Source organism: Rana temporaria, chromosome 1 (assembly GCF_905171775.1).
Source record: "Rana temporaria chromosome 1, aRanTem1.1, whole genome shotgun sequence".
Taxonomy (NCBI): Eukaryota; Metazoa; Chordata; class Amphibia; order Anura; family Ranidae; genus Rana; species Rana temporaria.
Window position 1 is genome coordinate 257,762,489 of NC_053489.1, and position 61,543 is coordinate 257,824,031.

At 43.5% G+C, this 61,543-nt stretch overlaps 2 protein-coding genes across 2 annotated transcripts; one reads left to right on the top strand and one right to left on the bottom strand.

The window, feature by feature from the left end:
• Nucleotides 1-3,706: 3,706 nt before the first annotated feature.
• Nucleotides 3,707-14,904, bottom strand: NEDD8 (NEDD8 ubiquitin like modifier). The gene is made up of 4 exons (XM_040354729.1): nt 14,815-14,904; nt 10,135-10,182; nt 8,537-8,619; nt 3,707-5,856 (listed from the first exon to the last, which is right to left on the bottom strand). Exons 1-4 carry the CDS (start codon nt 14,830-14,832, stop codon nt 5,772-5,774), a joined length of 234 nt encoding a protein of 77 aa, XP_040210663.1. The 5' UTR covers nt 14,833-14,904; the 3' UTR covers nt 3,707-5,771.
• On the top strand, nt 14,904-40,724 carry GMPR2 (guanosine monophosphate reductase 2). Its single transcript, XM_040354720.1, has 10 exons — nt 14,904-14,988; nt 17,422-17,514; nt 24,296-24,415; nt 28,178-28,261; nt 28,398-28,571; nt 28,668-28,749; nt 30,644-30,750; nt 31,908-31,950; nt 35,426-35,585; nt 39,619-40,724. Exons 2-10 carry the CDS (start codon nt 17,428-17,430, stop codon nt 39,803-39,805), a joined length of 1,044 nt encoding a protein of 347 aa, XP_040210654.1. The 5' UTR covers nt 14,904-14,988; nt 17,422-17,427; the 3' UTR covers nt 39,806-40,724.
• Nucleotides 40,725-61,543: the final 20,819 nt, after the last annotated feature.

A 61,543-nucleotide genomic window follows, 5' to 3' on the forward strand; every position in this document is an offset into this window, starting at 1 on the left:
CTTTTCACACCTGCCGCTTGGGCCGGGCCTTTTGGCTAGGACCAGTGGAATTTTTATCCTGGCCGGAGGGCCGGCCAATGTATTTCACATTGGTCACTTTCCTCACTCTCCCATCTTCCTTTTATTATTTTCCCCGTGTTTGTCTGTTTTGTCACTTTTTTGTTTGGTGCACTGCACTTTATGTGTGATGAGTAGGGTGCTGGTCCTCGGACCCGCTCTGAAAGTCTTGGGAGTTGGTGGACCCGGCCTTCTGGCTAAGTTCGCCGGCTCTCATGGGGTCTCCCTTCGGGGGAGCCTCACCGAGGAGGGTTCTGTTTCGGCAGTCCCTCTGAGGATGTTGGGTCCTTGTGGCTTCGGCTGCTTGGACCAAGATGGGTCCATATGGCTTCGGCTGTATGGACCACAGTTTACTCTTTTCCCTGCCAGGAGCCTAACGCCCCGGGGGATCAGAGCTGGGTGCTTTTCGGAGGACCACTTGACGATGCACCCGTCACAGTTTTTTGTTGCACCTCTTTATGTGTGTGCACATTTTTCCTGCACCGGGTGGAGTTTTTGGGTTGTGTTTTGCACGCCACAGGCTTTTCAACAGAAAAAAAAAAAAAACAACACCATTCATACTGGCTTTAAGTAGTGCCGACTTCAAAGTAGTCCCTGCACTACTTTGGTCCAACTTCCATGCGAGTTTGTGTCCATAGACCGCAATGTTAAATCCTCAAGTAGCATGCAAATCGTACCTGAATAATATAGACACGATTTCAGTACAACTTTGTAAGCACAAGCAGCTTTTTAACCCTTGTCCCACCCAATCCTTTCACCATAGTAGCCCCTCTCAAGCACATTTTTCCACCACACATTCACTTCCTGGTTATTCCCTCAGGAACGATGTGCTCCAAACAGGTAAAAAAAAAAAAAAAAGACACATCCTCGATAATGAGCAAATCATAATGAGCAAATCAATCGATTTATCCGTGAGTGCCCAGCTATTTATGATTTGTGTGACCCAAACTACAAAGACAAGATAAACTACAAAGACAATATCTCACTGACCACCAATGAAGGGGACATTCTTCCCACTGATCACCAATAAAGGGGGCATTCTTCCCACTGACCACCAATGAAGGGAACATTCTTCCCACTGACCACCAATGAAGGGAACATTCTTCCCACTGACCACCAATGTAAGAAGCATTCTTCTCACTGACCACCAATGTAAGAAGCATTCTTCTCACTGACCACCAATGTAAGAAGCATTCTTCTCACTGACCACCAATGTAAGGGACATCCTTCCCACTGACCACCAATGTTAGGAGCATTCTTCTCACTGACCACCAATGTAAGGGACATTCTTCCCACTGACCACCAATGTAAGGAGCATTCTTCTCACTGACCACCAATGTAAGAAGCATTCTTCCCACTGACCACCAATGTAAGGAGCATTCTTCCCACTGACCACCAATGTAAGGAGCATTCTTCCCACTGACCACCAATGTAAGAAGCATTCTTCCCACTGACCACCAATGTAAGAAGCATTCTTCCCACCAATGTAAGGAGCATTCTTCCCACTGACCACCAATGTAAGGAGCATTCTTCTCACTGACCACCAATGTAAGGGACATTCTTCCCACTGACCACCAATGTAAGGAGCATTCTTCTCACTGATCACCAATGTAAGAAGCATTCTTCTCACTGACCACCAATGTAAGAAGCATTCTTCCCACTGACCACCAATGTAAGGAGCATTCTTCCCACTGACCACCAATGTAAGGAGCATTCTTCCCACTGACCACCAATGTAAGAAGCATTCTTCCCACTGACCACCAATGTAAGAAGCATTCTTCCCACCAATGTAAGGAGCATTCTTCCCACTGACCACCAATGTAAGGAGCATTCTTCTCACTGACCACCAATGTAAGGGACATCCTTCCCACTGACCACCAATGTTAGGAGCATTCTTCTCACTGACCACCAATGTAAGGGACATTCTTCCCACTGACCACCAATGTAAGGAGCATTCTTCTCACTGACCGCCAATGTAAGAAGCATTCTTCTCACTGACCACCAATGTAAGAAGCATTCTTCCCACTGACCACCAATGTAAGGAGCATTCTTCCCACTGACCACCAATGTAAGGAGCATTCTTCCCACTGACCACCAATGTAAGAAGCATTCTTCCCACTGACCACCAATGTAAGGAGCATTCTTCCCACTGACCACCAATGTAAGGAGCATTCTTCTCACTGACCACCAATGTAAGGAGCATTCTTCCCACTGACCACCAATGTAAGGAGCATTCTTCATTATAGAGGACCCAAAATTGACCCCTATCTTCCCAATTGGCAATGATGGGATGTACCCAATATCGACGTCTTCTCCGCCTCCGCTTTTCCTCCTCTTCTTCCTCATGCACTGCTACAGCAGCAATGACAACTGCGGTGCCAGGAAAAGGAATTGCCTCACACCATGTATGTTTTCATTGGTTAATGCCAAAGTTGAAGTTGTATCGCGGCAAAATCGCACGACTTTGAAGTCGTATAAGTGTGAAAGGGGCCTCAGCCCAGGTTCACACTGGGTTTGATTTGAGATGCGATTTCACATGTCAAATTGCATCTCAAATCGGCGGCATTTGCCAGCAATGGCACCGTCCCAATCGGTGCGGCGCTGCACCGATTTCAAAAAGTAGTTCCTGTACTACTTTTTGCGATTTCGGGCCGCGATTTACATTGACATCTGTGCAGAAACCTGCACAGATGTCTCTTAAATCGCGGCAAAACCGCACCCGCGAAAAGGGGAGAAAAAAAAACACACACATGACAGGTGTTCTAATTCCTCTCCAATCTATCCAAAACTTAACAAATAAAAAATAGTTTTTCTCTTTACTATACTACACATACCTGTCCATTGGGAGATGAGTCCCACCTTCACATTATTAAAGAGGCGCTTTAGGCTCCCCCAAAAACTTTAAGTCAGCAGATATTAAAAATCAGCAGCTACATTTTTTCTATTAGTGCATTTACCTGTCCATCAAGTGGTGTCTCCACCTAGGCCGATTCTTCAATTGGCTATTGCGTGCTGGCACAGGGGAATCCCCCAGTCACTTGCACTGACGGTGCAGGCACAGAGCAGCCGTCTCCCTTCCTTGCATCAGTGCCAATGACATCTGCAGGGAGGTGGGCAGTCAGTCATCTTGTCCCATGTGCGATGTTTAGAGGGGTGTAGAATTCTAACTCGACCTTCCCGACTCCTGCAGCTTATGGCCTCCCCTGAAGCCTTACCGGAGGTGTATCGCATTCCTTTCTGCATGCACCCTATTCCAGCTCTTGATCGATTTACAAATATAGATACCATAGTTTGTAGACTCCCAACACAGACTAAGTAATATATACACAGATTTTGGTTATTTTTTTTTTTAACAAGGAAATGTAGCAGTCTACATTTATGGAGAAAGTATTTATTTGCAAAATTCTATAACAAAGTAAAAGAAAGAAGGTCTGATCATGAAATGAACAGGGTAAAACCTTTCCAGGAGGTCAAGGTGAAAGTTGTGTTTCTAGGGGGCACAGTGAACCTATCTTCCTTCATTTATGAAGACCACTCAACCCCACCACCACCACACACACACACTGCACTTTATTGCAGCACAAAATTAAACAAGCTTGCATCCTGATGGCTAAACTTGATCTGCAAAAAACACGACTAATTCTTAAACTTCAACTAACTGTGAAAGGTTTTATTTTGAAGGCAGCATCAAAAACGAACAATATTAAAATATTATTTCACACTAATAACTTGTCAATTCAACTGAAATGAATATGCAACATGTCAAAATTATTTTGCAGAATTCTAAAAGTTGAACATCCAGTATGTATTTCAATACCAAAATTGGTATTTTCTTCTTTTCTTTTTTTTATATGCATGACATTCTTAGGGTTCTTAAGAGCCTATTCGCACCTATGTATTTTTCCTCAGATACTTTTTCCATTGAAGTTAATGGAAACTCATAAAAATGCATGTTTACACTCAATAATGCAATGTGCCTTGCATTGAATGTCAACACACATCATACATTTTGATTAATTGAAGTGTGTTCTAACACTTGCATTGATATATACGTTTATGGATTAGGCAAACCAACCAAAGATGGGAATCCAGCCCTAGATCCTGTTAACACCTTTGCATGAAGACACATCAAAAGCACACGTCACATGGCATCCCATTGTTTTCAGTGAGTCTGGTTCACACATGTGTTGTGCAATGGAAAATAGATGAGTATTCCCCCCCCATCTGCTGATGTGCGTCAAGGTGCCCACAGAGGTGAGAAAGGGCATGAAAAATATGTTTCCCTAGGTGCATATCATGGCAACAGTTTGTGAAAAATTAAACCCGAAAAACAAAACTTTGGGCTGTTTAATCATGTCAAATAATGTCTGTGCCCATGCTAAGAATTCGTAAGTAAATCCAATATTATGCTACACACAGAAAATCAAAATGTCACACAGTTATGCAATAACAATGTATTTAAAAAAAAAAAAAAACAACCACACTGCTCTCTTCACCTCAGACCCAACTGCTTGCACCATGTATTATTTTCCACAAACACAGTCACCTTGATACTTTTAATATCACACAACACAACTAACTTGTGCTTTTTAAATGATAAAAATATCTAGTTTAAGAGCAACTTACAGTGGAATCCAAGATCTGCATTTCCATATACGGTCAGTAGATCCACTCTCAAGCTCCCTCTTCGGTAAAGGACTGCTATTTCTCCAGCTAGATGTCACTAATAGAATCAAAGCACAAATAGTGCAGACCCAAGAGTATAGCTAATAAACATTTTAATATAGATTTCGTTTTTTCAGGGAATCTGCTTGCAGCAAGTTCCACTTGGAGGACTTTCAGTCCACTACCACAGAGGAAGCCTTAGTGTGGATATGCTACTGGAATGTGGATTCACATATCCTGAATTCCACTGCACAAGCTTGCACTGAGTGAGTGGCAAATCAGTTTTGGTATCCAGCAGGAAATTTCAATTAGCAGTGAAACAAAGAAAACACCAATTGCTTAGGAGTTAGCAACATCTTCATCTGCATGAGAGGATTCTCTTCCTTCAGGTCTGTGAGTAAAATCTACATTGCAACAGACTTTACTTTCTGTTCCTCCCAGTAGCAACAACAGGATACTTTTAAAACAGCTTAAGTTCGTTATTGTGGTTTTTGTAGTGTGTAGGATACAATGGAATCAAAGCCACTTTTTTTTTTTGTGGAAAAAAGTACTTGAAACAAATCGTTTGATCAAAGATGGAGAACGCAGTGCGATTTTGTATATGTAATTGCAATATAAACATGCAAGCTCTTTTCAGCACACCCAGTCCTAGCCATATATCAGGGAAATTATGGTGATCATCCAGAAAAATTACATTTTTGATTACGCATGCTTTCCAACCTTGTTGGTCCAGGGGAGGCTGCATATGATCCAAAATGCTCATTGCTGAAAATAGGTGTGGGCTAATTTCATTTTCAACCAAGTGCTGTTTAATCAAACCACCTACATGTTCACTGCATCTTAATCTTGTTTCAGTGCCAAGACAGGGTATTTTGAGGATTATTTATTTAAGGGGTAAACAAAAACAATGCACAACATAACCTTAATATTTTACAGATAAGCTGGCAAATGTCTGTGGAGGGCAGTCCCATGCTGCAGAACCAAAGGGATGTGGTTCCTCCACAAATAATTTCCATAATGGACTATGCAAAAAAAACTTTAGTCATCTTTCAGCAGCCTCCTCTTAGGGCAAGCACCAAATGTAGAACTGAACCACCCTGTATCTTATAGTCTGAAGCAGTCTTCTCATCATTCCTGTAAAAATAAATACAATAAAGGATTGGAGACAAATTATTATCACTACAGCTACTTAATCTTTAAAAAACAAAAATGCCATTTAAACAATATCTTAACCCAAAAACAAAAATTGAATATATTGCAGCCTACCAGTCCTCAGAAAACAAGCTATAGTATGTACTAGGAAGGGACAGCCTGCATAAAACGCTATGCCTCATAAGGTTCTGATGTCTTTTTGACATTTTTTCCCCCCAGTGAATTGACTTTCACTCCTGTTTTATGCAATATTTACCAAGCGTTGCTGCGTTAAATACTGCATAAAGCAGTAGTGGATTGACATTTTCAGGATTGCATGCAGTATTCTGGAAAACACCTAATTATCGCATGCAATCTGGTTCTGTGAATGGAGCCCAATATTGGGAGATTAGTTGTCTGCCAGTCGATACGAAATGCCACAAGAGTAACTGATCCAGGAAGTACCGAGGCGTCATATGTGTGTGGTTAGTGTAAGGGATTCACTATAATTATCATTAGATATTGCAAAGATAGGTTGCCAAAAGGGACGTATTTTGTCACAGTGTAGAAAAAGGAAGGCTTTGAGCCAATTCTTGGAGGTGAGCTCTGTGCCCAGTTCCAAGCAGAAATAAAGGGTAGGACACAATTCAAGCTGGAAAGTTGTAGAAATGATGAAGTTGAGATATAATGTGAGCACACCATCAACCAGTCTAGTGGTATATCTATGGTGGGAAAAGACCCTTTCAAAAGGGAAGGACAAGAAAGAAAATACCTGTAGACAATACAAGAAATGCATTGTCCTTGTTGCTTCCTATGAGCTAAAGAGAAAGCACAACATTTTGACATGGCTTATAAGCCGTCACCTGTGAACTACCAATTCTCCTCCCCCGATGTAACAAATGAACAGAGAAAGGCATTTTGGTAGCCCAAAATCTGAAAGCCATATCTAAGGCAATAGATTACATTTTGTTTTTGGGTTTAGATAGATATGCTTTGAATTCCTTTTGCCCACCCAGAATCTGTGAAAGTATATCACTTTAGTACATCACAGTACAGCCGATCATTTCCCACACATTGGGATGAAGCTTCAAAAGCATTGCACCAAAAATAAAAACTACAGAACGAGGCAGAGCTGGTCCAACAAAATAGGTGACATGCTGCCACTTACAAAATAATTGAGTACAAGGGTGACGAACTTACATCACTAAAGGGCTGTATAATATATGTAAAAGTTTCCTTAAAGATTGGACTTTGATTCCCTCACAACTGGCCAGCAAAAGTAAATGTAATGGCAGCTTGACTGGCCACTGTAAAGATGATGGTTTTGAGTGAGGCAGAGCTCAACTTGGTTTTGGTTTGGATGTACATTTAAGTGTAGAACATTCTCATATCATCCCTTGCTTCTGGAATTGGCTAGATTACCCCTCGCTTCTGGAATTGCTCAGTGCTTCTCCCAGAAGTCTGCACGGAGCTGTAAAGACCCCTTTTTCAGGCTTTTAGTGCTACAAATAGCATCTAACGCGCTACTCAAGCCATCCCAGTGTGAGGGCGGTGCGCTTGCAGGATGGGGAAAAAAAGTCCTGCAAGCAGCGTCTTTGGGGCGGTGCAGGATTGGTGTATACACCACTCCCGAAGCACCTGCAAAGCGATTTGGCAGTGCCGCAACATGGGTGCCATTAACACCTTCTTCAGCTGCTAGCAGAGGTTAAAGAACCAGCTAGCGGCCGAAATGCGCCGCTATAACAGCGGTAAAGTGCTGCTAAAACTACCGGCGATGTACCGCTAACGCCCGCACCACCCCAGTGTGAAAGGGGTCTAAATCTAGTTACAATCATCCCCTACAATAGAAAAATTTTTAAGAAGATACTATTTAAGGCCTCATTCACATGGACAACACAGTGGGCTGTCCAGCTTGAATGAGGCATTTGTTTATGTGTCCAGGGCCATGCATTTGTGCCTGCACACATGTCCAAGCTTGCTGGTATGCGTGTGAAGATTCAGCCATAGCTCCACAGAATAACTGTCAAATTTGGGTGCCTTCCAAACGGCATAAACAAATGCTTCAATCATACTGGATTTACTCTATGTCTATGTAAAAGTGACCTAATACTCAATGATGCTTAAAAGCGATTGTAAAGGCAGAAGTTTTTTTTATCTTAATGCATTAAGATACAAATCCTTCTGTGTACAGTCAGCCAATAAGGAGAGAAAGGGGGAGGGGCCAGGCCACAGCTCCGTGTCTGAATGAAAACAAAGAGCTTTGGCTCAGCTGCTCCCATAGCAAGCGGCTTGCTGTGGGGACACTCGTCAGGAGGGAGGGACCAGGAGAGACACTGAGGGACCCGAGGAGGAGGATCTGGGCCACCCTGTGCAAATCCACTGCACAGAGCAGGCGAGTAGGTTTATTAAAAAACAAAAAGGAAAAACACCAAGACTTTACAAGCACTTCAAGACATTTGAAATAGTTATAATGAAGGCTTACCCCTCCTATTTGGAAAAAAAAAAAAAAAAAAAAAAAAAAAATGCACTGCAAAACATGCAAAAAACAAAAAAAAAAATTGCTAAAAAACCTATGATGCATATGGTTCTGAAGAGGATTGGCCATCTAAACTGTCATCTAAAATTAGGCGGATTTCTCTTTGTAAATAGTGCTGAAAGATAATGGATAGATTACAGAACTTACATTTGTTTCCCACTATAGATCAGCCTCTGTTGTTGTGGAGGAATACCCTCCTTTTCTTCAACCCGCTCCTTAATTCTCTCCACCTATAAAATACAAAAATATTAGTCTACCGCGCGTCCTCTCTCAGCAGTCACAACGCCAAAGACCATACAAAGTACATATCAAGGACAGAGTCAATAGAAAAGCCTGGCCATGCAGGAGACCAGATTGATGCGAGCTCATCTTAAAAAAATAAATAAAATTGTCCCTACACAGACAGACTGGACAGTGAAAGAAGCAGCTTACCGAGGAGTTTATCCCTCTGTCACTCTGCTCTTTTATTCTGCGATTATGCTCCTTGATAGCACATGAGCAGAGAAGCACAACTGACTGGCCCCTGGTACCGCTTCTCTCTTCTAGTCCACCATAGGTGGACTGCAAGCAAATTCAGCATACCTAGGAAGGTCCACACCTCTGGACTGACATCCACATATCAAGATATTTGCATAACTTCTCACAAGAGTCAACTCACTAATTGCATTAGGGCTGAGGTTGCTTGAGAGAAGTACAGAGACAGGGTGATGTAAAGCTTTCATGAAGCCATGCTGGCCCTTCCCATCAATCATGCCTCCATTGCACAATCAGTTATTGATAGCATCACTGGGTCTAAAATAAGGTGTGTAGTAAAAACAAAAAAGGTTTAATATACAAATTTTGTTATCCTGTAAATAATGGTTATTGGAGGAACCAGTAAAGATAATATATAGGCAGTTCAAACTCCAGTTTTATTAAATATCAAGCTGCATTGATTTGGGTCTCATTTCTGCCTTTAGTTCAGCTTAAGCCCTGGTTCACAGTGATGCCACTTTGAAATCGCACTACTTCACTTGAAAGTAGCGCGATTTCAAAGTAGCAAGGTCAGCGTGATTTTAGGTGCTACTTGATAGACATTTGTGTGGCTTCATACACAGATGTCTATTGAAGTCGCACCTGAAAATCGGCAAAAGTAGCGCAGGAACTACTTTTGCAAATCTGTGCCGCGCAGCAAAATTGCTGTTGCACCAATTGGAACAGTGCAATCAGTTAAATCAATCAAGTAAGATTGTAAGCACCTTTGGAAGTGTTCTAGTTTGCTCCACTAGTCTGCATGTAATTGTGGAGAAAACAATCTATATATAAAAAAATATATAATAATATAGTATAGTATTCATTACAGGAATTTATTGAAAGAGTATGGACTAAAAAAATAAAAATATTAGGCTGGTTTCACACTAGTACAAATTGGATGTGTGTTTTACCGCATCCAATTGGCATAACAGGAGATGGAACCGGTTCACACATCTGTGGCGGCTCTGGTGCGGCTTGCACAGGGGTCATGTACATCTTTGGCTCAGTTTCAGGCAAAAATTCGGGCCAATTCGTTCCCGAAAACGTAGAACAGGGAAGCACGGGACCCCTGCTGCGAGCTGCAGTCTTAGATGCGAACCCAGCATCACTCTGATGCTGCATTTGTCCTCTTACCTTGTTGACCAGAAAAAAAAAAAAAAAAAAACACAAAAAAAAAAAAAAAAGTTTCTATTTTTGCTTGTAAAATTCATTAGTATAAACCAAAAACATACCTTGTCAGTTGGCTCAATATCAATTTCTATCTCTTTGCCAGTCAGTGTCTGTAATTAAACAAATCATTAGACTTGACATGACAAAGCACATCTTTGTAAACAATAGACTTTAACATTGATTTTTGCCAGATAAAATGCAGTTTTCTTTGATTCACTGTTTGATGTTTTAAAATTTATTATCAGCTTTAAAAACTTAAAGTGGTTGTAAAGGCAGAAGGTTTTTTTATCTTCATGATTTATATGCATGAAGATAAAAAAAAAAAAAAAAAACTGTGTGCAGCAGCCCCCTAATACTTACCTGAGCCCCATCTCTATCAAGCGAAGTACACAAGTGCCTCACCGATCCAAGACGCTCCCTCCTGATTGGCTGAGAGACACTGGCTCCCGCTACAGGCAATCAAAGTCAGTGAGCCAATCAGAAGAGAGGGGACAGGGCCAGACCACGGCTCTGTGTCTGAATGGACACAGGGAGCTGCGGCTCGGGTGCCCCCATAACAAGCTGCTGACTGTGGGGGCACTCAGCAGGAGGGAGGGGCCAGAAGTGCTGACGAGGGACCCGAAAAAAAGGATCTGGGCTTCTCTGTGCAAAACCATTTCACAGAACAGGTTTGTTATTTCTAAAGAAAAAAAAAAAAACACAACACTTTAGTATCACTTTAAGTTGGATAAACACTAGCAGAGTGTTCTTTTAATTCACTAATCATTAGGGGCAAAATAGACAAGAGGATTGAACTAAAGCCGGGTACACACACACACACACCACAAAAAACAAAACAAAAAAACAAACACACAACTGACAGCTCTGGTCAGGAGCCGTTGTACTAACCATGCAAGGTTAGTCCAGCGATCTCTCCTGCTGAGCTGCTGTGTACTGACAGGGGGATGGCCCCTACCCCCAGAACACTCTGATCAGCGCTCTCTGCCAATGGCTCAGAGCACTGATCGGGAGTTGGTCGGCTGCTGGTTTTCCAGCATGCACGTCCAACATACAAAACAGGCAGAATGTTGGCTGTTATTTTTTCTACTGGCAAATGTCTCCCGACATTCTGCCCGTGTGTACAGGGCTTTAGGATACTTTGACACTGACACTACTGCTACAGCTATTAGTATAGAACATTGTATACACATTTCATACTGTATCAAGTGCCAACCAGGGTTTGACAAATTTGCTTGGAATCTAGGAGCCAGCTAAAAAAGTTAGGAGCCAGAAAACGCGCCCTGTCCCGACGAGCTCGCACACAGAAGCGAACACATACGCGAGTACCGCCCGCATATGTAAACGGTATTCAAACCACACATGTGAGGTATCGCCGCGATCGTTACAGCGAGAGCAATAATTCTAGCTCTAGACCTCCTCTAACTCAAAACATGCAACCTGTAGAATTTTTTAAACGTCGCCTATGCAGATTTTAAAGGGTAAAAGTTTGTCGGCATTCAACGAGCGGACGCAATTTTGAAGCGTGACATGTTGGGTATCAATTTACTCGGCACAACATTATGTTTCACAATATAAAAAAAAATTGGGATAACTTAATTGTTGTCTTATTTTTTAATTAAAAAAAGTATTTTTTCCCCCAAAAAGTGCGCTTGTAAGACCGCTGCGCAAATACGGCGTGACAGAAAGTATCACCATTTTATTCTCTAGGGCGTTAGAATAAAAAAAAAATGTATATAATGTTTGGGGGTTCTAATTAGAGGGAAGGAGATGGCAGTGAAAACAGTGAAAAATTACACATTAGAACTGGTTTTACTTGTAATGCCAACGGTCACCACCAGGTCACAGAAGGAAGCTTGGGACTTCACAAGGCCGCGGCCTCAATTACCGGCCGTCGCGATCACGCGGCGGGGGAGCGCACGGAGACACAGTATCCTGTGCCTCCACCTCCCCGCCACAGCCTTGTAGGCCGCGGCCTTAAATTACCGGCAGGCGCCAGGTCACAATTTCTTGTCGCAATTGCGACCTGGCGCCGGGATTTTGTTGAGCCCTGGTGCAAACACTACCAATTAAGGGTGAATTTCCTACATATGAAAAACAATTGCACACATAATGCAGTTAAGAGCAGCATGAGTTGCCCGTGGACTGGTTTCCTTGCATACTCTGAAGACATGCTGGTAGGTAAACTGGCTCCTGTCTAAAGTAGCCCTAGTATGCGTATGTGGGATAATGACCTTAAGCAGCCCATAGACTTATAGAAAACCGAACACAAATTATTGGTCATTCCACTACCATTAGTGTGACAGTCGCGACACACGATTTTCGTGCCACAATTGAAAGTGCCTGACCCCAATATGCTGGATTTTGTTTAGAAAGACCAAACAAATGATGGCACAATCGTATGCTACCTTTTGTTTTTTGATCAACAGAACGTTCGGTTTTCGACTTGTCTATGGCCTGAGATTGTAAGCTTATTGGTGGCAGGGACAGACATGAATCTACTATGCAGAGAGATACCCAAATTATTGGAGTTAAATAAATGCCGGTAATATACTGTATAAATAAAACATTTAAAATATGCTGACGTGTTAATTTATTGGACTTTAAAGAGGAGGTCCGGGGAAAAAATAAATAAAAAATTAAAAGCCAGCAGCTACACATACTGCATGCGCTCCCCAGAGCTGATGGAAGAAATCACGTACAGGTACACCTAGAAATATACCATGAAAAAAAAAAAAAAGAACGAATGCTCATGACAGATAACAAACGTTCCACTTCTGGATCAAATTTTTCTTAGCACATGCGTATTACAATAAGTACAATTTTTCATAAATAGAAACCACATTCCCAGGTAGAATTTGAATTGTTCAGTTAATTTTTTTTTTTTTTTCCCCCATCCTCATTTGATTTTTCATTTTCCAGCTTTGTGACAGTGGGTGGGGGAATCTTCTCCCTGCATCCGCTGTTACAATTTGAAAACAGCGCGGCCATGCAGGGCTTTTCCCACACGGTCGCATAATGTTTATACAGTTTCCTGTGAATTGATTATACTACAATTACCATCAGGCATTCCATTGATGTCAGAGCATTTTCTACCCTCACTGGCCACAGTCTGGCCCCTTCAAAATCTGAAGGACAGTAAACTGGCCCTTTGTTTAGAAAGTTTGCAGACCCTTGCTCTAGTAGACTTTTCAACATGTAAAATTCCACATGCATGAGCTCTTATAGGTGATGTCTGGAACCTGAACCTTAAGGCTGGGTTCACACTGGTGCAATGTTAGACATTGCACTTGATTCGCACGGCAATGCAGATCACAAGCGATGTCTGTGCGATGCCAATTCAGCCATACAGACTGTATGGCTGAATTCGCACCAAAATTGGACCTTTTTTTTTAGGTCCGCACTGGAATCGGATCGCATGGGTGGTCATTTGACACCTGCACAATCGTGAACTAATTCAGGGGGTGTCATTAACTTTATTTACACCCGCAACAGTTTGTATAGGGCAGTGTGAACTGCCTGCGAGCCTTATGGGATGTGGGAACCGCCACTAGAATTGCGCTAGTGTGAACTGACCCTTAAAGCAGAGGTCCACACAAAAGGTGAACCTCTGCTTTTTCGGAACCCTCCCCCCCTCCGGTGTCACATTTGGCACCTTTCAGGGGGGTGCAGGTACCTGTATAATGCAGGTATTTGCACCCAGTTTCGGGCATAGACTCCCACAGGAGTGACACCCATTCCTGCCCCCCCCTTCTGGGAAACACACAGGTCCCAGAAGACAGTGGGACTAGTGAGGACACGCAGCACAACTCACGCATGCGCAGTAGGGAACCGGGAAGTGAAGCTGCAACACTGATTCCCTCGAGTATGGTGGCGGGGGCAGCCGAGAGATTGCTCGGCTTTGGCTGCCAACGTTGCGGGCACCCTGGACAGGTGTCCATTTATTAAGTCAGCAGCTGCTGACTTTTAAATATATATTTTTTTTTTAGGCGGACATCCACTTTAAAATATAACATAAGTTTTATTTTATTTTTACGTTTTGGACAGAGTAGAGAGGGATTAGAACACTTGTCAGTATTTATTGCAGTCTGTGTCCCCGTTAGGGGGGAGTCACCTTCCCTATTTGGCATTCTGTATTTAGCACAATAACCTGCATGTGAAGCGCACCACATTGCTGTGCAACTCACATGCGATTAAGTGCAGTGCAATTTCAGCCTATTCACTTTAAGTGGTCTCAAATAGCATCAGAGAAGCGTAGGCACCTTTTTTTTGGAGCAGCGCCTCAACCGGATCACATGGTAATTTTGTACCAGGTGAAGCGCAGTGTTTGCAATGCATTTGAGGTGCAAAAAAAATAATATATATATATATATATATATATATATATATATATATATATATATATATATCTCCTTTATTTACACTTGAAATGTTCCAGTCCCGCACAGGCCTCCCTCCTCCATCCAGGGGGGGTGATGACACCCACAGTCTCGCTACCCATGTGTGATAGCAATGTGGTGACAGGGCCTCTTCCTATACTGCTCATAGGCAGACAATAGACGTACACTGACTAACCGTCCCATCGGCTCCCTGGCGCACAATGCTCTCTGAGGAGATGAGTGTATCAGAAAGCAGCGTCTCCCATAATGCCTTGCTCTACGGCCTCACAGGGACGGATGAACGGGACGGATATATCCTCTACCCGAGCTCCGAACACCCCCCTCCCCCAGTACGGGGGGACCTACCTTCACTTTGATCAGCATGTTGCCGGTATGTGTGTTCGCTCTCCCCGCCTCTCAGACTCAGCACAGCCTTCACTCACTTCCGGCGCGGCGGGAAACGACACAGGAAGCGGGAGCGGACAGGTGACGTCAGTGCGTCTTCTCTAATTCCTTGCAGACAGCGGTCACCTATAACAGGTGTGTATTGGACGTCACATAGGCTGTGCTAGGCCATGGCTGGGGCTATCAGTCCTGGGGGGGGAAAGCACTATTCTTCCCTGGAGTCACGTTCTTCACTGCAGCATGTCTCTATCTGCTGTCACTCATTCACCACGCTGATGTAGGGGCGAGAAGAGGAGGATCTGTGCAAATGCACTGCACAGAGGAGGCAAGTATAACATGTTTGTTATTTTTAAACAAAAAAAAACAAGACTTTAGTATCACTTTAGAGTGATATTAAAGTCTTTATATTTTGTTTAAAAATAAACATGTTATAGAGCAGATCCTCCTCTTCTCTGGTCCCTCGCCGGCGCTCCTGGCCCCTCCCTCCTGCCAAGTGACCCCACAGCAAGCAGCTTGCTATGGGGGCAGCCAAGCCACTGCTCTGTGTGGCCTTTCAGACACGGATCTGTGGCCCGGCCCCACCCCCCTCTCTCTCCTCATTGCCTCAATGACTTTGATTACCAGCAGCGGGTGCCAATGGCACTCAGGAGCAGGGGCGGACTGACAACTCATGGGGCCCCCGGCCAATAGAAGAGTATGGGGCCCCTCTGGCTTACAGATGGCCACCACGCCAGGAGGTAGTGCAGAGGCGGGGCAGCTAAAATCTTGGGATATTCACATTAAAAGCATGTCATTTTCGGACATATCAGGGACAGATCTAAAAAAAACGCAGATTTTTACATACTGTCCCTGGTTTTACTGAGCCTGGCAACCCGGATGGGGCCCCCTAGTGGCATGGGGCCCTCGGGCAGTGCCCGAGTGACTCAATGGTCAGTCCGCCCCTGCTCAGGAGGGAGAGTCCCGGATTAGCTAAAGCTCTTGGGCAACTTCACTCAGGTAATTTTCATTATGTGAAACTTGCCTTAAAACGAAGCCCTCCAACAGCGCATTGTCACTGGCAGCTTTGCAAGTAAATGTCTTCTAAACTGCACATTTAGGAGATAATTACTGTGCCTATAGGTAAGCCTTATTATGGCCTTATATTACTTCCGCTTTAATACAGGTAATGAATTAAACGTTTTTTTAATAACAAACATGTTAGTTATAGTTACCTCCACTGTGCAGCTCGTTTTGCACAGAGTGGCCCCGATCCACATCTCCTGGGGTCCCTGGGCGGCTGTCTCTGGTCCTCCCCTCAAGAACTCCACACATTCATGCAAGGGAGCTTGCATAGTGTGGAGTCATGGCCGCTCGCTGTATCACTCGGCCCCGCCCCTCGGCACGCTGCGTCATTGGATGTGATTGACACCAGTGCCAGCCAATGGCTGTGCTGCTTTCAATCCATCCATTCTAGCCAATCAACGGCCAGGCTGAGCGGCAAAGAGGATGTCGGGTCCGAGCGCGGGACTTTCAAAGGGTCAGGTAAGTATAACGGGGGGCCGGGGGGCGGTATACTCAGAAGTTTGTGTTCACCTTATTGCATAGAATGTATTAAGGTGAAAAATCTTTTTCCTTTACAACTCCTTTAAAGTGGTTGTAAACCCTGAGGCCTAGTACACACGAGAGGATTTATCCGCGGATACGGTCCAACGGACCGTTTCCGCGGATAAATCCTCTCGAGGATTTCCGCGGATTTGGATCCGATGGAGTGTACTCACCATAGGATCGAAATCCGCGCCGAAATCCCACCGCGATGACGTGTCGCGCCGTCGCCGCGATGATGACGCGGCGACGTGCGCGACGCGGTCATATAAGGAATTCCACGCATGCGTCGAATCATTACGACGCATGGGGGGGATCCATTCGGACGGATTGATCCGGTGAGTCTGTACAGACCAGCGGATCAATCCGTTGGGATGGATTCAAGCGGATAAATTTGAAAGCATGTCTTCAAATTTTTATCCGCTTGAAATCCATCCCAGGGGAAAAAAATCCGCGGAAACAGATCCGCTGGATTGTACACACCAGGGGATCTATCCGCTGGAGCCGGTCCGCGGATCAATTCCAGCGGATGGATCCTCTCGTGTGTACGGGGCCTTACATATTCTCTTCTCTATATCCATTGAAAATGCTGGATTTTTAAAGCTTGTCTCAGGCCTCGTACACACGACAGAGTTTCTCGGCAGAATTCGGCGAGAAACTCGGTCAGAGCCTGATTCTGCCGAGAAACTCTGTCGTGTGTACACGTTCGGCCCGATGGAGCCGCCGAGGAACTCGTCGAGAAAATAGAGAACATGTTCTCTATTTTCTCGTTGTTCTATGGGAGCTCTCGGCCCGCCGAGCTCCTCGGCGGCTTCAGGGCTGAACTCGACGTGTTTGGCACGTCGAGTTCCTCGGCCGTGTGTACGAGGCCTGAGAGGTCAGAAAGCAGGGGGCCGGAGAGCTGAAATGATACTCTGCAGAGCTCAGTGAGAACTCTTCTCTCTGTTTTTTCTTCTCAGTTTAATGAGTCTTTCAATTCCCTTGCAGGACATCATGCCTCGAATAGACAATGACATCAAGCTGGATTTCAAAGATGTGTTACTAAGGCCAAAACGAAGTACACTAAAATCCCGCAGTGAGGTAAATATATTATGACAGCTCTACACCCAGCCTTGAATTAAAATTGCACTGAACAAACACATACAGCTGTGCTCATAAGTTTACATACCCTGGCAGTATTTATGATTTCTTGGCCATTTTTCAGAGAATATGAATGATAACACAACAACTTTTCTTTCACTCGTGGTCATCAACTGTGTTTTCTCAATAATGACAACAGAAACTACCCAAATGACCCTGATCAAAAGTTTACATACCCCAGTTCTTAATACCGTGTATTGCCCCCTTTAATATCAATGACAGCTTGAAGTCTTTTGTGGTATATGCGGATGAGGCCTTTTTATCTTCTCAGATGGTAAAGCTGCCCATTCGTCTAGGCAAAAAGCCTCCAGTTCCTGTAAATTCATGGGCTGTCTTGCATGGACTGCACATTTGACATCTCCCCAGAGTGGCTCAATGATATTAAGATGGCCACTCCAAAACCTTCACTTTATTCTGCTGTAGCCAATGACAGGTCAACTTGGCCTTGTGTATAGGATCATTGTCACGTTGGAATGTCAAAGTACGTCCCATGCGCAGCTTCCTGGCTGATGAATGCAAATGTTCCTCCAGTAATTTTTGACAACATACTGCATTCATTTTGACCAAATACAACTGTGTGTGTGTGTGGGGGCTAGGGCAGAAGTGGGTATTGATGAGTGTAATGGCTTGGTGGGGAGAGAAAGGTCAGAGAAAATAACTATTTAGGAATAGACTAAAGGTTATTCTTTGGGGAGTGGAGGGAGATTGGGAAGGGAGACAAAGGGGTTTATTTATTAAAGGCAGATCCACTTTGCACTACAAATGCACTGCAAATGCACTTGGAAGTGCAGACGTTGTAGATCCGAGGAGAACATGCAAGGAAAATAAAAAAACAGCATTTTTGCTTGTACATGATTGGATGATAAAATCAGCAGAGCTTCCCCTCACTTAAGATCTCCCCCTCAGATCTACAGCGACTGCACTTCCAAGTGCACTTGTAGTGTAGAGTGGATTTGCCTTTAGTAAATCAACCCCAATGTCTTTCAGCTCTGCAGCATGGTAGATATCCATAGCAGCAGTAAATGTCTTACCTTAACCACTTAAGACCCGGACCAATATGCAGGTAAAGGACCAGGCCCCTTTTTGCGATTCGGCACTGCGTCACTTTAACTGACAATTGCGCGGTCGTGCGACGTGGCTCCCAAATAAAATCGGCGTCCTTTTTTTCCCACAAATAGAGCTTTCTTTTGGTGGTGTTTGATCACCTCTGCAGTTTTTATTTTTTGCGCTATAAACAAAAATAGAGCGAGGTAGGAACAAAAAAATGTGCGCTAACCAAAAACAAAATAAATGAAGAAAAAAATATGTAGGTATGTTAACACCGAAGGCAGCAATAAACAGTGCATATACACATAAATAACATAGGAAAAGAAAAACTGTGCCAACTCTAATAGCCAGCTATGAAACTGGAAAAAATGTTCAATGTAAATTAAAACATAAAATCAGATATTGAAAAATTGACTGGTAAATTAATTAGTCCAAAATAAATGTCCTGATGAAAAAAGACACTGAATATGCAGCAGGAAACTGTACAGCTGGATTCTGATGACACCACAGTGAGAGGTATTACAAATCAGTGAAGCCACCACCACAAAGATAGCCTCTTACCGGATAGCTAAGAGGGAATAGCCTTAAGCAAGATACACCGCTCTTATGTTGATAACCAATCCAGAGGAATCCTAATCACAGTCATCCAAGGGAAAAATCTCCAGGGGAGAAGAGCCAGCTGTCCAGCGAATCCAATCCTCCACACAGAGAGAGTGGCAGCCCTTCCACTCAGAGCTCACGTAGTTCCCCAGAATAGAAACAGACTAATAGTGTGATACAGTTTGAGGGTGTTTATTAAATATAAAAAGATGTACTTACAATCATTCTAAAAACAGCAAGCATAAAAACAAGTCCCGGCTGGCAACGAGAGCCCTTCCTCGTTCGAATAGAGCGCGGTAGCGTCACTGAATGCACGTCCCAGACGCGTTTCGTCATAGGCTGACGTTATCAATGGGGATGGGCTAGACAGTGACTCACCGCTATAAATAACCCACCTCGATCTGACATGCAAGGAGAGGTTAGATCCAAAGCCACCATCTTAGATGAGGGAAAACAGCAATACTATCCCATACATGACTCCTGTATTTAAACTAACTGAGTCCATGGTGGATTTAATTATAAAATTGTGGACATCCGAGACCTGTATATCGCAACACTCGGAACTATCGGCATAAATAAAAAAGAAGAACTAGTTTGATTATAACCAGTTGTGATAAGAGAACGACCAAAAAATTTTTTTTAATGTGAAAAAAACCCTATACGTACCAATGAATGACCCCTAGTGGGCAACACTAGTAATTGCGACTAAAATAATCGAAAATTAGATTCGACTCATGAAAAATGACCGTGCTATAAATATGAATATAAAACATGTCATGTCCCAATGTCAACAGATAGAGATTGCATTGAGACGATTCATAGTGAAAAACAATGTGTTAATGGCCTAAAACTTAAAATGACCACTAATAAAATGAAAAATATGAATATGTGAAAAATATATAAAAATCTACTATATTTACATAATTACATATGGAATGAACCATGTGAGTTGTTGTGAGAAAAATTGAAAAAAGAAGAAGAAGCGGGCGGTGAAAGAGTATTTATTCTAAACCAACCTTTCAAACGTGAAAAATTGATTAAAAAATTTAAATGTGAAAAAAAAAAAAAAAAGAGGAGAATAATATTGGATGAATATTATTCGCCCCGGGAAAGCATGTTAATTCCTTTAAGAAAAACCGCCAATCCGTGCATGTCACAACTAGGTACAGAAACCCAAATTCTAATCATCACAAAAGAATTTAAAAATTGAATCAAGCATTATTAATAAAAGCATTCACATCAGTGTCTATATTGAGACCGTGGGGGGTATATGTTTTCAATCTGTGTATCCAGGCCATTTCATATTTTGAAATTTCCCTCACCAGGGAGCTACCCCGCCAATTCGGTTTGTATCTATCAATCCCTAAGAAAAGGGTTCCCTTAGGGTCCTGGTCGTGCTTAAGGAGATAGTGCTTAGACACTGAGTGATTTTTAAAACCAATAAGGATATTAGTGATGTGCTCATTGAGGCGTACTTTAAGTGGACGTTTAGTCCGGCCCACGTACTGTAGGCCACACGGGCACTGCAGTACATAGACCACCCCAGTAGCACAAGTAAAAAAATAGAACGACATTTTTGAAAAAAATGCAATATTTTTTACTTTTTGCTATAATAAATATCCCCAAAAAGATATAAAAAATTGTTTTTTTCCCTCAGTTTAGGCCGATACGTATTCTTCTACCTATTTTTGGTAAAAAAAAATCGCAATAAGCGTTTAACGATTGGTTTGCGCAAAATGTATAGCATTTACAAAATAGGGGATAGTTTTATGGCATTTTTATTAATATATTTTTTTTTTTACTACTAATGGCGGCAATCAGCAATTTTTTCCGTGACTGCGACATTATGGCGGACACATCGGACAATTTTGACACATTTTTGGGACCATTTTCAATGCAAAAAGTGCTATAAAAATGCATTGATTATTGTGAAAATAACAATGGGGTGGGGCTGGACTTGTGACATCACTGATCGTCTTTCCCTATATCAGGGAACAGACGATCAGTGACACTGCCACTGTGAAGAACGGGGAAGGTGTGTTTACACTCACCTCTCCCTGTTCTTCAGCTCATGTGACACCGATCGCGGGACTCCGGCGGTCACGGAGCTTCGGACCGGGTCGCAGGCGTGTGCCCCACGGCTGGGCACTTAAAGAGGACGTACAGGTACGTGCTTGTGCCCAGCCGTGCCATTCTGCCGACGTATATCGGCGTTAGGCGGTCCTTAAGTGGTTAAAAGAGATGTATGTGTTTTTTTTTTTTTTTTTATAATAATACTTAGGTTAATGCAACATCAGTTCAATGCTGCATCTGTCCCCTGGCACCTCTAACACTGAGAACCAAATGATCGAACAACGCCGATCGCTCAGTTCTCACAGTTCCCCGAGCAGAGAGCTGCTAACTGTCAGTCAGCAGCTCTCTGCTCTACCCCCCCACACTCACTGGAGTGCTGGGCTGTGGAGGGGAAAGAGGCTCAGGCTCTCAGTGGTCGGATCCTGACTTCATTTTTGCGACCTCCCCCGAGCCTGGACCGGCTCTGTGACATCGGCTGAAGCTTGCTGTCTGCGGAAAACGGGTCACAGGAGTGCAGAATGAACTGCACTCCTGTGAACCACAGGAGAAGTATAGCCAAGGAGCTTTGGCTGTACTTGTTCTTTAAGCCGGCTATAGATGCAGATTCTCATCCACACATTTGAGTTGGATGGGGGAATCCTCCCTGCTGCGCTATTGTATTCTGACAGTGGGCCTCCACTCAGAATACACTGATTAATGCTGCAGATAAAAAAATATCCAGCAGTCTCGAGCAAGAACAGTCAATCACTAGATCTCAAACGGGAACAGCCATTGATGGATCAAAATGTAACCGGTCCCTGCTGAAATGGCTACATTTTGATACATTGCCAGTATGGCCAGCTTAAAGCAGTAGTAAAGTCCTCTACTATTTATACCGACAAGTAAGCCTATATTAAGGCTTACTTGTAGGTACAGTAAATATATATCCTAAACGTGCACCGTTTAGGAGATATTTTTTTTTCACGTCCAGTGATAAGGGAGATCCCATTTGGTCATGTAAAAATTGTACCACCTGTGCCCAGAACATCTAAATGTTTGGAAAGGACCAAATAAGGTGGGAAAAAAGTGCCTGTATGTTGCCGATATAGAGGGCTGTAAGAAGATTTCTACCAAGAGACACAAACTGGAGTTGGATAAGCCCTGTATAAAATTTACATCTGGGTTAACCAATCAGAGACTCTGGTAGAGACCATTTTATACTTATCAAGTATTTCCTCCCACTCATCCTCCCCTACCACTGCCAAATCAGGCTCCCACCTGGTCTTAGTTCTGCTAAGCCAATTTGGTCACAGAAGGTGTCTGAAGGGTATTCTATCATATGACGATGAACTTTGCGGGTTCTGAGCCTAAAATCACTTCTGTTAGACCCCTTTCACACTGAAACATTTTTACAGCGTTTTAGCGTTAAAAATAGCACTCATAAAACGCTCTCCATGCATCTCAATGGACCCTTTCACACTGAGTCCTTAAGCAGAATCTTTGGAGCAGCTTTTGGGCGCTGAAAAAAAACGCCTTTCTCCATTGAAATGAATTAAAAGCGCTGTAAAAGCGCCTTACCCTTTCACACTGAGGCACTGCAAAAACGCCCTAAAACGTTGGGGTCTTAGCGGTGCTTTACCAGCACATTGGGATTGCAGATGAGGCTTCGCTCGAATAACGCTCAAATAACTCTCGAAAAACGCCCCAGTGTGAAAGGGGCCTAAAAGTCAAAGAAGTATGTGTGGGATCCGTGTCTGTAAACTGTGCTCTCACTGTATATATCTAAAAAAACACAAAATTAGGGAGAGAGAACTTGTAATTTCAGAAATGTTTTAGGCCAGGTTCACACCTATGCGAATTGAGTGCGGTTTAAACCGCATCTAATTCGCAGGACATTTCAAAATACATTGTTTTCAATGAGGCTGGTTCACATATGTGCGATGCATCCGCACTGCGTATTGCCTCCAAACCGCATGCGGTTTTTATGTCTTGCGGTGCGAATTTAGTCCCATTATCTTCTATGGGTACGCATCTAATTCGCACATGTGTTCAGTTCTCTGCAGGAGTTTCTCTCATTCAGCTCAATACAATTCTCCCCCACTCTCCTCTCACCCGGAAGTTCTCCCAGGTCTCCAAATTCGCACCTGATCTGCAGCTAAACCGCAGTTGATCTGCAGAACACCCTCTAGAGAAATCTGCAACGACAACGCAGCTCAAAAAAGCAACGCACTAGTGTGATTCCGGCCTTAAGGCCTGTCTCAGTAAATATCTAATCTAGTGCCATGTGATCCACACATCTGTCTATTGGATATACTAGATGAGGAACAATGGCCAAAACTGACTAGAATAAAGTTGAGAGAAACACTGGGCCAGATTCACAGAAGAGATACAACGGCGTATCTCCTGATACGCCGTCGTATCTCTGAGATATGCTTGTCGTATCTATGTGGCTGATTCATAGAATCAGTTCCGCATAGATAGCCCAAAAATGTATTAAATCCATTATTTTCCTCCAAAATTCTACAAATAATGACAACGTAAAAAAGGCTAGCTTCCGTATTTTTACCTTTTTCTCTTCTGAAGACATACTTGTACACAAAACAATAAGACAAAACAAAACAAAACTCAAAAAAAGAAAATCCACGACAGTACATACATTCAAAAACAGACAGTTTGCTCCTACATCAGTCTATACCAGTAACAGCAGTGCATCCATGTAAATCATAAATCAGAATATAAAATGACATACATCAAAGTGTAGAAGTATAGTTAATACTCTGTGGGACTGCGTACAGAAGGCATTTACATGAAACTTTGGTAATCCTAGGGTCATAATGATAATGTTTTTTTCTGGGGCTGAATTGCACTTATAGATATTGTTGTGCATGCCATAAGTTTAATTGTAGGTTGCTTTGTGTTTTTCTAATCATAACATTGTTTAGCATAAACTGTTAGACACTGAAAATAAAATTGTGAAATATCTTTTTCTCCATGTTGTATACTCATACTTTTTGTCTTGCAGGTGGAGCTCACCCGTGCATTTACATTCAGGAACTCAGGCCAAAGCTACCAAGGGATTCCTATAATTGCTGCCAATATGGATACTGTGGGGACTTTTGAGATGGCAAGAGCCTTGTGCAAAGTGAGGGACAGGCTGGAATGATTAATTTGCATACTGTAATGGTTTTATTAGTCATTAAGGAATTAAAACAACAACTATTAATTTTTAAGGAAGGAAATTCATCATATTAATGCAAAAATATAAAAACAAATTTGTCACCCTTAATGCTTAATCTACAGAAGACACTTGCGAGGGCACAGTGTTTTCCTAATATCAGCCACAAAGTGAGTTTATTGTCTCCCAACAAATGAAAATAATGCATCTTAAGTGTTGGTTCTTAACCCCCTTAGCGGTAAACCCGAGCTTGACTCGGGGTGGGTTTCCAATGTTAGGATCGGTATCCCCGAGTCACGTTTGGGGTGGACGTGCAGAGTGTGCAGCGGCGCGGCTTACCTGCTCGCTGAATCCACAGGCAAGTTACTTACCTTATCCCTGGATCCAGCGATGCCACCGCGCTGTGTGAGCGAGCGGGGTCCTCCTCGCTCGATTCACAGTGTCCCCATGTGCCGCCGATCTCCGTTCCCTGCGACGTTACGACGCACGGGGGCAGAGAACGGCGCCAAATTCAAAAAAGTAAACAAACACTATACATACAGTATACTGTAATCTTATAGATTACAGTACTGTATGTAAAAAATACACACCCCCCTTGTCCCTAGTGGTCTGCCCAGTGCCCTGCATGTACTTTTATATAATAAAAACTGTTCTTTCTGCCTAAAAACTGTATATTTTCCAAAAGTGTCTTTTTATGTCAAAAATGGTTTTAGATCAGCTAGAAAACAGCGATAATAAATTATAATCACTTGCAGAATTGTGCGATAGCGATTTGTGGGGAAATTTGTCATAAAAAAATGAAAGTAATGACAGCGACAATTCTGCAACTGAGCAAATTTCAGTGATTTTGAGTTGATTACATTATTGAATAATTTTTATTATAATTATATTATTATTTGTTATAATTATTTATTATATTATAATTTATAATTTTGTTTTAAAAAAAAAAATCATACCCGGGATGCCTACAACACTCTTGTTTGGTCAGATTTAAGTGAGTTATTCCTAAAAATTACAGGCCTACAGTATAAAATGGCAAATTTCCTTGCAAAATAATTGTACCGCTTTTGGTACGTAATTCAAGACAGAATCATACCGCCAGGGAGGTTAAAACCCAGTTGAAGCCTCCCTATTTACTACTATAATGCAGTAAAGCTGCTTAACCTCTTCCATACCGGGCAGTTATACACACTTCCATACCAGGCCTATTCTGGCACTTCTCTCCTACATGTACAAATCATAATTTTTTTGCTAGAAAATTACGCAGAACCCCCAAACATTATATATGTTTTTTTAGCAGACACCCTAGGGAATAAAACGACGGTCATTGAAACCTTTTATCTTGCACGGTATTTGCGCAATAATTTTTCAAACGCCTTTTTTTGGGAAAAAAATTGTTTCATGAATTAAAAAAATTTAAAAACAGTAAAGTTAGCCCAATTTTTCTGTAAAATATGAAATATGATGTTACACCGAGTAAATAGATACCTAACATGTCACGCTTTAAAATTGCGCACACTCATGGAATGGCGCCAAACTTCGGTACTTAAAAATCTCCATAGGCAACGATTTGAAATTTTTTACAGGTTACCAGTTTAGATTTACAGAGGAGATCTAGTGCTAGAATTGTTGCTGGCACTCTAACGCACACGGCGATACCTCACATATGTGGTTTATACAGCGTTTACATATGTCGGCGGGACTTGCGTGTGCGTTCGCTTCTGCGCGCAAGCTACCGGGGACAGGGGCGTTAAAAAAATAAATTTTTATTTCTTTTTTTTTTTTATATATTTATTTCTTTTTTTACACTTTTTTTTTTTATTTTTTTATTTTTTTATCACTTTTATTCCTATTACAAGGAATGTAAACATCCCTTGTAATAGGAATGTGTGTGACAGGTACTCTTTATGGAGAGATGCAGGGTCTATAAGACCCCACATCTCTCCTCCAGGCTGGAAAGCATGAAATCGGTGAAAAAAAATTCACCGATCTCATGCTTGTGGTTGCTTAGCAGCCGCAATCGCGGCTTTGTTTACTTACGGGGACCCGGGCGTGACGTCATCACATCGCGCCCGGGTCCTCCGACGGTCATAGAGATGACTGGTGACCATCTGGTCACCAGTCATCTCTATGCTTCCTGCGAGCGCCGGACGATTCGTTCTCCGGGCCCCCGATGGCACGGGAGAGCCCGGAGAAGCACCGGATGGCGGCGGGAGGGGGGGGATGTCCCCTCCCGCCGCCTGTAAGAACGATCTAGCGGCGGAACCGCCGCTATGATCATTCTTACGTTGTGCAGAATCGCCGGCAGTTTAGAAGGATATCTGAATGATGCCTCTTAGCTGCAGGCATCATTCAGATATCCACCCGGAAAGCCCAGGACGTCATATGACGTCCACTCTGAACGGCAGAAGTTCTTTGTGGACGTCATTTTACTATGGGCCGGTAGGGAAGTGGTTAAACAGTAATAAAAATGCTATTTTTTTTGTGTAATTTTTATATATTATTTGTTGCAGCAGGTTCAGCCTCCGTCTGGAATTCCTAAACACAAATATTCTTTAAATCTTTACTAACGCTGCCCCTGCATTCGCTCACCCCCACTTTTTTTCCCTCTCTCCCTGCCCCCTTTTTCCAGCTGGACCATCCTTCCCATCCCCCTATTCTTGCCACCTTCTGTGCCTCCCTTTCCTTACCTTTCTTGCTTGCCTCTACCCTTACCCAAACCTGCCACTCCCATACTCCTTGAACCCCGAAGAGTGCACTGTGTCTTTTGGCACCCAGTTGTGCAGCTTACATTCTGCAAGGGCCCAATAACCATCCTTTTAACCACTTGCCTATTGTTTATAAATGTTGGCTGGTTGAACAAGATTTTAAACACACTCCTAGTGAGGTCCTTTAGGCAGCTCATTGAGTTGCAGGTAGTATCCAGTTTTCTGCTTTCTTGAGCTTGATATCGGTAGTTGCTGCATTGCCCACCCCTGAGTTAGACTGCTTTTGGATGTCCTGAAGTTTTCCTGTGTTCCATAATGGACAAGAATGAAAACAGGAGTCAATTGAGGGACACAGGAAGTCCTAAACCTTTGGGTTATACTGCTACCCACAGGACGGTTGGACTCTGGCAAACAAAACAAACAGAATCCCTTGGTTTTGTTGCAAACGACTACATTGAGCATGATCATAAGCACAAAGGGGTGAGATCTGTTTCCCTTAATAGGCTCCAAAAAAAAGATTACATTTTTGTTATTATTATTATTATTATTATTATTATTATTATTGTATATGTGCCTGACTGCATTACAGTAATAAATAAGGAGGCTTTGATGGGGCTTTAACTTGTGACAAATGCTCAAATGTTACTATTTTCATGAATATGAGGACCTACCTAAACTATCTAATTTGTATCAAATTCAGGTTGGCCCTTGTACTACATAGATGTGGTGGATCAGTACAGATTATACAATCAGATTGTGATGTGTGTAGCAAGCTTTAGAAATATAGAGGAAAAAGTGGTCTTGCCAAAGATATCTTGAATGATTCCAGGAAAAAAAATGTGTTATGGGAATGAGCAATCTTTTCAGCAGAAATAATTGTTACTGCTTATGCAAAAACAATACAAAACACATAACATTCTTAGAACGAAATGTTTATTTTCATGTTCTTTAACCCATGTGACAATGGTGAATATAATCAGCACTGTGAATTCACTTTAATCGTTTGCTTATTTCCCTTCAGTTTTCTCTGTTCACGGCAGTACATAAGCATTATTCACCTGAGGAGTGGAAGCAGTTTGCCTGTGACTACCCGGAATGTCTAGATGTGAGTGAGAAATTCTTCTAGTTTTCTTCAAATATTTGGTTTTGCACTCTATTACTGACCTTCTATCCAATCAGCAGCACCTTTTTCTCTTATGTACAGATTTAGTTGTGAACATATTGTTCTGCGTGTTCTGCAGAATGTGGCTGTGAGCTCTGGCACCGGGCAGACAGATTTTCAGCATCTGGAGAGCGTTTTGTCTGCTGTCCCTCAAGTTCGTTATATATGCCTGGATGTGGCTAATGGCTATTCCGAGCAGTTTGTCCAACATGTGAAGGATGTAAGAGCCAGGTTCCCTAAGCATACAATCATGGTAAGAAAAACATGACTTCTCTCTGTGTCCAAGTTTTAAATGCTCACTATTTTTGCCCTGACTTCTACTTACTCACAAGGTGCTTTCTGTCTACAGGCTGGAAACGTGGTTACTGGAGAGATGGTGGAGGAATTAATTCTTTCAGGCGCAGATATTATCAAAGTTGGAATAGGGCCAGGTACTAACTTCTTTAACTGTAGCATATTCAGGTAGCATAAATATTCCCCTTTTGCTGTCATCTCTTTGCAGGATTTTAGGACTGAACTACACAATCAAGTTGTAGTTGCATATTTTAATTGCATTCACTGATCTAATTTCTTTAACAAATCAATTAGTTTAATTGTATATTTCTAGGATTGGCATAATATATGTACATATATTACTGTTGTTTATACACACCTAATGGCGGTAATGCAATATCTTTACCCTTTGATTTCATTAGGTAATGTGGTTCCTGTGGTTACACTTTTTTCTAGTCGTAGAACAGTATAATATAATCTGTTGTTGGTCGCTGTGCTTAAATCCACACAATTAGAAATCATCTATTGGACTAAGTGCTCAATCATGCTGTACTCTACAAAAGATTACATACAGTAAAACTATATCATTAAATTTCAATGTTTTGTTTAACCCCTTTCCGCCAACGTAACGCATATATGTGGCCCCACTGGGCCACAGCACAGAGACTGGGCTCTCACCAAGCGGCCCGGGCCCCGTACGAACGAACGGGACCCAGATCTCCAGATTCTGGGTCACCTGATCACTTTGGTCGTCTGTAATTTGCTACCACAGTGATCAGTCACTATGACACCCACCCCTGTGTTTTTCTCTCTGTGAATGGAGAGGAAAGATGCAATGTATCTTTCTCTTTCTTTGCAAAGAGGTAAAAAAAAAAAAGGGGGGGGGGATACCTAGATCAAGGTTTGATCTAGGACACTGCCAGTGTTAGTGTTTGGGTCAAGTAGGGTCAAAGGTCAGGATCAGTATATTTTGGACAGGATTTTTTTTTTAATTAGCATCAGTGTCAGTTAGTGTCAGTGGGTTTTAAGTAGGACAAAAATAAAAAAGCAAAATGCACACTGGGCATATGTGGTATTGCTGCGATCATTAAGAGCAGAAGATTTTTTTTTGTGTTGTTCTTTGGTGGTAGGTTATGGTAGTAACAAGAAATATACAGCCAAAATATATATTATTTTGGGACAGTTTTCCTTTTGATAATAAAGAAAACAGAAGATATCAATACTATTACTACTAAATTTACTACTAAATGAAAGCCCAATTTGTCCTGGAAAAAAAAACAAGGAAAATAATCCACCTGGATGCACAAATTCGTAGTTAAGATATGTATAATTTTACTAACAGATGTCAAAATTGTGCTTAGGCATTAAGATCTGTTTTACCCTTAGGCGTAAAGGGGTTAAAGATACTTTTATAAATTTTATAAGGAAAAACAAAGATGACATGAATCGGGGTACATACGGATAGGTAAGCCATACATATTAATAAAAAACACAGGCATATATAAGTACAGGGACATTTTTGTACATTCCGGAAAGCCCATCAAAGATACAAATGCCAAAAACAAGCAGCTGGTGAAGGTACAATCCATGATGCATACAAATTACATTTCAAGTAGAACTAATGTATGACGACTCCCAATTGGTGGCAATATAGTGGAAGGTTTCAGTAGAAAAATCTAAGTGACAAAATTAGACCTGACACAACAAACCTCCAACGGGACCATATTTTATCAAATTTCTTTGGGCACCCTTGGGCTGTATAGGTCAATTTGTAGGTAGGTAAAGCCTTATTGACTAACTTAATCCACATTTGCAGACTAGGAGGGTCTGACTTTTTTCCACTGCAGGGCTATAGCTTTTTTCACATTAAAAGAAGGGGAATTGCAGCAACACCTTACATTTCAATGTTATATGTGCCCCAAAGGATCTTAATAATTGTTTTAAGTACTGGAAGAGCTTATATTTGATCTTGTTATTATGTAGACATCACTTGGATGTGCTAGTTATGATTTCTTATCATTCATCTTTTAATTTTACTTTTTTGCCAATCAGGTTCTGTCTGCACCACCAGAAAAAAGACAGGCGTTGGGTATCCACAGCTAAGTGCAGTCATTGAATGTGCAGATGCAGCACATGGGCTTAATGGTCATATTATATCAGTACGTATAAAGAAAATAATTAATACATGCTTCCATCACTGTTATTCATTTTAACAAAACCATGCAATCAGCGGTGACTGTTAAATCCATATGAAGACTTAAAGGGGTTGTAAAGGTCCATGTAAAAAAACATCTGACAGTTACGGCCCCCCCACCCCCCCCCCCCCATTTTACTTACCCGAGCCTGTTTGCCTGTTGTGCTCGCTCCCGACGTCCTCTTCTCTGCTCAGTCTGGCCATTGATTGGTTAGAGTGGATGGATTGATAGCAGCACAGCCATTGGCTTGCACTGCTATCAATCACATCCAATGACGCGGCGTGCTGGGGGCGGGGCCAAGTGATACAGTCGGCGACTATAGCCGCTCATTGTATCACGGGAGCGCCCCCACAAGAACTAACCACCATGGGAGAGAGCTCCCATGAAGGGGGTTAGTTCTTGCAGGGAGGCGCTGAGACAGCCATAAGGGACCCAAGAAGACAAGGTTTGGGGCCACTCTGTGCAAAACGAGCTGCATAGTGGAGGTAAGTATAACATGATTGTTATTTAAAAAAAATTATGCTTTACAACCCCTTTAAAGTGCATATCTGGGGGGAAATAAATAAGAAAGCATATTCAGTACATCTCTGTAATACATGCACATTTCCCCATGTTTATCCCTTTAGAAGTGCTGCAAGGACAGAAAAATACCTGTTAATCTGCAATACATTAATTGAGCTCATAACTTCATATTTTTGCTGACAATACAATACCTCTGATGTGCTGAAATTCTGGAAAGTGTCGTCAACCCTGCCCAGTTCTTCTAAGCTAAACTACAGAACACCTCCCCTCTCCTCCATAAGATATGGGGGAGGTGTTCTGTAGTCAAAGAGAACTGGGCAGGGCTGTTAACACTGTTTGTGATTTCGGTGCAGGAGAAGTACCAAATTGTAAGCGCCAAAAAAAAAACACTGGATTTTTGGCAAGTATAAAATGTGACTTTACTTCTGACAGCTATAAGAAAACTGTCAACGACGTATAATACCTATGTATAAAATATTAGAATTTATTAGTTCATATAGATAAAAGTTCCGTCATAAGGAGCATGGTTCTTTACATACATTTTAATATTTTTTATGCAGGTAGCATGTAAATAATTGTACACATACTGTGTTTTTCAGGATGGAGGCTGCACTTGTCCAGGAGATGTTGCAAAAGCCTTTGGTGAGTTTTGTATAAAGTGGACAAATTGGGGTTTATTTACTAAAACTAAGGGGTGCAAAAACTGGAGCGGCTCTGCATAGAAACCAATCAGCTTCCAGGTTTTTAGTCAAAGCTTAATTGAACAAGCTAAAGTTAGAAGCTGATTGTCTACCATGTACAGCTGCACCAAATTTTTCAGTCTCCAGTTTTAGTAAATCAACCCAAGCGTGCTAAAATTACATTTTTTTTTGTTGTTCTCTAACGATACTTTACTGTCAATTAATACAGAAAGCAGTATTCATTGTTTTCATGCACACATATCGTGGGCATGATATGTGTGCTGTAAAAATCCCCTTCTGTTTCTGTAATATGCTATGACACATAATGTTTCACATCAGCAGGGCCGTCTTTAGCGCAGGGCAAACGGGGCACTTGCCCTGGGCCCAGTCTTTGTAGGGGGCCCCGCGCTACCCGTTAATTATGGCCCCGATGACGGCTTTGCAGAGTGCAGTAGTGCACAGAGGACACGGGAGGCTGTATTCCCGATTAGCTAGCAGTGAGGGGGCGAGGCCGGGAGCTCCACTGACGCGATGACGCCGCCCCATGTAGCCTGTATGCAGAGCGGCTGTAGTAAGAGCAGTGATCGAGTGGGCGTGTCAGTGAAGCTCCCGGCCCCGCCCCCTCTATACTGGTTGGGGAATACAGGGGGCGGGGGCGAGTCCACTGACGCGCCCACTCTGATCACTGGCTATCACTACAGCCACTCTGTTCCGAGTGGAGCTCCCGGCCCCGCCCCCTCTCTGCTGGCTAGCACGCGAATACAGCCTCATGTGTCCTCTGTGCACTCTGTAAAGTCTGTCATCGGGGCCCCAATTCACGGAATCACGGGTAATCGAATGCAGTATGTCCACAGTATCTGGTAATCTAATGCAGTATGTCCGCAGTCTCTGGTAATCTCGTGCAGAATGTCCGCTGTCTCTGACCCTCTCCTGTAGTATGTGTATTTATGTGCCGCTTTACTTGCTAAATTATTTGGGATTGCTCCACTGCTCAGTGAGTGGTAATGATGTGCATTAACCTATAGAAACCAATCAGTCAGCGCTTATAATGTGCAGTAACCTCTGGCAACAAATTGACAAGCAGAAATTATGTGTTGTAACCTCTAGCAACCAGCCAGTGAGTAATGAGGATAGGCTGTAACCTCTGGCAAACAATTGCAATTGCTGCGTGATCTGCTGCAGTAAACTGATTTTGAGTCTATCTGCTATGTTTTTTTGAATGGAGGGGGGGGGGGGGGGGGATGTTTGCCAAGAACATGTTTGCCCAGGGCCCAATCAAAATACGGCCCTGCACATCAGGCCACTGACATGCATAGTCTTGAAAGAACAGCAAAACAGCTTTTGACATTAAATCAGCAGATTGTGCCATTTTTGCACAATATGTTCAGTAATACTAACGTCATGTGAGCAAAAGAGTTCAGTATAGAATGAATAGCAGAGTTAGGAAACCATACAAGGCAAAATATGGCAAAATATTTCACAGATAAAGCTTTTTTTTTTTTTATTGATAACATCCGCTTCAAAGACGGTAACAATTTATGCTGATTGTTCAGACAGATAGTATCTTTGAAGTAGGGAGGCAGCTGGGTCCATCTAGATAATCTAAAGAAAAAAAGATGACTTTGATTAGAAAAATGAAACAAACAGTATTAGTATGCAAAAACTACCATGCTTATAACATTGTAAATATTCTTCAGTGAGCACTTTTAGGAGAACGCCAAGAAAACAATGGGTAATAAATGCTGGTAGTAGTATATTATGAAACGTGTAATTGATAGTTTAGAATGCAGGGTGAGATGGGACAAAAGTGTTGGAAGACATCTAGAAAGTTGGATTCCAGGAGTATAAGCCAAGAATGAAATATGTACTTCCTGTATATTCCTCTCCGTGCCCAAGTTTCATCAGGCTGTTGCTTGAAATTGCTGGGACATTTCTGTGACTCTTCATCTGCTCCTGCATCTTGGCTTTACAAAGTGGCACTACGGCTTCACCAAAGTCAAAAATAATTTCCTTAATTTCATAGATAACAAAACTGGAGGTAATTAAGGCTGCCCATACATTGAGCAATTTTTCTTTCCTTCCACCATGGATTGAAAGACATAAAATCTCTCGAATTCCTCATGAACACATTCATTGTTGATGGGGGAATACCTCCCACTATGCTATCGTATTCTTACAGTTGGAGTTTTTCCTACCGTCAAAATACAATGACAGAAACCCAACAGGCTGGACGATCAATAGCAGTTCCTCCTAGCTCCCTCTGGGTAATGGTATTCCTAGATGGGGTCTCTCCACAAGGTGGATATTTTCTCAATGTTCTATATGGGTAATATGAACCGGGGGTGCCTGCAGGTAACTCCAATAACATAAGTATAAAAGAAAGGTGGTGCCCAGATAGTGTAGTATCGTTTTAAAACCTTTTTAATCAATAAAAGAAGCTGAAAATTACTCACATTAAAAATGGCATAATGTCATCATATACAGCGTATCGTCGCAGTTACATGACTTCATCAGGGTATCCCCTGATGAAGTTACATGACTGTGACGATTTGCGTCTGGATTGGTTCTGACAGGCAACACCAAAAGTGACGCGGGAGTACGAGCTTGCCGCTCGTTGGGTTTTGGTTACTGTTTGCTATTTTTAATGTGAGTAATTTTCAGCTCCTTTTATTGAGTAAAAAGTTTTTAAAACGAAACTACACTATCTGGGCACCACCTTTCTTTTATACTTAAGTTATTGGTGTTACCTGCAGGCACCCCCAGTTCATATTACCCATATAGAAGATTTAGGAATATCCACCTTGTGGCAAAACCCTATCTAGGAATACCATTACCCAGAGGAAACTAGGAGGAACTGCCTGGGAATTTCCCAGTCGGGAGATCTATCGAATTGTCCACCTTAGCCATGGGAGGCCCGTCAGGTATTATTATTATTCAGAGCAGGGTATCTTAGAGAACACATTATACGGGGATATAGGAATTATTATTGACATAAACACATGCACACACCCACACAGGTTAAACTGGTGTCTTGATTCAACCGTACCAACTATGTAACCATATAGTGCCAACAGTTCATGCAGCGCTTTACAAAATGGAGGGAGACAATACAGTTAAAACATAATTCAATACAAGTGGAATCAGAGGGCCCTGCATGTTGGAGCTTACAATCTAAAAGAATGTATTGCCTGTCCATGATTTTTGTTTCAGTAAAATGCTGTTGTGCCTCAGATTATCTGATTATTGAAATCAGTACCAAACATTTGGCAATGTTTTTAAAGCTACAAAAAGGCAAATAGTGATGCTTTAAAAGGTACAGAACAGTTGCACTTTACTTTCACATTAGATAAAAGATATTTGGATATCCTTTCAAATGGAACATAATTTACTATATCTCTTGAAATGAATGTGTTAATTTAATGTGTTTTTTCTTCCAGGAGCTGGGGCTGATTTTGTCATGTTAGGGGGCATGCTGTCTGGACATACAGAGTCTGGAGGAGAAATTTCTGTGAAGGATGGAAAGAAATATAAGCTTTTCTATGGCATGAGCTCAGAAACCGCAATGAAGAGACATGCAGGTGGAGTGGCAGAGTACAGGTGACTATCAACTTCTTTCCTGTTAGCTCATGATTATTAAAGCCTTTGATTAAAGCGACACGGTCACCAAATGGATTAAAGAAGAAAAAAGCACCCTGCGAAAAAAAATCATTAAAATGTATCTGTCTGATATATGCAATCTGTTAAAGAACTACTGCCACCAGAGAATCTTCAGAATCCAAAACTTCCCCACTCTCCTCTCCTATGCCCTTCACCCCCTATCATTCACTACCCCCCCCCCCCCCCCCCCCAAAACCCGCTCCCCACAGCCACCATCATTAGCCGGTATCCCTGCTTGGGGTGGGGGGTCCAAATGTGTCCCCCCTGCCAGTCAGATCGCCACCCCCAACTGCCCCTGCACCCCCGATCCATGGCATCTCTCCTTCTCTTCCCTCCGCCTTCCAATTTTACATCCATGTAGGTCCTCGTGCATGTCCCTGAGCTGACACTGCCTGCGTTTGGGGTTATGTACACACACCCACATGGATGTCAGATTGGGAACAGCAGCTATGCCTGTGCAGTCAATGCATCCCAATTAACATAAATTGGACTGCCTGTAAGAGGATGCACGGAACACCTGTGCATCCCTGCGTGGGTAAGCATGACCCTTCCATGAGCGTATACTTTAGTATGCCACTTGTGAACGAGACTTTAGTACTAATTTAGCAGGAATTTTGTAAGTTACGTTGTGTTTATATTAATGATTTTAGTGTATTTTTTGTGAAAATAGCGATAACATTTGCACAATTATTGCAGGGCCCAAAAAATCAGTAGCACTTTCTTTTTATTCTACTGGCCTTTTAGAAAATGTCTAGTTTGAGTGATATTTTCAAATGCTGAAAGCTGTAAGTGAAAAATGAAAACCTCCAGATTTTATGAGACATTTTTGGGTACGTTCGATTTTCACCATTTTGCAAAAAGGCGCAATTTAAAATGTACTAATATATGTTATTTATTAACTCTATAAAGGTTAGGCTTTTATATTTAGTAGGGATTTAGCAGGAATTTTGTAAAATTATCTGTGTTTTTATCTGCTAATAATGGTTTTGGTGCATTTTTTGCCGCAGGGTCTAAAAAATCAGTAGCACCTTCGTTTTATTCTAGAGGTCATATGCTTTCAGAAAATATATGGTTTTGTGTTTTTTTCACAAATTCTGAAAGCTGTAAGGGAAAAATGAAAACCTTCAGATTTTTTGAGAAGTTTGGATATTTACACTTTTGCGTCTGTTCAATTTTCACCAATTCGCAAAAAGGCGCAATTTAACCACTTAAGCCCCGGACCAATATGCTGCTAAATGCCCAAAGGCGTTTTTACAATTCGGCACTGCGTCGCTTTAACAGACAATTGCGCGCTCGTGCGACGTGGCTCCCAAACAAAATTGGCGTCCTTTTTTCCCCACAAATAAGCTTTCTTTTGGTGGTATTTGATCACCTCTGCGGTTTTTATTTTTTGCGCTATAAACAAAAATAGAGCGACAATTTTGAAAAAAATTCAATATTTTTTACTTTTTGCTGTAATAAATATCCCCCAAAAACATATATACATTTTTTTTTCCTCAGTTTAGGCCGATACGTATTCTTCTACCTATTTTTGTTAAAAAAAATCGCAATAAGCGTTTATCGATTGGTTTGCGCAAAATTTATAGCGTTTACAAAATAGGGGATATTTTTATTGCATGTTTATTAATTTTTTTTTTTTACTACTAATGGCGGCGATCAGCGATTTTTTTTCGTGACTGCGACATTATGGCCGACACTTCGGACAATTTTGACACATTTTTGGGACCATTGTCATTTTCACAGCAAAAAATGCATTTAAATTGCATTCTTTATTGTGAAAATGACAGTTGCAGTTTGGGAGTTAACCACAGGGGGCGCTGAACGTGTTAGGCTTCACCTAGTGTGTGTTTACAACAGTAGGGGGGTGTGGCTGTAGGTCTGACGTCATCGATTGTGTCTCCCCTATAAAGGGGATGACACGATTGATGCGCCGCCACAGTGAAGCACGGGGAAGCCGTGTTTATATACGGCTCTCCCCGTTCTTCAGCTCTGGGGAGCGATCGCGACGGATCGGCTATAAACGAATAGCCGCGCCGTCGTCCCGAGGGAATCCGCCCACCGCACGCAGCGGGGGGGGGGACCCACGGAAAGGCAAGGACGTATATATACGGCCTTCTGCCTGTCCGTGCCATTTTGTGGACGTAAATAGTCGTGCGGCGGGCGTTAAGTGGTTAAAAGTTACAAATAGTTGTTATTTATTCACTCAATACAGGTTAAGCTTTTATATTTAGTAGGAATTTTGGAAAATGTGCTGTGTTTTTATCTGCTAATAATCTGCTAATAATAGTTTTAGTGTATTTTTTGCAAATATATTGGTTTGATAAACATCATAATCATAATCAGTAGCACCTTCTTTTTATTTTACTTATCATGTGCTTACAGAAAATACATGGTTTGGGGGCTCTTTCACAAATTCTGAAAGCTATAAGTGAAAAATAAAAAACAAAGGAAAAATGGCCTGGCCACCTGAGTGTACAAAATGGAGCACAGGGCCTGGCAGAAAAAAGGGTTAATGTCTAAACCACTGGCAACAAAAGTGAGTACACCCCTAAGTAAAATTTTCCAAATTGGGCCCAATTAGCCATTTTCCCTCCCCGGTGTCATGTGACTCATTAGTGTTGCAAGGTCTCAGGCATGAATGAGGAGAAGGTGTGTTAAATTTGCTGTTATCGCTCTCACTCTCTCATACTGGTCACTGGAAGTTCAACATGTCACCTTAAGGCAAAAACCTCTCTGAGGATCTGAAAAAAATAATTGTTGCTCTACATAAAGATGACCTAGGCTATAAAAAGATTGCCAAGACCCTGAAACTGAGCTGCAGCATGGTGGCCAAGACCATACAGCGGTTTAACATGACAGGTTCCACTCAGAACAGGCCTCGCCATAGTTGACTAAAGAAGTTCAGTGCACGTATGAGTGCTGCCAGCATTGCTGCAGAGGTTGAAGGGGTGGGGGATCAGCCTGTCAGTGTTTAGACCATACGCCACACATTGCATCAAATTGGTCTGCATGGCTGTCGTCCCAGAAGGAAGCCTCTTCTAAAGATGATACACAAGAAAGCCTGCAAACAGTTTGCTGAAGACAAGCAGACTAAGGACATGGATTACTGGAACCATCTCCTGTGGTCTGATGAGAACAAGATAAACTTATTTGGTTCAGATGGTGTAAAGTGTGTGTGTGCGTGTGTGGCAGCAACCAGGTAAGGAGTACAAAGATAAGTGTGTCCTGCCTACAGTCAAGCACGGTGGTGGGAGTGTCATGGTCTGGGGCTGCATGAGTGCTGATGGCACTGGGGAGCTACAGTTCATTGAGGGAACCATGAAGGCCAACATGTACTGTGACATTTTTACTTAGGGATGCACTTACTTTTTTTGCCAGTGGTTTAGACATTAATGGCTGTGTGTTGAGTTATTTTGAGGGGACAGCAAATTTGAACTGTTATACAAGCTGTACACTCAGTACTTTACATTGTAGCAAAGTGTAATTTCTTCAGCGTTTGTCACAGTGTTTTGTTATATCTGTTCAATAACTTCAAGGAAATACCTGTTGATCCTGCCAGAAATCCAGAGAGCAACTTCCTGTTCTCTCTGCCTATTCTGACTATCATCAGTAAGTATTATTTCCAGTTTGCTCTGTGGATTACATCGGGGGGTTCTGTAGTCCTAACACACTTCCTATCTTATGGTGACAACATTGTTCTTTCATAATATACAGTTCAATAGGTGTGCACTTGTCACCCTAAAACAGAAATTTTATTTTTTGAAAAATTACCAGGGGAGAAACCTTATGCAGCCACCACATCTAAGGACTGGTAAAGCTGCAACATGATGCATTATTGTTCTTGGGTCTGGATACACTTTAATGCTCTATGTTAGCATGGTGCTTTTTACAAGAAAATGTATGGTGACAGAGTCACTTTTAAAACTGATGAGTAAAACATGAACCTAAATTTGTTACTTCTTTTATCATTCAGAGCTTCTGAGGGGAAAACTGTTGAAGTTCCTTATCGGGGTGATGTAGAAGAAACAATTCGAGATATACTTGGAGGAATTCGTTCTACCTGCACATACGTAGGGGCAGGCAAGCTGAAGGAGCTAAGCCGCAGAACAACCTTTATTAGAGTGACCCAACAACTTAATCCCATATTCAGCAACCCTTGAGGATAATCAGCACCATCTTAATGTTTTGGGTTAAAAAACTTTTTTTTTCTCCTCTACAGCTTTAGCTACATTTTTTAACTATAATGAAGTATGCCCCACAATGTGTATGCTGCTGGATTCTGTAGAAATAATCACTACAGGGATGGTTGCCCTGTCCTCTTCCTGCTCCTGAACATTGTGCATTATGAGGTTGGCAGCTATGGGTTTCCAGGCTCTGCTGCACTAAAGATCTGACAGGGACATGCCTCTTACTGCATTTCATTCATTGAGGAATGTTCCTTCACAGAATACACTTCCTGTAACACTATCAGTGAATGGGGTAGAAAATACATTGACTGTTCAGACTCTGAACTTCCAAAGATTGTGTTAAAGGCAGTGTAATCAGTGGAAGAACTTTTCTCAATGGAGGAGAGGTGAGGAGGGGGTGTGTTCCCATAGGAATAATCTTCACTGCAGATGAGCCTGGAGACTCGAAGCTGTTAACCCCTTCAGCTCCAGAAGTTTAGCAGCAGGAAGAGGACAGAGCAGCCCTGCAGTGAAGATTTCAACAGATTCCTGCAGCTCCACACATCATGGGATGTACTTTATTACAGGTAAATAATGTAACTAAAACTGTAAAGAAAACTATTTTTTTAGCTAAACTTTAGCTTTACTTGATGTCTTTTATGCCAAACTTAAAAAATCCATATAATAGGTCTAACGTTTCTGCTATTACATTCACATTTCATGAATGACACATAATTTTACCATTCCATTCATCGTATCTTCAAAGATGCCTTCAAATGTGCAACTACTTTTTATGTGTTATAATTGCTTGTAACATTCCTTTGCATGGACCATTCAATTTTTGAAAATATTTATGAGTTAATGTAGTCTGTGCATAGTTGAACACATTCAAAATAAACATTTTAACTTGAAAGTGCAATTTATTCAGCAAGCAAACAATATATTACATTGTATATAACTTTTCTTTATTATACACAGCAATCCCAACTTTATTACAGATTAGAGAATATAATGCAAATCAGAGTCTGTCTTTAGGATTATTGATATTACATTTTTAGGGTAGTAAAGCGGATGTCAGAAAAGCAAACTGTTTAAAGCGGGAGTTCACCCATTTATTAAAAAAAAAAATTTTCCCCCTTAGATTCCTGCTCGTTCGGTCTAGGGGAATCGGCTATTTGTATTAAAATATGAGCAGTACTTACCCGTTTTCGAGATGCATCTTCTTCCGTCGCTTCCGGGTATGGGTCTTCGGGAGCGGGCGTTCCTTCTTGATTGACAGTCTTCCGAGAGGCTTCCGACGGTCGCATCCATCGCGTCAAAGAAGCCGAACGTCGGTGCGGCTCTATACTGCGCCTGCGCACCGACGTTCGGCTTCTTTCGGAAAATCGTGACGCGATGGATGCGACCGTCGGAAGCCTCTCGGAAGACTGTCAATCAAGAAGGAACGCCCATACCCGGAAGCGACGGAGAGGATGCATCTTGTAAACGGGTAAGTACAGCTCATATTTTAAAACAAATAGCCGATTCCCCTAGACAAAACGAGCAGGAATCTAAGGCTAAAAAGTTCTCTCTAAGGGTGAACCACCGCTTTAAAGTCAACATGTACTGCGAGAAATACAGTATGTTGTCTGCTCACCTTTTAGGCTAGGTGACCAGAATTTAAAAACATTCAGAGTCACTAGCCTGGAACAAGTGAGTATTAAATGAAGTCAGAACCAATGATCTGTATACTTGTCAGTGGCTCCACTTATACTGTACAGTACGTAGTTAGCACGGCAAAAAATATGCACATGTTGCATACTCAATAGCCACACATACAGTAAAACCTTGGTTTGCAAGCATAATTCGTTCCAGAAATATGCTTGTAATCCAAAGCACTTGTATATCAAAGCGTTTTTTTTACAGGGTATAAAAGAGAAGAGAGGCACCTCTAAGTGTAGCAATAAGTTGCTAAATGTTGTACCTTCATTAAATGTAACCATATTGCTACACTTGGAGGCTCCTCTCTTCTTTTTTTATACTCAGTTATGACATGACGCTACTCTTATATCAAGACATCGCTTGTATATCAAGGCAAAATTTATTAAAACATTTTGCTTTTCCTGCAAAACGCTCTCAAACCAAGTTACTCTCAAACCAAGGTTTTATTGTACGTACCTTTTTCCTCCCCAGACAGCTCAGATCTCCCGGAGTCCTCTGGACTTCCTACCCTTAAACAGTGGTACCAAGCAGTTTTATAAAAATCTTTGGTGGATCTTTGTATCTGGGCCAATTCTGATACTTCGCTCCTAAATGTAAAAATCTGCTTATTTTGCTAGAAAATTACTTAGAACCCCATTATATATATTATATAGCAGAGGTCCTTTTTAGAATAAAATGATAGGTGTTGCAATTTTTTATGTGACACTGTATTTGAGCAGCGATTTTTCAAACAAAATAATTTCAGAAAAAATACACTTTTTAATGAATAAAAAATCAAAACACAATATTTACCCCAATTTTTGTATAATGTGAAAGATGCTGTTACTCCGAATAAATGGATACCTAACATGCCACGCTTAAAAATTGCGTCTGCCTGTGAAGTGGCGGCAAACTACGGTGCTTAAAGTTCTTCATAGGTGGTGCTTTAAACGCCTTAACAGGTTTCCAGTTTAGAGTTACACAGGAGGTCTGATGCTAGCGACAATACCTCACATGTGTGGTTGCGATCACCATTTACATATGCGTGCAGGAGTAACGTATGCATTCGCATTTGTATGTAAGCACTGGGAGACTGAAGTGCTTTTCAATTTTTTTTGTTATTTATTTTCTACAAAACTTTTTTTTTTTTTTTCTACACTTTTTTGGGGATTAATTTTATTGCTATCACAAGGGATGAATAACATCCTTTGTGCCAGCAAGGGCCTCGACGAGTCCTCTTTACGGAGAGGTCTGGAGTCTTTTAGAACCCCAAATATCTCCTCTGGCCATGCAGCCAATCAGATACACTGGTCTGACAGCCACGTAAGCAAAGAGGCGGAACTGGAATTGACAACATACTTGTCGCTCCCTGTTTCCGGGGGCACAGAGAGAGAGGAACAACATCAAGCCGCAACGCTCCCCAGCTCGGACGAGCCTGGAAAAGGCGGCGACGGGAGGGGGGGGTTTTACCCTCTTCTGCCACCGGCAGAAGTGATGAAGTGGCTATTTAAAACTCAAATCACTTCTGCTTGAAAGGGAATCACCAGCTGTAAAAATCCATACTGGGATGATGCCTGTAGATGCACTTCAACTTTAACTGGTGAACTTTAACTACTTCAACCCGAGGATGGACGTGTAGGCACTTGTCTTTATTGTTTTGCATAGCTATACCTGCAAAAGGGGCCAGCCTGAAGTGATCTAGCATGACTTAATTCTCTGATTATAGTTCCACCATATCCTCTGTTCGGAATGTAATAAAAATTATATTCCGAACAGAGGATATTGACATCTGAAAATGCTTTGCTATCTTCTTATAGCCTTCTTCAGCTTTGTGAGCGTCAACTATTTTCAGTTTTCTAGACAACTGCTTAGAAGAACCCATGGTGCTGATTGTTGGGGCAAGGTCAGATGAGTCTGGGCATTTAAAACCTTTGAGATTGACATCACCTCGTCTTCCCAGACGATGACTGAGAAAAATCCATGACACTGGCAGGTCTCAGCTTTGCAAAGGGGGCAGTGCATGCTATAAATTCTGCAGGGTGCCCAAACTTTTGCAGACGCCATTTTTTTGTTTTCTGTCATTTTGAAAGTGTAAATGATTGAAATAAAATCTAACTTTTTTTGACATATAAGAATGTCTAATCTGTAATTTGATGCCTTCGTCATGCACATTAATAAAAATTTTTACCTGGGGTGCCCAAACTTTCGATCCCCACTGTAGTAGGTTTATGCACTATGCATTGGCCCACAATAAGTTTCCCACTTGGAGTCTATTTTTAGGGATTGACAAGTAAATCCCACAATGGCAAGGTGCTTGAATTAGGTAAAAATTATCTAAAATGGCGACAAAGTGGATCTATGAACTATTTTTCCCTGGATTAAATTTGGAGTGGTATGTGAATGCTTTTATTAAAGTGAGAGTAAAATCCCTATGTTGCTTTGTACCTACAGGTAAACCTATAATAAGGCTTGCCTATAAATACAGTAAATATCTCCCAAACAGGCACCGTTTAAGATGTATATTTACATGTGAAGCAGCTGGTGACATCGCCAGCACAATGCGTTCTCAATAAAGGCCATGCCATCCATAGACAGAGCTGTGTTGCAGCTGTAGGCATGCGCAGGAGTGACATCATTGCGGCTGTTCGGCTATTCAAACACCCAGTGCCCACAAACCCAGAAGGAAGACCGGGTGAAGATGGATTCCATGTCAGCAGTGATAGGGCACTGTGGGGGCTGTCCGTTTCGCAAGTTAGTCTGTCATAATGTGCTATTATGTGGTGTATACGCATACCTGGAGTTGGAATTCTGGGAGTTGTGGTTTTTACTAGGATGCTATATACAGCTCATTCATGTAAGTGTTTTTTAAATGTAATGGTAACCCTTTTGACTAAATTTCACACTATTGGGAGTGTCGCTCTTCTTTTTATGCTTACTTTTACATTGTATGGTCTTTGGAGGAAAATTGGAGATGTAATTTGTGGACCTGGATTTTTGCCATTACCTTAAAGGTTGCATTAACAAAGCGCTGTCTGACTTCTTATGTCTGTGTGACATGGTGAAGGACTGTAACAGGCGCTCCGCGCGCCTGTTTCCTTTGCTATAGACTGGCGCTTTCAGCGCCGTAATGCGTTCCATGCTGGAACGCATACGGCACTCACGCGATGACGTCATCACCCGGTGCCGCCCTGCATTCCAGCAGGGAACACGGAAGTGCGCCGTACACAGCGCCCTGTTTGAAATACTGCAATGCACCTGATCTCATGCCTATAAAGGCATTCAATGGAGATACAGCTGGCGTTCTATTATTGTCAGCCGTAGCCTGTCAGCCATAGCTCAGCTACATAACACATGTAGCTGCCTTAGCTCCCTTTGCCGGAACACCGCTCCAGGAAACAACTACTACTTTGCTGCTAATAAAAATGTTCTTAGCTTGAAAAAAAAGAAAACAAATGCAGCCACCACATCTAAGGATTGTAAGCTGCAATTTATTACATTTTTAGTCCTGGGTTTTGTTATGGAAGTAATTTTTTTTTTTTTATCGTATTTATCGGCGTTATACCGCGCAATTTTTTCCCCTTAAAATAAGGGGAAAATCGTGGGTGCGCGATATACGCAGATCACCGCTTCCCGCGCCATTTTTTAACGCCGCCATATACCGAGCGCAGTACACTCGGATACACTCGGCCAGGCTCGGCTCCCCTTGCGGTCACGGTCTGTGCCGCCTCCTAGCCTTTATGTGAAAGGAGCTGAGCTGAAATGGAGCCAAAGACGCACAGCATTCCTGTGCAACCCACCCAACAGATGCAATGGAGATGTGTGAACCGGCTCCATAGAGAGCCAGTCACAATCTCATGTCATTCAAATTGGATGCAGAGAAACCCACATCCAATTCACATATGTGTGAACCCAGCCTTAAAGAAGTATGTTGTTATGTTATGTTATGTTATGGTATGTTGCTAATCTTCATCAGTAAATGTGTTGATTTTAACACTTTTAGAGGCAATGAAGTAAAGTCAAAACACCAGGTTTGCAAATTTAATTAGTGACTATTTGTTTATTACAGAAATGTATATAACACTGACAATTTACGCAGCGCTTTAAATGAATATTGTACATTCACATCAGTCCCTGCCCTGAAGGAGCTTACAGTGTAAAGTCCTTAAAGGCCCTTTTCACATGTGCGGACCGTATTTCTCTATTTCATCCATCCGTTTTCGGATGAAATACTGACATACATGTATCCCTATGGGATAGCGGGTGTCAGCAGATGAACATCCGCTGAAACCCGATCTCATCGGTTCTCGCTATGGTCCGATTTTGCAGACAGAGGAAAATCCTATTTTTCCATCCGTCATCGGATCGGGTGAACACGGACAGACGGTCCGTGTTCATCTGATCCCCCCCATAGGGGAGAGCGGAGATCTGACAGGGCGGTCACCTTTAGATCATTTAATACTTTTTATCAGGAGAGGTCAATTCTTCCTAGCACAGGTGTCAGATATTAAAAATGTACAGTACTTCTTCTGAGTAAACACTAGGTGGGGGTAAAGCACACAATGATAAGAGTTGCACACCTGTGTATCAACTCTCTTTCCCTTCGGAAATTCCTTCCTGCAATTTCAGACATGCTTAAAGCTCTTAATTCAACATGTCATCTGTTGTAGTGATATTTGTGGCGTATCCAGGCAACGTATTACTTGGCCATGAATACGTTATTTTATGGCTTCTAAGTACATCTAGGCTGACACTTATGTTACATCATTGCGCATATAATGTTTGAACATGTTACGTTTAGTGACAAAGCATACAAATTGCTGGCAGCAAAAACAAATATAAGGTGGAAAGATTTCATCATAGAAATAGAGAATGGCCCAGTTATATACTATGATAAATCTGAAAATGTAAGGAGTAGAACTAAGGACTCCCACGCAATCTGCATCACTACTGTGAGACATTGGGTTTGGCACCTAGAAAGATTCAAGAGAATTAAGCAAGGCAATGACCTAAAGGTGTGGTTAGTCTGAAGTCACCTAGGAGGCAGCATAGGGAGGACAATGAACAAGATAATGACACATTAATTAAACCATTGTAGCCAAATACTCTGTGTACTCTTTTTATTGCTGTCTGTGGCCCCATTAGGGAGTATACCTCCCTACTAAATTTCCAACATGGTCAGTGAGCATAGGCGTACGCAGGGCGTGTGCCTTGGCACACCCTAATCCCTACGTGTGGCATACCTCCCAACAGTTTGAGATGGGAATGAGGGACACCTACTATCAAACGTATGAAGGCATAAGACATGCTCCCTACCACGCCCCCTTAAAGGAGAATTGACCCCAAACAAAGTTAATTGAATCCACAAGTGCTTTTTCTTACCACTACGATTCTTTTTTATTGGCATTTAAAATTTACAAATGCAGCAATTTAGAAACTGTATGAAAGTTTTAGCACTGGGAAACACTTTTTGAAAGATAAAAAGTGCATTTTATACACAACTATATGGATCAGACCAAAATGAGGGGGAAAGAGGGATAGAGGGACATTGCTCCAAATCAGGGACAATCCCTCAAAATCAGGGACAGTTTTGAGTTCTGTATCTCCTCATTGCCCAGGTTTCCCCTGTGTTGCCCCCCCCCCCCCCATTTCACAGTGCTGCTGGCTTCCCTCCTCTCCTCTCCCCCTGGCTGCTGCGGGGGATGTTTCAGGATGGAGAGCAGGGGAAAGAGGCAAGTAAATATGTAATTTACCAGGTTTTTTTTGGAGTGCGGCTATCCATCTTTCATCTACTTTTCATGCTTGCCCATTGCACTGCCAGCACCCTTGGAATCCTGTTTTAAATGTGTGACCATATAGCAGACCCACCTAGAGCGGTGATTCTCTTTCTTCTAAATGAACACACTTGCTCAATGTGTTCATTCATACCTGCGGAATAGTAAACTGTGTTTACTATGCTTCAGTTTGTGAATGAACAGGAAGCCACTCAGCACAGAGTACTTGTTTGAGATTTGGGGTGCACACCCTAATGCAATGGGCTGCGCACACCTATGTCAGTGAGACAGAAAGTTAGGGTAACAGGAATGTAAAGAGCAACTGTAACTTATTTATTCTGGAAAGGGACAGGTTTCTATGTCCCCACTGCCTGCTTTATATGTCCCCACTGGGAAAATTCCTCTACTTCGCTGCGTGGTCACTGGGACAATCAACAGGAGAGCTCACCAAATGTGATACAGACAACAATTTCATTCAATAGTTGACTGAATCAATCCCCTGAAAAATATGACGTGACTATGTTTGGGGGCTTGTAACTAACATAAACATTTTCAAAAAAATTCAGCTTGACTACAGATTTTGGTGTTTTTTTATTTTTTATATATAGGTTAAACAACGTAAGATTTACTAAATTCTGTTTTTCTCCTGTAAATGCTCAGCTGAGTAGTTCTTATCTTGTTTAATAATAAACAACAGAGCGGTTGAGTTAAAATGACAATGTTATGTTATTGTTGTCTAAATACATTTTATAACTAGGATATAAAGTGTACCGCCATGCAATTTTGTGCTAAGATGACGTCCAGATCTTTTAACCACTTCCTTACTGGGCACTTAAACCCCCTTCCTGCCCAGAGGACTTTTTGCGATTCGGCACTGCGTTGCTTTAACTGACAATTGCACGGTTGTGCGACGTGGTTTCCAAACAAAATTGACGTCTTTTTCCCCCCCACAAATAGAGCTTTCTTTTGGTGGTATTTGATCACCTCTGCGGTTTTTATTTTTTGCGCTATAAACAAAAATAGAGCGACAATTTTGAAAAAAAAAACATATTTTTTACTTGTTGCTATAATAAATAGCTCAATTTAAAAAAATAACAATTTTTATCCTCAGTCTAGGCCGATACGTATTCTACATATTTTTAGTAAAAAAAAAAAAAATCGCAATAAGCGACTGGTTTGCGCAAAAGTTATAGCGCCTACAAAATAAGGGACAGAATTATTATTTTTTATTTTATTTCTTTTTTACTAGTAATGGCGGCGATCTGCGATTTTTATTGCTACTGCTACATTATGGCGAACACTTTTGACACATTTTTGGCACCATTCACATTTATACTGCGATCAGTGCTATAAATATGCACTAATTACTGTATAAATGTGACTGGCAGGGAAGGGGTTAACACTAGGGGGTGAGGAAGGGGTTAAATGTGTACTCTATATAGTGTTCTAACTGTGGGGGAAGGGGGGTGACTGGGGGAGGTGACCGATCTGTGTCCCTATGTACAAGAGACACAGATCCGTCTCCTCTCTCCCCGACAGCACGCTGTCTGTGAGGCCCCGTACACACGACAGAGGAACTCGACGTGCTTGGCACGTCGAGTTCCTCGTCGAGTTTTGGGATGAAGCCGCCGAGGAGCTCGGCGGGCCGCCTTCTCCTATAGAACAACGAGGACAACGAGAAAATAGAGAACATGTTCTCTATTTTCTCGTCGAGTTCCTCGGCGGCTCCATCGAGCCAAAACTGTACAGACGACAGAGATTCTCGGCAGAATCCGGGTTTTGACCGAGTTTCTCGGTGAATTCTGCCGAGAAACTCTGTCGTGTGTACGAGGCCTGAGAGCCGGTGTAGTGTCACAGTCTGCTCCCTATCGCAGAACGGTGCGGAAGTCACGTGGCGGCCAACTGCGCATGCGCAATGCATTCCAACGGCGGCAAATGCGATGCGGTCCAGGGGATTTACGACACTACCCTTCAGTGAACCCATCACAATTTGTGACGGAAGTGACGAGGAACCATACACAAAGCGGGGGGGGGGGGAGCGGGAGAGAAAGAGACATACAGATGTAATGAGAACCATACAAAGAGCGGGGGGGGGGGGGCGGAAAAAAAAGAGACATGCAGATATAATGAGAACCATACACGAGAGATAAAGAGACATGCAGATACAGTATGGTTCTCATTACATCTGTATGTCTCTTTCTCCCCCCCCCCCCCCCCCCCCGCTCTGTGTATGGTTCCTCGTTACTTCCGTGAAAAATTGTGATGGGTTCACTGAAGGGTAGTGTCGAAAATCCCCTGGAACGCATCGCATTTGCCGTTGGAACGCATTGCGCATGCGCAGTTGGCCGCCACGTGACTTCTGCAGCATTCTGCGATAGGGAGCAGAATATGACACTGCACCGGCAATGAGAAATGATCTCATATGTAAACATATGAGATCATCTCTCATTGGCCGCACAGATCGCCTAGCAAACGGCCACTCCGATTGGCCGTTCACGGCGATCTGTTATTGGCTGTGTCCAAGGGACACGGCCAGCACAGAAGTTCCCCGCTGCGCGCTCGGGAGCGCGGAAAGGGGCGGTCGTAAAAACATGGCGCCCCAGAGAAGTATATATATAGTCGTACGGCCGTCGGGAAGTGGTTAAACAGAAAAGAAAGCTGTCTGTTTACATCCGTTACAGATTATTGGGAAGGTCCACAGAGATCTGCACCCGCGCAGCATATCAGATACGATACGCCGCCGTACCTTACCTGGCTTTAGTTCGAATCCTTAAAGATTTTGCGCTGTAAGTTACGGTGGCATAGTCTATCTCTGGCGGCGGAATTCAAATCGGCGATTAGGGGGCGTGTTTCATTTAAATGAAGCGCGTCCCCGCGCCGAATGAACTGCGCATGCGCCGTCCTGAAATTTCCCGCCGTGCATTGCGCTAAATGACGTCGCAAGGACGTCATTTTTTTTTAACATAGACGTGAATTACGTCCATCCCGATTCACGGACGACTTACGAAAAAAAAAAAAAAAATTCAAGTGAAACACGGGAACGACGGCCATACTTAACATGGCAAGTCTAACTATACGCCGCAAAACACCAGCTTAACTATACGCTGGAAAAAGCCGACTAGAGACGACGTAAGAGAATGCGACGGCCGCGTGTACGTTCGTGGATCGTCGGAAATAGCTCATTTGCATACTTGACGTGGAAAACGACGAGAACTCCACCCAGCGGACGCCGAAGTATTGCATCTAAGATCCGAAGGCGTACGAAGCAATACGCCTGTCGGATCTAACCCAGATGCCGTCGTATCTTGGTTTGAGGATTCAAACCAAAGATACGACGCAGGAAATGTGAAAGTACGCCGGCGTATCAGTAGATACGCCGGCGTACTCGCTCTGTGGATCTGCCCCTATGTCTGTTTATAGGCAAGAAACATTTTTTATTTATACAATTGTCACCACTGATTGGTTGCCACAACAACTAAGGCCCCTTTCACATTGACGGACCAATCGTGTCTGTCTGTCAGTTTTTTAGGCGGACCTAGTCGGACCATCCATTGCTCTTTATGGAGCGGCAGATGTCAGCGGACACCAAAACAGACAGATGGGGATCCGTTCCACATCTGTCCAACAGATCAGATGACAGTCGGATGGAAACGGTCAGGCAGCCTGTTTCCATGTGACAACCCCTAGAGGACAGCAGGTTAAGGACACGGACCTGTCATTCACCTGCTCAGCAGGAATCAGTGGAGAGATCCCCTGTTGAGCTGGGGAATCCACTGGCGGACTCCACCAGTGTGACAGGGGCCTGAAAAAAATGGATGAAAAAATAGATGTAGACTGATGTAAATTGAACTGAACTGTTGTAAACTAAACTGAGATAAACTGCACTGAAAATGGAACCCGTTTTATCTTTGAAAAAAACATGGTTGAACAGATAATGTCCGTGGGAAAGGGGCTTCAAAAAGTGTATCATGGATGGAACTAACTTTGAGACATATCAGTTCTATCCAAATGTAAAGTAGATTTAAATCCTTTTTCATCATCATTTAGTTTGCTTAAAACTGAACACCAGGCACAAAGCATGTTGTTTAAATACATTCTTCAATAGCCACATGCAATATGTATAAATCCATTTTTTGTGTGCACTAAATTCCCTTGCAAACTAAGATATTACCTTGTAAATGTAACAGAAACATCATCACTGTGCTGTATATATTTTAGGCTGTGTAGACAGCAGAGCTGTGGGAGGGACTCAACAGGCTCCACCCACTACAGACTGCCTGCAGAAAACTAGAGGAGGGAGCAGAAAAAAGACCAGTCACCCTGCACAAGGAGAGAGAGCAGAAGTGAGGGGTCTTTATTACAGGAAGCGCCTGCACAGAGGAAAAGTTTCACAGGGGATTACTGCACAAATCTGAAATAAAATATACAAAGCGCACCAAGATTCAAGGAAGGATACACATAACTCTTGTATATAGATAATATTTGATTATCCCTGAGTTTAGCTGTGTATCAGAAATAAAATATTTAACTTAAATACTTATTTAACTGTCTACATGCACCTTCTCCAGTGTCAACTGATTTTATGGTATGCCTCTGGTCCAAACCCCCCCCCCCCCCGCCCCCAGAGTGTCCTACCCAAATATCATGTCAGCCTCCCTGCTGCCACATCTGTGCCACTCAGCAACAGCTGTCCCTGAATGTACGACGGCTGGCAGAATCCACCGGCGCTGCAGCCTGCTGTACTCAGTGCTAGGGTTTAGTTGCTAACACAACATCACTTCCTCCCAGCTCCCCAGTCTTCACACGGAACTAACCTTAACAAGGAGGTGAGAAAGCATCTCTCCACAGGCAGCCTTTATATTTTTTTGGGGGGGTCCCAGCAGCCGGTCTTATCTAGGGCACAAAAAAGCCTAGCACCGTCCCCGTATATACCTGGTATTGATGCTCTTTTCCTGATCCTGTTCATATTCCAGCACCTTCATGCTGGCTCCCCTTGTCTCGGCTCTCCTTGTTCCTGATCCCATTCCTCCCTGGTTGTCCCTTGCATCTCCTGTCTTACCACGTTTTTATGTGCTCCACCTTTGTTTGTATATATTGTATTGTATTATCGATAGGTTGTTTGTTATGTATTTTGGCACTTGATTCACTGTTCACCTATTTCCACTTATGCCTTGTATACTGTTTGCTGGTGTTGGATGTGTTTTGCTTTGTTAAAATGGAACTGAAGTTCCATTGTAAGAAACAGTGAACAGGCAGGCTTTTATTGCAGAAGACCAGTGGTGCGTCCATATTGGGCGCAGGAGCGCCGCCCCCTCTCTCCTGCACCCATCAATCAACGATACATAGATTCATGCATTGCATGGATTTATGTATTGTCGCCACTGCAGCCCACTATTCAGGTGTCTGGCCCCCTGTTGTGCGCCAGCCATCTGAATAACAGCGGTGGGTGTGTTTTGGAAGTGCCTGATTAGAGCCATCAGCTCTAATAGGCGTCCCAATTAGATCCTGTGGGCTCTAATCGGCTTCCAAATGGTTAACCAGAGGGCACACAGGCTGAATCGCTTCCCTAACACTGACCCGCCTCTCAGCCAATCGCGTGCACCGGGTCTGGGTACCGGTCACCTGATTGGCTGAAGCGACATCGAGGATGGGAGAAGACAGCGGAGGGAGCATGGAGGAGGACAGCGCTGACCCAAGGAAGGTAAGTCCCGGGCTGGGGGGAAACTGGCTGCATTTGGGGGCACAAACTGGCTGCATTTGGGTGCACAAACTAGCTGCAATTGGGGGGACAAACTATTTGCATTTTGGGGCACAAACTGGCTGCAATTGGGGGCACAAACTGGCTGCAATTGGGGGGCAAACTGGCTGCAATTGGGGGGGGGGGGGACTGGCTGCAATTGGGGGGAAAAATTGGCTGCATTTGGGGCGACAAACTGGCTGCATTTGAGGGGGCAAACTGGCTGCGTTTGATGGGCACAGTGGCTGCGTCCCCCAAAATTTTTGAGCACCAGCCGACACTGCAGAAGACACATACACTGTCTCTTCTGTAATAAAATTCCCCAACCTACCTGCTCACTGTCTTCTCTGGTGCTGTAAACTGAACTGCTCATACGGAGCTCAGCTTATAGCACTAGGCTGGTCTCTGAGGCTGTATTCACAAATTTGCCGCGAATCTATCCGCGGTTTGACAGCAATCCGCATCGGGGGAAGCATGTCGCCCAAATGAAGCTCCAGAACTTTTATGAGGCGACATGCTTCCCACGATTTCAGCACGTTTTATCACGCATCAATCGCGGCAGACCCACTTCACGATTTGTGGTGTCCTTCAAATGAATGGCATCTCAAATGCGAGTTCCGCAATTTGTTATTCACACATCAGCACTGTCAAATCGTGGACAGATTCGCTGCAAATCTGCCGGCGATTCAAAGCGATGTAGTGTGAATGCAGCCTGAGTGCTGGAATGACAGTCTCCTGCGCATATGCAGCAGTGACAACTGCAGCAGTGACCCCCAACAATGTAGAGGCAGAAAGACCTGCAACCAGAAAAACATGTAAATTTAGTCCTCTGGCGTTGAACTTCAAAAGATAAATCAGGGTAAAACGAAATTCTTACATTATCAATCCTCATAAAAGTACCTTTGGTTCTGGCCTGGTTAAGCACAGCATCACAATGTTTGAAATTTAGCAACATAAAGAGAAATGGCCTAGGAGGTTCTCCAGGTCTTGGTGGCTGAGCAGGGACTCTATGAGCCCTCTATACTGCAAACATAGAAGAAAAGGAGTCTTTACCAAAGGTAATAGGAAGCAAGTTTTCTATAAAAGCGACAGGATTTTCCCCCCTCCGTTTTTTCCGGGATACCGACTGGCTACACATTATTGCATCTAAGCCTGTTTTCCATATCTTCTAAACGGGCAGCATGGCCTAAAGTAAGAGATTGCACATGGTGAAGCTCACGCTCTTATGGTGCCACCTCATCTTCCACATTAAAAATCCGGTCCTCCAGGGCCACAGTACAATCTTGCAACTTTTGCATATCTTGTTGACCAAATTAAGCGCTATTTTCTTCACCCCTGTTATCTCAGGCAGTGAGAGCTGTGTTGCAGCATGTGACTGCAGCAAAAATGCCCATGAGTGTAGGTTCAGGAGCAGGCATGTCTTGGCCTTTAATGTCAGTGTCTGTGACTACAGGGGTCCTCACTGTGTCCCACATAGGCGCATCAGCCGAGTCATCAGGGCAGACAGCCTCCTGCCATCCAGCAAATAATCCGGATCAGCAGGTTCCAGAGAGAGAGAGAGACAACCTTGGGATAGTTGTCTTTTTCAGGGGTTTTAGCAAACACCTTTATAGCAGCCTCTTTGGCAGATCACAGGAAACGGCCTCCATCTTGTCCCGCATGGTCCGCTGCTGCCTGGAATTCTTTACCCCACTGATACATGTCTTTGCAGGGAGTACGGCAGTGGGTGGTAGCGTATACTGCATGTAGCACGGCCAGCCAAGATAGAGTGGGAGTAACGGTCACAGGATCAAGTTATTAAGAGAAATGGACAGATCTTCAGCGGAGCGAGCACACCATGCTGCTTACTCCATGAGCTGCAAGTCATTTCCCCCTCCCCTCCAGAAAAAATACACTTTGATGAATTAAAAACAAAACAGCAAAGTTAGCCCATTTTTTTTTGTATAATGTGAAAGATGATGTTACACTAAGTATATAGATACCTAACATGTAATGCTTTAAAATTGCGCACACTCTTGGAATGGCGACAAACTATGGTACTTAAAAATCTCCATAGGCAACACAGTTTAGCGTTACAGAGGAGGTCTTGTGCTAGAATTATTGCCCTCGCTCTAATGATCGTGGCAATATCGTATTAATGATTTCATATGACAGGAACTCTTCAAATCAGGATACCAGAGTTTCTTTAAATAAACACATTCATGATATGGTGGAAATATATTTTGTATTTATCAAAAAATATAGTTGAAAGTTAGCACACAAAGACAATTTTCTAAAGGACATACCATATAAAGTAAAAAAATGGGTCGAGATGACATGGATATGAAACGACCAAGAAAAGCAGTCCAAAAATGTATTTCTTTCATCATACCACCCTAAGGCAGCATGTTTAAAGGATGGCATTGTTTTTCTTCCTATGACTTATTGGAATAACTAGAAGCTCTTTATTCTGCAACTGTGACCTCTAGTATAAAAACCTGGAAGACCTTAGGCAATGAATACGATAAATAGGTTTTTATTTCCAGCATGTTTTTGCTTAGCTTACATTTTATAGCTTGATAAATGTAAAACCCAACATTTTTTAAAGACTGCATTGTACCTCATTACCTTAGTTCTCAGTCTTCTTCATATCCTGCAGTGTAATTGATCAGTCCCAATTTCCTTTATGTATAGCTCCCAACTGTCCCTGATTTAGAGGGATTGTCCTTGATTTGGAACAAAGTCCCTCTGTCTCTCATAGCTCCTCATTTGTCCCTCATTTTGGTCTGATCTATATAGTTGTATACGGGGGGCGTGGCTTGGCGCATGGAGGAGTAGGACGCGTGTGCTGAGAGCTCCCGCACATTCGACCCGATGAACGGCTGTAATCACCGCACGGACACACCAGACAGGTCGGTGATGGGTCGCAAGGGAGGGGGAGACACTCACCACCACTCCGATCTGGGCCGGGACGGTGAAATAGACCGCTTTTTCCCTAAATTGCTCCTGGGGCAGCGCGGCACCCCCTCATCCAAGATGGCGACGGCCCGGTCCGCAGGAACACACGAGGCCTCGCTGGAGGCTCCCTCTCAGCGCTCTTCCTCCGCTATGAGGACGAGGCAAAGGGCAGTCTCCCCCCCAGAATCGGATGCAGGCTCGGTCCACTCCGGTTGCCACTCCCCTGACTCCCACCGCTCATACACTAGCTGGGACTTGGAGGCCTACATTAAGGCCTTGCCCACCAGGCATGATTTTGAGGCCTGCGTGCAGAGAATGGAGCTCTCTTACAAACAAGAGATCTCAGAACTACGCAGGGATGTCACGGACAGACTGGAGGAGGTGGAACGCAGTGTGGAGGAAACTGTTTCTACACTGCAGGCCCACAATGCCATTTTAAATGATCATACTGCCCAGATTCAACAACTCATGTTATCTCAAGATGACCAGGAGAATAGGGCCAGACGCAATAACATTCGTGTCCGCGGCCTACCTGAAACGGTGGAAACTAAAGACCTAGCCTCCCCCCTCCCTGATGCAGCCAGCCTTCCCCTGTATAGGGATACGTACGTAAATCGGGGGTGCCCGCAGAAATACGACAAAATATGGCGAGCTTGGCTAGCTGAAGCTGAAACTGCTGGCTGAACACTTGCAGTAGATGACATGTTTGGCCACGAGGGCATAGAGAATAATGTGTTTTTGATTGGTTGGTCGGCGCGCCGAGGGAGCACGATGTTGAGGGGGGGGGGCACCTCAGCCCCCCCCTGTTTATATCTGTTTATATCTGTTAATGTTCATCTCTCAGGAAGCACTATGTTACAATGTATGATGACATATATGCTGATTCATGTTATATGCATATGAGCTGTGTGTGTATGTATTGTCTTCTGTTATGTCGCTGTACTGTTCATAAACTTAATAAACACAATTAAAAAAAAAAAAAAAAGACCTAGCCTCAGTGATCACCGCCATATTTAATGGACTACTCCTGAAAGACAAGGAATCCGCGATAGAACTGGATTGGGTCCACAGGGCCTTGGGCCCCAAAAATCCCAACCTGAACTACCCCAGAGACGTGATATGCAGAGTCCACTTCTATGCCGTCAAAGACGCCATTATGCAGGCTGCACGCGCTCAGGACTCCATCCTCTTTGAAGAGGCTCGTATACATTTGCTACCTGATGTCTCCAAGCTCACGCTGGATCTTCGCCGGGCACTGAAACCCCTCACGGGAGCCCTCCAGGCCAAACAGATCAAATATCACTGGGGCTTTCCTTTTCAGCTGTCGGCCTCGCACGACGGAAAATCGGTGGTGTTCCGCACACTGGGTGACCTCCCTAAATTCCTGGGGACTTTTGAACTCCCAATGACACCACTCCCGGACTGGCCATTGCACGCTGCCACCCCAGGATTTCAACTCTCCTCCGGATGGAAAAGGCAGAGCAAGAAACCCAGACGCTCCAAACCGGAGGCTTCCGTGTCCACCTCTGCTGGCTGATGTGACTATGCCCACTTGGTACCACTGTGCCCTTCTTTTGCAGGTTTAGGCCCTGGGACGCTTTCCCCCGTTGGGATGTACGGGCAAGGTATTTGGTTTTACTGGCTCCCGTACCCGGTTCCCCCCAGCGTGGTGGTCCCTATTTGTCACACGGATGCCGGCCCTGCCCGGATTCGAACTGCCTTCTCCCATTTGGCTGGCTCCCCCCCCCCCCCCCCGGCCTCCCCCTCTTTTTTCCTAATTGTTGAATGTGTCATTCTACTGTTTTATTTTTTATTTTTTTTTCTCTGCAAATGTTCTGGTGTGTCCACTGGTTTTGGACGGGACGCTGTGGGACGCTGACTCCTGTAGTGCGCGGTGTGGGTTTACATCCCCGCTCTGCACGTAAGACTTGTTCAATTGCACAGTCCCATGGGGTCCCGCCTTAACTTGTATTATTTGTTTAGCTTGCCGTTGTTCCTTGATGTGTAATGCAAAATTGTGTTGTGCACGGGGCTCTCCCCGCGCGGTGACCATGACCCCCACCTTAGGCCTTTCAGCTACCTTTAGGGTACTGGCTGATCTGTTGCTTGCAACGCTATTAGTGTGGCCGTTTTGGCCCGACTTTTCTTTCGCCTTTTTTCTTTCTATGCTCTCTCTTCTTTACCCTGTATCCCCCTCCCCACATACCCCTCTCCCCCCTCTCCCTCCCCTGGAAGCGGTGTTCTCCTCCCTGGTAAGTATCCGTCCTCTACTTTTACGCTACCCCCATGGCTAACCCTAGCTGCTTGTCGGTATCTTCCCTGAACTGAAGCGGAGACAGATTGTATTCCATTTTCATAAGCTTCGCACCCAAATTCTCCTCCTCCAAGAAACCCATTTTAGGTCTGATTCTGTCCCACAGCTTTTCCATAAACATTACCCTACCTGGTATCATAGTACTAACCCGTCGGCTAAATCCAAGGGGGTCTCCATCGCATTCCATGCTTCTTTTACGCCAAATGTTTTAGACTCCTATGTGGACCCCGCTGGGAGGTTTATTTTTCTTAAATTGTCATATAAAAATGTGATTTACACAGTTATTAACGTGTATTCTCCTAACCAGGACCAACTGCAGTTCTTCACCTCTGTGATCTCCCGCTTACGGAAGTTCGGCACGACTAACTTGATCCTGGGCGGTGACTTCAACGTTGCTCTGATACCTCGTATGGATACGTCAACTGGTAAGTCCTCGTACTCCTTAGCTAGTCTGACCAAGCTGCGCTCTATCTTTACGGATCTCTCCCTCGTAGATGTATGGAGGGTTCTACACCCCACTGATAGGGACTACACATATTACTCCCCCGCTCATTCCTCATATAGCAGACTGGACTATATCCTCATCTCACAATCCCTACTGGACCTCTCCCCTAGTGCATCTATCGGACTCATGCTGTGGTCGGACCATGCTCCTATACACGTCACCGTGGGAGAGATCCCTACCCATAAACCTAGATCCTCTTGGAGACTTAACGACAACTTGCTTTTAGGACTTGGCATGCACTGAGGACATCATTCAGACCATCTCGCACTTTATCACTGACCATGCCCAGGATGCCACGAACCCGCTTACGAAGTGGAAAGCCCTTAAGTGTGTCCTTAGGGGCAAATTTATCCAACACGGGTCTATTCTTAAAAAAGCTTGATCCGCAGACGTTACTCGTCTTCTCGCTACTATCGCATCCCTTGAGGGCTCACACAAGCGTTCGCCGGGCCAGACCATATTGGTTGATCTGGCTAACGCCAGAAAGGATCTCCTGCAAATATTCGCTGAACGCTCTTTGGTGGCCAGGGATAAGGGGCGCTTTACACATTACTCCCAGGCGAACAAATGTGGTAGGCTGCTGGCGAACACTCTGCAGTCCCGCTTAAGCAGAAAGCACATCCCCCTGATTGTCTCTCCCGATAAAGGCAAACTGCAGACTAACTCTGCCATTGCGGAGGAGTTTTGTTGGTACTATGCGGACCTTTATGATCTTCCCCCTCTGCTGCCTGCATCCCCCTCACAACCTAGTGAATCCCCTGGCAATCTGCCCACATACATCAGAGATACTGCTCTCCCGGCTATCCCCACTTCCTCTGCTGAGGAACTGGAATCCCCTCTCTCGGTTGAGGACTTCCTTCTAACCATCAAAAAACGTAAAAACGGTAAGAGCCTTGGCCCAGACGGGTTCACCTCACGCTTCTATAAGACGTTCGCTCCTCAATTGGCCCCTCTCCTGGCAAAGGCTTTCAACGCCTTGGATGATGGTACGTCCCCCTCTTCTGCCCTTCTTCTAGCCCAGATAGCAGTCCTCCCTAAACCCGGTAAAGACCCATCTTATTGCTCTAATTATAGGCCCACATCCATTTTGAACATCGACCTGAAACTTTTCGCGAAAGTCTTGGCTGACCGTCTTTCACCTTTGCTGCCGGATATTATCCACGGAGATCAGGTGGGTTTTGTCCCAGGCCGAGAGGCCAGGGACAACACCACCAAAACTATACACCTCATAGCTTACACCCAACGTCATCGGATCCCTGCTTGCCTTCTCTCCTGCGACGCGGAGAAGGCATTCGATAGGGTGGGTTGGCCGTTTCTGCACGCCAGCCTTACTCAAATAGGCTTAGGCCCTAAGATGCTTGCCCGTATTATGTCCCTGTACTCCACCCCCTCCGCCACAGTCCTAGTCAACGGAATCCAATCAGGTACGTTACCCATCAAAAATGGCACTAGACAGGGGTGTCCCCTCTCCCCCCTCCTTTTTCCCTTGTAATTGAACATCTGGCCCAGGCACTTAGAGCAAACTCGAATATACACGGGATCCAAACACCGTCTTCCCACTGTAAGCTTTCCCTATATGCGGATGATTTACTCCTATATGTCACTCAACCCCACATTAGCATTCCCTCTATTTTAGCTGAGATCGACCGGTTTGGCCGGCTGAGCAACTACAAGCTGAACCTGTCTAAAACTGAGGCGTTGAACCTTTCTCTTCCGCTCCCCACTCTCGACACCCTCAAGCCCAATTTCTCCTTCCAATGGAAGGAGAAATCCATCTCTTATATGGGGACTGCTGTTCCCCACCGGCTGTCGGACATTTTTGCCCTGAACTACAGTCCGCTACTGACTAAACTCCAACACCTCACGGAAACCCGCATGGATCTGCCAGTGTCGTGGTTCGGACGCATGAGCACACTCATAATGGATATACTACCCAAGCTCTTGTATCTTTTCCAAGCTCTCCCGATAGCCCTCCCATCGACTTTTTTCCGCACGGTGCGCTCCATGGCTATTCAGTTTGTGTGGAGGCGAGGTCATCCCAGGCTGAAACATAAACTCCTCTGCTCTCCCACCTTGAATGGGGGAGTGGGTCTCCCTGACTTTGAACACTACCACACGTCGGCAGTACTCTCCCGGATCCTGGAGTGGTTCCCTCACCCTTTGGGTAAGGTGGCAGTGTGTGTGGAACAGGATATGTCCTCGGTGGACCTTTGGGCCCTTCTCTGGGGCCATGCCTCTTCTCATCGAACCCTGGTAGGATTATCCCCCCTCACTAAGGACGCCTTGGCAATCTGGTACCGTAAGAGGGAGACATGCGCCCTTTCTACTGACCCGAGCCCACTGACTCCCCTTTTTGACAACCCAGACCTCCCGGAGGGCAGAGGACTCCACTCTTTGGCTGGATATCAAAGACAGGACTGGCCCACTGCACAAAATTTTGTTCATTCCGTTGCAGGTTCCCTCGCGCTGACCCCGACACCGGCCTCCCCGAGGATGACTTGGCTCACACAATTACACCTGACGGCTTTCTGCAAGACGCTCCACGGTTCTAAACAAGTTCACAGACCGCTGACAGGGTTTGAACAACTTTGCTCCTTTTCTTCCCCCCAACGGCACACCCTCTCTTTGATTTATAAGATGATACTAGGACATACACATAGCGCCCTCCCCAAATTTACTTTGGCTTGGTCAGAAGAGCTAGGGAGAGTCATTAGTGAGGCGGAGTGGCGTAAAGCCTTTTTCTACACGCATAAGTCTTCCATATCGAGTTATGCACAGGAAAAAAACT

Coding starts and splice junctions, on each gene's coding strand:
- NEDD8 (XM_040354729.1), bottom strand. Junction 8,620..10,134: donor ATATTGAGCCAACTGACAAG/GTATGTTTTTGG, acceptor TGTATTTTATAG/GTGGAGAGAATTAAGGAGCG. Junction 5,857..8,536: donor ATCTATAGTGGGAAACAAAT/GTAAGTTCTGTA, acceptor TTATTTTTACAG/GAATGATGAGAAGACTGCTT.
- GMPR2 (XM_040354720.1), top strand. CDS start 17,428: ATGCCTCGAATAGACAATGACATCAAGCTGGATTTCAAAGATGTGTTA. Junction 28,572..28,667: donor TCCCTAAGCATACAATCATG/GTAAGAAAAACA, acceptor TTCTGTCTACAG/GCTGGAAACGTGGTTACTGG. Junction 31,951..35,425: donor AGATGTTGCAAAAGCCTTTG/GTGAGTTTTGTA, acceptor TTTTTCTTCCAG/GAGCTGGGGCTGATTTTGTC.